This window comes from Sceloporus undulatus, chromosome 3, assembly GCF_019175285.1.
Source record: "Sceloporus undulatus isolate JIND9_A2432 ecotype Alabama chromosome 3, SceUnd_v1.1, whole genome shotgun sequence".
Lineage (NCBI taxonomy): Eukaryota > Metazoa > Chordata > Lepidosauria > Squamata > Phrynosomatidae > Sceloporus > Sceloporus undulatus.
This window is the reverse complement of record NC_056524.1, coordinates 180,909,357-180,981,445: the sequence shown is the minus strand read 5'-3', so window position 1 is coordinate 180,981,445 and position 72,089 is coordinate 180,909,357. Positions and strand designations below refer to the sequence as shown.

Genomic DNA, 72,089 nt, shown 5'->3' with positions numbered 1-72,089 from the left:
AATAAACACCTAAATGTAAAGCTGTGAAATCTGATTTTCACTCTTTTTCTGGCACTTAAATTCATGGTGTTAAAACCTGTTGCCTGGGGAGGGGGATGTACTGCTCATTGCTTACCCACTGTGGTGTCAATCATAGATGGTGTATGTGAAGGGGAAAAATCATGTTAATTATGCTTGGTATATTTCCTCCTACTCAGCGGCTCAAGACACTCAGTGCGTGAGGTAGCAGATACACAAAAGTTGTTTTTGGGGTGTGGACTTTTAAGCACACATCATTAAAAAAAATCCCTTCCATTTACAGAGTGTGTGCATCTCCAAGAACTAACTGCTACTGTAACATAAAAAATTCTGGAGAGATTTGATAACAGGTTAGCTGGTGCTGGTTAATTTATAGTTTGTTTGCTGTACCAGTTTCTTAGGTCCATTAAATATCTGGTTTGTACCAGGGCAACACAACATATTAATTTTTTATTGTAAAAATGGGATCATTAGGCATCTGTCTTAAATTGATTATTCCTAGAATTCCACTGGTGATGGGTGCTGACGTATTGTGAAGAAGTATCCCTTTATCCACTTCCCTGTGGTTCTGCAGTCTTCACAAAGGTGGAGTCGATAAAATCACCAGGAAGGGTATAATGAGGTTATTATGATCCTCATGTAATGGCAGGACAGTCTCTGTTCTTGGTTGCATATTGAGAGCAAAAGGCCTTTGCCGTAGGCACATTTGTGAAAACAGCAGCCCACAACAAATCATTGTTGCTGCTGAGCTTTAATGATCTGGCTCAAAAGAGTTTAAAACCCCTAGTCTGCCAACCTTGGAGATTTTCTTTTTCCTGTAAAAATTCAAATACTATTCCATTGGTCTCTGTGGGCTCCAGGGTGATTTTCCCTATGACCACTGGAAGGTGGGTGCTCCCAGATGTGCCCACAGACTGATTTCTTGAGCCTAAGAAGTGTGGCTAGGCTGGAAAGAGTTTGGAGCCTACAGGCTGCCAAAACTTTAGGGCTCCTTTTTTCTGGTAAGAACGAAAAAACTTATTTGGATTTCTGGGTGCCTCCTCCACAGAGAAATAATCCCAGAGTTTTCTGCAGGCTATAATGGTCTCTAAGGCAGTGGGGAGTAAGAAAAGGGCCACTTATGGCAGGCTTGTAGCTGCAGCCTTCACAAGCTCCCCCAAAATGAAAAAAAAACTTGTCATTGAAATTTGGCAGTATTCAGCAGCCTAAATAGTTTGCTGCTGAAATCACCCCTTTTTTGGTACTCCTCGTTGTGTGTGTGAGTGTTGTCTGCAGTCAAGTAGTTTCTGACTTATGGAGACCTTAAGGCAAACCTATCATGGAGTTTTCCTGGCAAGATTTGTTCAAAGGGGAGGGGGTGTCCTTGCTTTCCTCTGAAGCTGAGAAAGTGTGACTTACCCAACATCACCCATTTGGTTTCCATATCTGAGCAGGAATTTGAACTGTAGTCTCCAGAGTTTTAGTCCAGTGCTCAAAACATTACACCATACTGGCTCTCATCCTCATTATCCCCTTCCTTTTCTCTGCTTCCCCACAAATTATTGGTGCCTCTGCTGTCCAGAGGCATGTCCAGACTAGAACATGTCCAGAGAGCAGGACCAAAACTTGCTAAATATCATGAGAAATGTCCTAATAATGAGAGTTGTTTGAGGATTCAATAGACTGTCTCTGAAAATGATGGGCTCTCCAGCATTAGAAGTATTTAAACAGAGGCTGAATGGTCATATGTGCTGTAATTTATCTTGCACTGATCACTGGACCAGTTTCTTATCTGTAGGGCTATGGACATATTGAACCAGTCATACAGTTAGAGATCTAATAATCAAATGACACTAAGAAAATTCTGACACAAAGATTTAATACTTAGAACAAGCACTGTGTTTAACTTGCCTTCTAACCTGGGTAAAACAGCAAAAGGGGGAAGTCTATAAAACCATAACAGACACTGGTAGTTATTCTTGATTTGATAAGGAGATATCAGAATGAGAGGCTTTAAACTAGGATACTTCAAGTGCCATAAAAAAGAGCTATGTAATTAGGACGATATGATAAAGATTCTTGGGTCAAAGATACACAGAAACTAAATGGGAAGATCCACATTGTAATGATAGAGAATTGAGCACTCTTTTAGCAGTGAAGTTTGGTGATAGGGCGATTTCACTGTGCAGGATTTCAGTTCAGTATGGAGGTGGCAAAAAATATATTCTGACAGAAACCCTCAACAAAAGGTTAGTTAGGTAAAAAATGTTCTTCTTTCCAACTCTAATATTCTAAGAGCTTCTGGAGGGGCTCTTGCCAGCTCAAAAGTAACACAGCAATACTTCCAACTTTCAAAATGGGATTACCACTTATCTTCAACTCAGGAGTGCATGTTTGATAAGAATGAGAGTTTAGAAACATTACTTTTTTGGGTCACAGCTTTTGGAATCCCACAGCCAGTGTGGCCTATTCTGGGAGTTTGGGTCCAAGCAGTAACTTTTCCAAGAAGCCCTATTTGGTGAGTCAAAGGTGTAAAAGGTCTGGGGGGACTGAAAAATTGCTGGCTTGGCTTGTGTCCTGATAGAAACGTTGACCTCTATCTCCAGCTTATGAATTTGATGCATTTGGTTATGAGTAAGATTGAATATGTACATGTATCTTCTTGATTTATTTTTATTAGCAAACTGTAAGCTGCCTTTTAGGCAACCAATCTCTAAACCAACATTTTCATGAGGCAGTGTAGAAACAAAAAATAAAACAAGGAGATAGTTGTTCTTAGAGTATATTTATAAAATGAACAACTGAAAAAAATGCTCCATAGGTCAGTAATTAATAAAAACTCTAGTAATAATGGAGTTTCATGAGCCATCAGGAGGATGGAACAAATTCCATAAATGAGAGGCTACTGCTATGAATACCCTGGGACTCAGCAACCATGTGTCTCTAAAAAATAACCCCAAAAGCAGACATTCATCTCAGTGCACAGGCAAGCTTGTATTACCTTTGTTGCCATGTTCCTTCACGTAGTTTGTGCCTTATGGTGATCTGAAGATGACCCTATCATGGAGTTTTCTGGGGCTGAGAGTGTGTGACTCACCCAGGGTCACCTAGTAGGTGTCAGAATATTCTTGGAATAAAATGGGTGTTGTAGTGATGCATAAGCAAGTTTAATCGGGTATTGTAATGTTTTAGTTAGGTAGCAGAATGATGGGAGGTGTAATATTAATGGAGATAATTGGTATTTCAAAAGGATTTTTGGTGCCTGGCACAAGAACGCGCAGATGTGTGGGGGAGGAATTGTCTTAGTTAGAGTCAGCTGGTGGGAAACAAAAAGTAGAGTTGAGATCATGTATTGGGGGCTGGGTGAAACATTGGGAAGTGGGTTGTGGTATGTTTTAATTAGTTAATGAATTAATATGAGGCCTGCGAAGTTTCATGGCAAGGTAATGTTAATGTAAGGCCAGTGTTTGGATATGAGGACACCTCTGTCTTCAGATGTCTTCCTTTTAACACCTAAGGTTTTTCAGTAATAAAGTTTTACTATTTGTCATACATAAGACCTGTTCACTGAACTCCAGGCAGGGTGGGGGAGAGCAGTCCTTGACAGTAGGTTTCCATTCCTGAGCAGGGAATCGACCCCTGGCTGCGGAGTCATAATCCAGTGCTCAAACTACTGCACAACACTGGATCCAACACATTAAGATGTCTTAACTTGTATTGTCTTCTCATAGAAACATGCCACATAGAGGGACTATATCACTTTCTTGTCTGTAGCAGTGTATATCTCACCCAGTAATCAATAAAACAAGAACAATTTTTGGTTCTACTGCAGTTCTGCTCCATTAAAGTAAGTAGAGGTCATGTTTCAGAGTTCAGCAGCAGCAGGATTGCTGTCTTGAAGTGTTGTAAAATATGTATTGGTCTTATAAGGAATGTTTTAAGAGTTATTAAAATCAGGATAGGTAGAATTTGTATCGGTGATTTAAATCATGATTAAGAATCAGTCATGCCAGCAGGTAAGAGACTGGAGAATTGGTGGCTGTTCCCATATTTCCAGTTCTGAGGAGCAGCACAAATGTTTGCTTACCATCTTTGTTTCTCTGCTGTTCACTTTCACTTTCTGTCATTTTGTTCTCTGGTGGGTCCCTGCAAGAAGACAAGCAAAGATATTATGAACAGCAGTTAGCAGCTTCCCAAAATGATCTCGAGGCAGAAAGGCAAACTGTAGCCCAGCTGCATGCTGACCTGAATGAATTCCAAAGGAAGTATGATGAAGCCAAGCAGGAAGTGATGAATTTGAAAAGCCTATTAAAGTTGCACCAGCAGGTTGATGTTCAGACTCTTCAAGATGAAAACCACATCAAAGGGCAGATATTACAGAGGCTTACACGTGAAAATGAGGCTATGAGAGGAAAGCTGGATGAAGAAAGGAAGAGAACGCAAGCTCTCTCATCTCAGGTTTGTATATGAGAATGACTGAGATTCTTTATAATATGTATGTACAGTGTCTTCCTGAAAGCACGAGAGGCTATATAAAACATTTTAAAATTGTATAATTATAGCACAACAACATATTACTAGTATGCAGTGAGAAATAATATAATCAAACCAACAACAACAATAATAATAGGATTTATTTATATACCGCCCATTAGTAGCCATCAGGTTAACTTCAGTTTATGACAAGCCTATGAATGAGAGACCTCCAAATCACCTGTTTTATTAAGAGGTCTGCTCAGGTCTAGCAACCTTAGGGCCATGGCTGCCTTGATTGAGTCTACTTTTAATGCAGCGTCCTTTCCTGTCTGCCTTCCACCTTACAAAGCATTATTGTCTTTTCTAATGAGTCATGTCTTCTCATGATATATCCAAAGTACGGTGGTCTCATTAGCCATTTTGGCCGCTAGGGAGAGTTCAAGCTTGATTTACTCTTGAACTCATTTATTGCCTTTTTAGCAGTCCATGATATCTGCAGAACTCTCATCCAGTACTATGTTTCAAATGAGTTGATTCTCTTCTTATCAGTTTATTTGCTGTCAGTAATGGGACTGGATGAAGGCGAACAAATTGAAACTTAATCCAGGCATGATAGAGGTGCTCCTAGTCAGTTGTAAGGCAGATCAGGGAATAAGCATTCAACCTATGCTGGATGGGGTAACACTCCCTATGAAATCTCAGGTTCACAGCTTGGGTGTGCTGGTTTTGGATCTGAGCCACGATGCTCACATTTGGCTGTGGCCAGGAGCTCACTGGTACAGTCAAAATTAGTGCAATAGCTGCGCCCCTTCCTTGAGAAATCAGATTTGGCTGTGGTAACCTTGATGACCTCCTGTTTAGACTACTGTAATGTGCTCTACTTGAAACTGCTTTTGGAAACTGTTCAGAAACTTAAGTGGATCCAAAATGCTGCGGCCAGGCTATTGACCAGGGCTGGGTACAGGGATCATGTGACCCCTACTGAAACAGGTGCAATGGCTACTAGTCCATTTCCGGGAAGAATTCAAAATACCTTAAAGCCTTAACCTGCTTGGGTCCAGACCATCTGAAGGACCATATCCCCCTATACAAGCCAGCCCGAGTGTTAGGAGCAGCAGAGGAGGGCTTTCTCTCAGTCCCATCACTGAGCCTTCTCTGTGGCTGCTCCCAGACTGTGGAACGTTAAAATTTAATGCTTTAGTATTTTTTTAATTGTTCCACCTATGCTGTGTTAACTTATATTTTAATTATTAGTATTTAATTATTTTAACTTTTGTAATCAGTGTTTTAATTTTATTTTTAAAAAATTATTGTAAACCACCTTGAATCCCATTTTGGAAGGCAGAAGGTGGTAGGAATTGTCTACTTTAACTAGGATACAGGGAAGCTAACATCAAATGTAAAAAGGGCCTGGAGAAGGCATATCAGTTCAGCATTGTGCCTGGCACTGAAATACTTTCATACGTTGAAGGGGTGTCACCTTCACAGGTTCAAAGGTCATGGAAGGAAGAGAGCAGTTGGCTTCCAAATACAAGATGATCCCTTATCATTGGATGGTTTTAATGTTAGTTGCCTTCAAGTCAACGCTGACTTGTGTCCACCCTATTCAGAGAGTTTTCTTGGCAAGATTTATTCTGAGGGGGTTTGTCTTGCCTTCCTTTTAGGCTCAGAGAGAGTGATTTGCTTAAGGTTACCCACTGAGTTTCCATGGCTGAGTGGGAATTCATGCCCAATTTTTCCAGAATCCTAGTCTGACACTCAAACCACTACACAACACTGGATCTATGGAACTATGGATTTAATTAGATTTGGATACAAATATTTATTCAAATGCTGATGCAATTAGTCCACACTGGGCTGCTTTCCTATGGAAAATACACTTGGACACACATTAAAATGCATGTTCTATAGCAGGGAATGCAGGGCAGATTGGCAATGCTCTAGGACTCCTGTGTAAGTCTCTTTGGATGGACTGGCCAGGAAACTTGGAATGTATTAAGATGGAGGGAAAAACAAGATTACTGTGATGTCTGTTTCTCTTTAGTGGTGAGATGTTACTGGGGGGCAAAAAGTAACAGACATAGAAAGTTATTATGCATCTACACATATTGGTTATTCAAACATTGTTTTGTTAATATGGTCTTCTCTGTATGTTGAAGGTTGAACTGCTGCAGAAATCTTTGTTAAAACAGCAAGACGAAAATACAAGGCTGGACGCTTTGGAACAACAGGTACCAAATTATGCTTTTCTATTTTAGTGACATGTAACCATTCGTAACGCTTCTCAGTCTGAAGTAAAATTCAGAAGTGTGATGTTTATTTTAATACTTACCTGATCTGATATTTGGATAAAAGTCTGTTGAAACTTGCCTAACTGCTTGTCTTGTTTATGATGCAAGAACCTACCTCTATTCTTTCTATGCTATTCCTACCTCTGTTACCAAATTTTCTGTTAAAGACGTAATGCCCAGGAAAACATCTACTTCCTTAACTGCATCATGTAATTTCAATATGTGGGAGCCCTCTGATTTTTCATTCATTATTTCTCACCAGATCCAGGCATGCACTTCAGACTTTGAGAATGAAAAGCTTGATCGCCAGAACTTGCAGCATCAGTTAAATAAGGTTCTTAAAGAGCTGCGCAAGGCAAGGGAGCAAATCACACGTCTTGAGCCCTCAGTGAGTAGTACAAGGGTCCTGAATACCTACTCATCTTTTACCTATAATGCATCTGTGGATTGCAGATTTGATTATCAGCTCTCATCCTTGAGCTAGTCTTTTCTGTTGCTTGCCTGGGGTTTATTGCCTGCGAGCATTCTGCCAGTCTCCTCACACAAGCACATAGTATTTAGTTTTCCATTGCAGAATGATCTATCCTGAGTATCTTTCCATTCCAATTTAAGGAGCACCTTGTGGAAAAAAATTAAAAATGTGTTGGATATTGTACAATAAACTGTAAGTTACAGGTAACCAGTGGATGGGACTTAATGTTCTTGTATACACTCTGCTTGTTAGTTTTACTGGTAGTGCACAGATATTGTCCCCACCCCAACCCACCCTGATGTTCAAGTCCAGTACCTTGTATTACTCCATTGTTGTTGTTTTTTAAAAAAATCCAAAATTGTTTAAAAATCCAGAAAGTATAAAAATACATCTGTGCAATTATTTCAGATTATATTAACCAAATTTAGCTATTTTGGTGTAATATATACAGCACGCCTGTGCCGTATGTGGGCTTACCATACGTGGACTTGAGGTCATGTGGATGGCAAGTCCTAATAAGATGAATGGGGTGTGCTCCCGCAGCACACACCGTGCTGTGAGGCACGAGGTGTGTCCCATTCAAATGAATGTGGCTTGAGCACACACAGGATTTGCTTTACGCAGGGGGTCCAGAACAGATCCCCTGCATAAGGCAAGGGCACTCTGTGCCTATCTTTCCCCATAGACCTACAAATTAATTCCATTTAACATAAAGAAAATCAAATTTATTTTATGAAATGTATCCTAATTATTTTTAAAACCAATAAAGGACAGGAGAATGGAGCTCATGCCAGTGGAGTTTTGTACTTTACACAGTTTATAGAAGCAGAGTTTGGTTTATAATCGAATAGTAGATTCTATATAGATGTCAGTCATATTTTATATTTCTATACATTCTCTGGTTTTATTAATCTATAAACCTGTTGTGGTGGCTCTTGCCATTGAATTTGAAGCACCAAGAAAGCTTGTACTACAATGTCTTCAATAGTTTGCGTATATGAGTTTCTATTAAGACCTGTTTGGGCATAATATATTCACAAGGAAAGGCTAGCCACATATTCTTGTGTCAGTCTCTGCGTATGAAAGATGCATGGTCCTAAACTTGTTTGGAGTCATGGTTTTAAACTGTACAGGGTTTCTCCACAGATAACTAAGACTCTCCTTTTCTGATAGTCACTCTCAGTGCACAGAGGCCAACTGAACGAGCAACAGAATGGATGCACCTTCTCATGTGTTTTTTAGTCCCCGGTATAGAATACCTGAATATATTCTGTGTATCCTTGGCAAGTCAACCTCTTTTTTGACATTCCAGTCTGCATTCACATTTCATTGTGTCATGAAGATGCTTATCTTCTATAGACATTTGACATACCTTTCTAGAAATTTATACTTCAGGGGTCAGTGATCTTGCATCACTCTCCCTGTCATGATTGTGAGATAGCCAGTCTGTCCCTGCTACTGTCTTCTCCCACTGAGTGACCTCCAGATGTGTGGAACTATATAACCATGTGTCACCTCAGGAACTACATTGGCTAGGAATTCTGAAGCTTGCAATCCAACACAGCTGGAGGACTCCAGGTTTTGGAATGCTGCCTTTTCGGGGAGAAATTGAAACTAATTGTAAAAATTGATTTTAAAAAACAGTTTTAAAGCAAGGAGTTATACTTACTGACTAACTAGTACCCCCTCCTGACCTTCCAAAACCTGACAGAAACATCATTCAACCATGCTCTGATTCCTGGCAGAATAGACTTCCTTCTCCCCACCAAATTAGGTTGGAGAAAGAATTACAGTGATGGCAAGTGTCAAAATCATGACTAAGTAGCACTCGTGAGTTATGGATGAGTAAATCTAGGTAGCTGTTGGCTACTTGGTCATAATTGTTACACTCTTTCCACAATCATAACAATAGTAACTCAGTTTACTTCCAGCTGGTTATTTTCACTCATGCATCTAGCTATTTTGTCCTCTAAAGAACAGTTTTTGCATATAAAATACTTATTGTGCATATTTAATTGCATATTTCAAACCATTTTTTCAGAAGCTTCCAGAGCATGGAGGATGTATAGAAGTCTTGCATAACTTCCAGAGTGAGTTTGAAGACAAGCTGACACTACAAGACAAAAGTTCTTCACCAAGGCGATCCAATCTTCTTGATGAAAGTTTCCTGGCATGCCCCAAATGTAAAGCACAATATCCTACAAGCCAGCATAGGGAATTATTAGCCCATATTGATGTTTGCCCAGATTAAACACAAGGGCAGACCTGCAGTTCTGTCTTATTAGACCCAGGTATTTTAATTAAAAATAATGGCTTTTAAAAAAAAGCAATGCACTTAGATTCTGTAGGACTATAGTTTATATTCCAGCTAAAACATTGTACGTACTCGTACAGTAGTATTAATTTTGACAAAGGCCTCGACTCAACCATGTCCTCTATGGCAGTGAACAATTTTGTTTCAGTACAGTATCTTGAATTCTAAACTACTGATCACATTTGCACTATCAGATCCAATAGAGAGTTTATTAATTTCTCCAGTGTCCCAAAACAACATTCAAATATTCCACAACATTACTGCCAAACATTCCTGTTTTCATTCTGGAGAATACCTCTCCTGTAGATTGTTTGACTGTATTAGTATATACTGCTTTGTGCTATCTGTCTCTAGAAAGCCATTTTGTTATTTCAGCCTCCTTAAAAATTTTTAAAAAGGAAAATGTTTTAAATGTAGGATAATCTGTGACAATATGCCCATTATAAGGGAATAATTGGGGGACAACAGGCTGTAGCTGAAAAGTAGTCCAAACATTTTGTACATATATATATGGGGGGGAAACGAACAACCATACAATTCTGAGCATCTATGCGCCTCTTAGGACTATTTCAGCGCTTTAGTTTGAAGCACACTCCATTTTGCACATTGTTGTCCCACAGCTAAAAGCTAGGGACATAACTTATCAGGGAGTCTGTATAAGAAAATGCTTTTGTAAAATAAAAAAATACAGTTGGCTATGCCAGCAATTTTCAGTGTGTGTTTTCTTTTAACTAGTATCAAAGAACAAAGCAAATTAGATTATCTGTCTTGCAGAAGTGGTTTTCTCTGATCTCCTTCCTAAATATAAATGCTTTTTAAAATATCTTTTTGGTCCCTAATCTACACCGTGACACTACTTTAACTGCCATGGCTCAAGGCTATGGAATGCTGGGAATTGTAGTTTGTTATGACACCAGCGCTCTCTGACAGAGATGGTGAAATGTATCATAAAATTAAAAATCCCAGCATTCCATAGCATTGAGCCATGGTAATAATAATAATGAATTTTATTTGTATACTGCTTTTCCAAAGGTCAAAGCGGTTTACAGTCGATAAAACCAAGTACATAAAACCAAGTATACACACATCTCATAAAAATCCATATTACAAATACAATATATAACAGTTAAAGTTAGATTATTTCTGCACTGCAGATGCAGCCCTAGACAACAAATAGCCATTGCTTGCTTTCATAAATCCTATTTGGTTCACATCTATGCTATGAATTCTGGGATTTGTAGTTTTGTGAGACATCTAGCCTTCCCTGTCAGAGAGCTCTGTTACTACACTAAACTATAAATCCCAGTATTTTATAGCATTGAGCCATGGATGTTTAAGACGTGTCAAACAAACTGCTTTATTTCTGCAGTGTGGCAGCAGCCAGGAAAGAAGATTGCATTACAGGTAGACTGAGTCAATCAAATGAAACCACAGCCCTGAGGTGCAGGATCTGAGCAGGGCAGTTGATAAAAGTCTCTCATTCATAGGGTCACCATAACTTGAAGTCAGCTAGTCAGCAAATTATAAGAAGTCTAAAAAGTAACTTTCCCTGGCTCTGCTTATTTATAGGCCAGATTAGAAGGTGTTTTTGTAAAAATTCTAGCATAATGGGTTGAAAGACTTCTCAGTGGATATTCAATTCATTTTTTTTCCTTTATAAAAACATGCATATTCAGGCCTTAGAAATGAATTGAGAAGAACTTAAGCCCCAACGTATCAGAAAATTGGTCTTGTGTGCTCCTCCACTTTTGCTAAGGAAACAGTAAAGATCTGCAAAGCAGCAAACTATTCCATCCTCTTTTTTTTCAAAATATTACATGTGGGAGCATGGAGGTGCCAGATTTGGACATGGCAGTGTTTTTAAAGGGCAGGCTCACAATTGGCATGGTGTACCAGGATAGCTTTCCAAGGAAGAAGTCTACTATTTTTCCACCTTGAGGAAATAAATGTTCTTTTCTACATAATTAAACTAGCTTAGTCGTAGTTTGACGCATGGGCTTCTGTTATCAGTGCTTTAATTACATAGACTGCAAAGGAATATACTATTAAGTTCTGCTATCAAATTGCAGTCACTGGGCCTAACTATTTATGGTTGCCAAAGGTAAACTATGAGCAATGCTAATAGAACATTATTCTTTTATAATTACTGCACAGCTTGGATTTTGCAATTTACTGTTTCTCAAGAGGCTATGCTGCCATTATGCCACCATTTTAGGCTTTAAAAAAAATTAAAACCTTTTACTGTAGAACTGCAACTATCTCTTCTAGCCATCGAGTATTAAAACTAACATAAAGAGATACAGGCTATCATTTTAGATCCAAATTTGCATTCAGTAGCAGATAACAAAAGAAGTAAAACTGCAGCTTTAATACCAAATACTTTCTCTAGCAAAACAGTATAATGCAGATGGCTCCTTTAACATTTGTGGGCTAACCCTCTGAGCAGATTCATCTATCCTCACCCCAACGTGGAAGCCATCAGCCACTACTTCTTAAGATCCAGTATAATTAATGTAGATTCAATGTTTTGATAAGGTAGACTGCTTTCTCTTAACAAATGTGAACTTCCATACCAGTCATTCAATAAAACACTAATGAAAATGCTGTACTTTCAAAGTATGGAATGAAGAAAAAAATGCTCATCTTCTACCAAGTAATTGTAGTGGGGTGGAGGCAGAATGTACACTTGGTCCTCCACATTAGTGAGTTTGACTTTTGTGGATTTGATTATTTGCTGTTTCTATTAATATGTTCTCTATAGAATCTCTTGGTCCTCCAGAACAACTTTGCCAGAGGCTGACCATAGAGTTTTGCTGGAGAACCTAAAAGTGCCTAGGAGATAACACTTCTCTGGGCATTTGTAGGTCCTCTAGCATGATTCTGTGATGAACTTCTGGCAGGTGTTGACCATAGAGTTGCACTGGAGGACCTGGAGATTCTTAGAAAGGTGTTCTCTTAGGAAAAAAGAATGGTTTTTATTTGCGGGTTTTCCGCATTCATCAGGGTCTGTCAGCCCCAACCCCAGCAAATGTGGAGGGATCACTGTAGTCTCCCTTCCTCCTACATAGGTGAGTTATTTATCCCTGCACAACTGTTTTCAAATGCAGCCAGCCTACCCAGTCATCATGTCAATTACATGCCATTTGCTTCTTCATATTAAGTCTATCTCTGCCATCTGGTTCCCTTAACGCAGTGCAAAGGGCTGAGAGAGTCTGCTCTTATATTTGCCACGTGCAAATAAGGAGAGGAATACCTTCATGCAAGGCATGCAGTAAACAATTCCCTATTCACAAGGGGTCACTCTCAAATATAGCTGAAAAACATGCTGTCTTCTGCATACAGTTTAACAAGTCACACCAAACACCACAAATATTTAAAGATGCTGTGTAGCAACACTTCCCGGTAAAGGATTATGAAAATACAAAAGCACAACACTTTCAAAGCCACAGTAAACCCGTGTCTATGCATTAGGATATGTTTGCAATGTAAAGCCTAATGTTGGAAACTGAACTCACTGTGGCTTACCTATGACTAGGTATGTGCAAGACAATACTGTACAGGTGTACTCATATAATGTTGTTGTTGCTGGGTACATTCAGGTAATTTCCAAATTATGGTGACCTTAAGGTGACACTCTCATGGGGTTTTCTTGGCTAGATTTTTTCAGAGAAGGTTTGCCATTGCCTTCCCCTGAGGCTGAGAGCATGTGACTTGCTCAAGGTCACCCAGTGGCTTTCATGGTTGAGCTAGGAATTGAACTCTGGTATCCAGAATCGCAGTCTAACACTCAAACCACTACACCATGCTGGCTCTCCATATAAAATTTGTCAGACCTTATGAAAAAAATTACTTTTTCATACAACTCCTAGAATCCTTGCACCAGCATCCCTTTCCTGCCCCATTCCACCTTTCACTTACATGTGATGCTTCTTCAATCCATAACTTTATTTATATTCTGACTTTTCAACAAGAGCGGGTCTCAAGGCAGTATCTTGGAAAAGGCACCTGATTGCACTGCAACATCCACTCTTACAATGACAAAAGCTATTTCAACCATTATGGTACACTAGCCATTTCTGGTTGTCCACTGGCCATTTTGGATGCAGGATGCGAGGACTTGTGGACCAAAAAGTAATTTTCTAAGCTCTGCTTCAGTGTGTTGCCTAATGTGGTGAACGTAGCCCCTATAACACTACTACAGAATATTAAGGCTCTAACTCAAGGGAAGATTACAATTTACATTCCCAGGAAGGCTACAATCTCTAACTGTTGACTGAAAGATTTTGTTTGACAAGGTCCCTTGAGCAAGAGGTTTAAAAATTCAATGGGAATTCATGCAAAAAAAAAAAATATGGCAATTGAATCAAACAAAAGAGCTTTGTGTAACTCAAAAGATTTTTCTCAGCATTCCAAATGATTGGATAGCTCACTGCATACTGGCAATGTATATACTTTGTATTGGCCTTCCATTACCTGGTGCACTCTAGATATTTTGGTCTACAATTGCCCATCATCACTAGACAACAGGGCTGACTCTCCATACATAATCAACAATTCCCATTATCCATTCACAATACATGTATTGGCTGATGTTGCTAACTTTGGAGACTGGTTGGAAAAGTCAGCTTTGAACGCATCAAGGCCCATATTCCATCCCCTAGTTAAATGATCTGAGCTAGTAGGATCAGTAGAGACCTCCTTCTGGATGATCTTAGAAAACCACTGTTAGTTGGAGTAGCCTAGATGACCCCAGATTCACACATTCCATAAATTGCAACAATACTTAAACCTTGTTTCACTTCCTCTGTGTTTCTTGAAACTGAACTGTTAATCTAAGGTGCCTTCCCAGTGACCTCTCTGTCCAAGCTTGCTATGACTAAAAATCAACATTGCAAATGCAATGATGAAATAGCACTTTGCAAACATTGAGCAGCACCATACACCTGTTACGATGACAAATGCTATGTCAACCATCACGGTAGAGATACACAGCACGACAGTCTAATCACTTAGGGCTGGGTCCAGAAAAAAGGCACTACCAGACCCAAACAAGACAAGAGAGTGACTCCTTGGAAATATGGGAATTAGCTACTGGTTCTCCAAATTCCTCCTTTTGGTTTTGCTTCTTGATTTAAATGACATTTCTCACAGATAAACAGATAATGTGTAATCTATTATCTCTTTCATTAATATCAAAGTGCACAGTTTCAAAGCCTTGCGTCCCAGGACCAATTCAGCCTTCTTGGTTCCCTGGATTGCACAATCCTCATCTGTATGACACCACTGCCCAGAGTACTCCTTGTCTAAGAAAACCCTGTGAAATCCATGGGGTTGCCATAAGTCACTAGGAGACTTGGAAGTGCATACACATACACATGGGTTAATTTAAAAATACAATAAACATGCATGTTGTCATCACTTAATTTTCTCTCCTGACTTGGTTCACCAGATAGCCCAGTCAATGGGGATAATTGGATTTCATATCCTATTACATTTTTGAAAAACATCTTGCCTAAGGCTTATTTTTGTAAACTCCACTTTGATTATATCAGTCATCAACAATAGCCTTAATCACAGTCAATAGTCAATTAGGCAACTTATTAAATATACAGGCATATTAAAATATTAATTAAATATTAAACATATGATTTAAAGCATATACTGTATATACTCATGTACTTTACTCAAAAAGCCCAAGTCCACTTATCCATGTTATGTACGCTTGTAATACCATTTACAAATATATTGTTACAACATGAAAACAATAATAAAACCAAGGATATTTTTATGGGTTCTTTAAAATATCTTATAGTTTTTTGGTTTATTAGTACAATAATTATATTATATTATATTAGCCAAATAACCTTACTGATCACAACCAATGTCATTTCATGCCAATTGCAACCAGCTGAGTTCCTCAAACCATCCACAAATGAAGACTCAGTATTGGGAAAAGCCCTGCCATTACTTTATTGTACATTTGCACCCTTTCTATAAGTAAAAACTAGCGTGTTCAGTGCAGTTGGAGAAGACCTGAAGAGCTGGACACCTTTACCACCCAAGAGCTACCAATGGTACTGAAAAGCTTGGCTTTCAGTCAGAAGGTTTACCATTAAGCAATCTCAGATCAGCTGAGGGCAAATCACATAACTTGGAGTCTTTTGTGTGTGATCTGACAGCCTGGATTGAAATGTTCTGTAAAGCAATCCCTTATGCACTCTCTTGCAAACATGAACTCTGACTTAGCCCATCTCCACAAGCAACCTAGATCAACAAAGCAGAGGCATTCTGAATTGCAGTTCATAATGATAAAACAAAAAATATAATATTGGTATGCCATGTGTGCACTTGAATATCAGCCGAAGTTGAAAAAGGGGGCACAGGAAAGACCTATATGTTGAGCATTCTTTTTCAAAAATGCTTGGAAACAGAAGTGTTTGGGATTTCAGATATTTATTTATTTATTTATTTATTTATTTATTTATTTTTGGATTTTGGCATATACGATATGGAGAGGGGGCCCAAGTCTAAATGCAAAATTCATTTATGTTTCCTATACACTTTATACACATAGCCTGAAGGTAATTTTACACACACTATTTCAAATAATTTTGTTCAGGAAGCAAAAGTTGTGTACACTGAATCAGAGGAAAACAAGGGTGTCACTGTCTTGGCAACCCATGAAAAACATTTTGATTTTTGGAATATTTTGGATGTTGGAATTCCAGATAAGAGAGACTCAACCTATATATGCTAAATGACTTTTTAAAACAGTCCTTTGCCAATAACCCTCATCTCCAGCTACAATGTGGGATCAGTTTGGATTTATTTATTTATTTGCAAAGGGATGAGTGGTTTCAACATCTTACAGACTCAAATCTCACTTTTTTTAACTGCTGAAGGGCTACCAATTGATGAAGACATGTACCATATTTATTTCCTCTCACGAGTTCATCAGACGTCAGTGGTGGGCACACAATAGACCTCTTAAGAAAACCTCATCCTAATTGCAGTGTGGTTGAGAATGGCATGTGGGTGGCTTGTGCGACAGCATTTTCAATACTATGTCAGCTGTACAGTACTTCTCCAGAGAAGTGGAAAATAGGAGCAAATGAATGGTCACTGACACCAGACAGGGTGAGTGCAAATGCTAACAAGCAGGATCAGGAAGATATGAGCAGTATGATGAGAAGGCTTCAAACAGAAATCAGGTGATGGGAAATGGAACTAAACAGTTCTAAAGAAAACAATGTTGCAACTAATACAACAAGGGAAATCCTGAGGTTGCCTGAGGACACACCACCCCACCTTCATTCTGCTTTCAGCTGATTGGCATCTTGGCGGTCCTTTCACACTACCCAGTTATGACACTGTTATGGCTGCCTCCTATGATAGGAATCCTGGCCTTTGTAATTTTGGTGAGGCACTAGAGCTCTCTGATTTAGGATTTTATCCTTCCTAAACTGCAGATCCCAGGATTCCATGGGATGCTGCCATGACAGTTAAAGTGGAATATTAGCACTATAACTGTTTAGTGTGAAAGGGACCTTGGTCTGTTGGTTCATAAAAAGCCCAGTGCTATATAGAGGCTGGAATCCTGTATACACTTTCCAACACTGGGGTGCATCTGGAGAGCCAGTGTGGCACAATGGTTTGAATGTTGGACTATGACTCTGGAGAAAAGAGTTTAAATCTCTGCTCAGCCATGAAAACCCACTGGGTGACCTTGAGCAAGTCACACTCTCTCAGCCTCAGAGGTAAGCCAAAGAGAAACCTTCTCTGAACAAACCTTGCCAACAAAACCCTATGATAGATTTGCCTTAGGTTCACCATGTCAGAAATGACTTGAAGACAACAAAGGGGTGCATCTAGAGAGCCCATGTGGAGTAGTGGTTTGAGCACTGGGCTATATCTCTAGAGAACATGTCTGTAGAAAGATCTTGTAGCACCTTTGAGACTAACTGAAAGAAAGAAGTTGGCAGCATGAGCTTTCATAGACTTAAGTCTACTTCCTCAGATGCATCTGGAGAAAGTGTTTTGAATCCCTGCTCAGCCATGAAAATCTGCTGGGTGACTTTGGGCACGTCACGCTCTCTCAGCCTCAGAGTTGCAAAGGCAACCCTCCTCTGAACAAATCCTGCCAAGAAAACCCCAAGGTTGCCCTAGAGATGACTTGAAGGCACACAACAACAACAGGGGTGCATCTACACTGGATAAATAATGCAGTTTGGCATCACTTTAAGTACTGTAGCTCCATCCCATGGAATCCTGGGTTTGAAGTTTCAGAAGGTCTTTAGCCTTCTCAGCCAAAAAGTCCTAGTGCCTCACAAAACTGCCAGCATTCAGTAGGATAAAGCCATGGCAGTGAAAGTGGTGCCAAACTAGATTATTTCTACATTGTAGATGCACCTAAATCCTGCTGGACTAAATAGGACTCCTTCCTAACTATGTAAGAAAATTGTGCTCTAAATTATCCGCATCAGTGTTTTCTCTCGAGGGGGTTCTCATTTTTGTTGATTTTCACACTGATCTTTTACTCAAGACCAGTCACTTCACTTTCCTATCTTCCCACTTGGGATCCCTAAAAGGATCTCATGGAGAGCCCCATCACGACCGCCTTATCATTTCCTTCAAACCCCTTCACAGTCCCACTTTGTCCCCCAATCTGGACAGTTGCTCTTTCCCACCCACCTCCCATTCTTGCAGAGCAGCATCCCCTCTTAACTCTTTGGTTTCTCTCCACCATGATCCTTACCTTTGGCTTCTGGTCAAGATTTCCCAACAGGTGAGATGGCAGAGTTAGGACCCCTGGGGCCTAAGTATCCTAAAAGCACCAGATCCTGTCTGATCTTGGAAGCTAAGCGGAGTCAGCCCTGGTTAGTACTTGGAGGGGAGAATGTAAATAAATACCAGGTGCTGTAAGCTATGGCCTGTTACAGACTGCCAAAATAAAGCTGCTTCGAGTCTCTTTGGAGGTATGCTATTTAAACGATGCATGGGTCCTAAGAGTCCGGAGGTCACACCAAAGCCACACTCCATTCCTAAGCACTGGAGTGCAGCTTTGGTGCAGCTTCCGGATTCTTCGGATGCATGCATCATTTCAACAGCATACCTCCAAAGAGACCCGAAGCAGCTTTATTTTGGCAGTCTGTAACAGGCCTATGTTTCAGAGAAAGGAACTGACAAAACCACCTCTGAGGCTTCCTTGCTAAGAAACCCTCTGAGCTCCATGGGGTCACCATAAGTCAACAAGTGACTTGAAGGCAAATACACACAAGCCCAGTTGCTGTGTGTTGTAGTGGTTTGAGCCTTGGACTAGGTAGGACTCTGGAGACCAGATTTCGAATCCCAACTGGGTCATGAAAACCCTACAGGGGAAATTTCAGAAGTACAGTAAATAAATAAAGCAGCTCTCTTAGCTTGGTACTAAGAGCCACCATGGTGTAGTAAGTGACTTGAGTATTGGACTTATTATTATTATTAAGCTTTATTTATAAAGCCCTGTAAATTTACACAGTGCTGTACAGGCAATCAGTTAAAATAGATAAAATAATATAATGCCTATGGCATCCATTCTACGCAAATAAATAAACATAATACATCTTAACAGTCAAACAATAAAACATAGAGGACAACAAATGAAAATAACATTGGAAAACAATGACTCCGGAGACCAGGGTTTGAATCTCGGCTGGGCTGTGGCAATTCCCTGGGTGGCCTTAGACGAGTCACAGTCTCTCAGCCTCAGAGGAGAGCCATGGCAAGCCCCCTCTGGACCAATCTTGCCAAGAAAACCCTATGATAGGGTCGCCATAAGTTGGAAAAGACTTGAAGGCACACAGCAACAAATACACAAGCTCTTGTAAAGCTGGTCCAGGGTAAACACAGAGACCCTCCTTTTCCCAGACATGTCCTACATTTCGGCTAGGAGGGATCCCCAAAGCCCCTCCATCATTGCATTCATTCCAAATTACTGATTGTTAATCTGCTGCTTACTTTGTCTTACTAGTTACTATCACTAATTAGTATCATTGTATAATAGCAATAATATGATTTATTTATAGCCCGCCTCTCCCCAGAGGATCAAGGTGGGTAACAATTAAAGGTAAAACATAATACACTAAACGACACAAATCCCTAACCCACGCTTTAAAATTATGACAGCAATTATTAAAATCACAGTCAAATTTGTCCCTATTAAAATGAGGCAACTGAAGGGAGAGTCAAGGAGGCGCAGTTATGGGACATGATACTAGTTAGTATCATTTTAGAGATTATTTTACTCATGCAATGTTGCTCTTTCAGATTGTATGCAGCTTGGCAAGTTTTTGTTCTTTCTTTCTTTCTTTCTTTCTTTCTTCCTTTCTTTCTTTTTCTTTCTTATTTTATTTGACCCTTACTATATGAAAAGTGCTGTGTGCAAACTTTATAAAGCTCTATAGATAAATGTTAATCAAGAGGATGATGATGAGGAGGAGGAGTGTCCTTAGCTTTTCTTTTGGGACGTGCCCCTCTCTTTTCCTGGAAGGGGCCTTCCCACCTTTGCAGAGAGAGAGGGCACCTGTTGGCAACACTGCTGGCCTCTTCTGTTGACGCTGGGCGGCTCCTGGCCTTGCCTCCTTCCCTCCTGGTCCCTTGGAGGAGGAGGAGGAGGAGGAGGAGAAGGAGAAGTCTTGCACTCCGACGGCCAGCAAGCAGCAACAAGAGGAGGACGCCTGGGACCACAGCCAGCAGCAGCCAGCAGCAGCCAGGCAGGGATACCTTCCTCTCCCCTAGAACCCCTTCCCTCTAAACCCTCCTTTCTTTAGCTTGTTATATAGAGCTTTTACATTTAGCCGTCGAGGGGGAACACTCTTTCCTCTCCTTGCTGCAGAATCCCCAGCCAACCCACCAGCAAGGATGCCTTCCTCTCTCCTAGCCCCTTTCCATCAGGGATGCCTTCCTTTATCCTTTTCATCTAAAGCCCCTATTTATTTACTTTATTCTTATTATTTTTGCATTTAGCCGTCGAGGGGCAACCTCATTTCTCCTCTTCCTCCTCCACTTCCTTGCTGCAGAAGATCTATCAGGCCAACCAACAGGGATGCCTTCCTCTCACCCAGCCCCTTCCCCCTAAAACCCATATATATATAGCCCTCGAGGGACGACCCTGTTTCCCTCCTTGCCTTCTCCTCAGTGCAAAATCTCCAAGCAACCAGCAGGGCTGCCTTCCTTTCCCCCTAGGCCCCTTGTCTCCAAAACCCCTATTTATTGAGTTTCTTCTTCTTCTTTTTAAAGTTAGCTGTCGAGGGACGACCACTGTTTCCCTTCCTTGCTGCAGAGGCTCCACCCGACCCCAAAGCCCTAGTCATTCAGTCTTAAAAACCAAGCCATGGAGGCTATTTTTACTTATATTATTCTTTTTTCAATTTAGCCGTCGAGGGGCAACACTCTTTTCCTTCCTTGCTGCTCCATCCATCCATCCATCCATCCATCCATCCATCCAATCAACTAACTATGCAACAGGGATGCCTTCCTCTCACCCAAACCCTTTACCCTTAGAACCCCTATTCATTTAAGTTTTATAAACTGAGCCGTCAAGGATACTTTTATTTAGTTTATTTATTTTTTAAAGTCCATCTGTTGAGGGAGAACGTTTCCTCGTGGTGCCTGGAAGGGGTCCTGGCTGGGTCTGCCCCGTCGGGGCCCCCTTTCTGGCCAGTCCTGATGCCCCCAGGGCCCCCCAATGGGAGCCACCTTTTCCCCTTCTTCTCGGACTTCAGGGGCCCCAGGCGTGTGCTGCTGAGCAGCCTGGAGACGGTGGTGCTGGCCTCGATCTTCCTGCTGGCACTAGCGGCCAACCTGGACGGGATCCACCGTCTGCTGGCCCCAAAGGGGCGGCACAAGGTGGTCCGTCTGAAGGGGGCCTCGGGCTGCCTGGTCCTCAACCTCTTCTGCGCCGACATCGTCTTCATCATGGCCATCCCCCTCATCCTGGTGGTGCGCTGGACAGAGAGTTGGCAACTCGGGGAGCCTGCCTGCCACCTTCTCTTCTACCTGATCAGCCTCGGGGGCAGCGTCACCATCCTCTCCCTGGCTGCCGTCAGCCTCGAACGCCTCCTCAGCATTATTCACCTCCGGCCGTCCAGGCCCTATAAGTGCCGTGTCCTCGCCGCCCTCCTCTTCCTCATCTGGGCCTTTGCCGCCCTCGCCACCCTCCCGCTCAGCCTCTTCTTCACCGTCCAGCCCTTGCAACACAAAGGACGGGTAAGGGACAATTGAGGGGGGGCTTATACAAACAAAACAGCTTCATTTATATACCGCTTCATACCGAACTAGTAGTGTCTAAGCAGTTGACAACTGTCAGCTAATTGCCACTAACATCCTATAGAGCAGTGGTGGTGAACCTCTGGCACACGTGCCAGAGGTGGCACTCAGAGCTCTATCTGTTGGCATGTGTGCCGTAACCCCAGCACAGAATTTGCCAGAGTGTATTACTGGAAAGTCAGAGGGACTTGGCACTTCACGATAAATAAGTAGGTTTTGGGTTGCAGTTTGAGCACTCGGTCTCTAAAAGGTTCACCATCACTGTTATAGAGAGATGTACAGTCATCCCTCCATATTTGCGGGAGTTAAGGGCAATGGACCCCCCTGAATATGGAAAAATCGTGAATAACCCCTCGCCCCATGAAACAGCCCACGCAAGCCCCCTCCGGACGCCTGCCATGCCTGGATCACTCAATCAAGGCATGGAATGGAGGAGAAAGACCTCTGTGGGTCTCCTCTGGACCCCAGCCATGCTTAGATCGGGTGATCCAGGCATAGCAGTGGGGACAGGGACCCCCGCAGGTCCCCTCCAGACACCTGCCATGCTTGGATCATGCCTGGTCTTTTTCCACCCCTGCCATGCCTAGATCGGGTAATCCAAGCATTGTAGGGGTCTGAGTGGGACCCACAGGGGTCTTTCTTCCTCCTGCCACGCTTGGATCAAGTGATCTTTCTCCTCCTTGCCATGCCTGGCAAGGGAGGTAGAAGGAGCCACTGGAGTTTCTCCTGACCCCTCTGATGCCTGGATCAAGTGTTCCAGGCATTGGAGGGGTCAGGAGAGACCTCACGAATAATCAAATTCGCAAATTCAAAGTTCACGAATTATGATGGAGGACTGTATATCAGTTTGTAGGGCACCTTGCTCCATGAAAAGGACCCAAGGCTGCTCACAAGATCTATCCTTCCTTCCTTCCTTCCTTCCTTCCTTGTTTCTTTTCCTTTTACATCTATCTATCTATCTATCCTTCTTTCTTTCTTTCCTTCCTTCCTTCCTTCCTTCCTTCCTTCCTTTCATCCTTATCCATCATCTATCTCTGTATCTGTTTCTAAATAGCTAACTTCCTTCCTTCCTTTCTTGTTCCTTCCTTTCTTCCTTTTTTCTTTAACTTCCTTCCTTCCTCTTGCTCTTGCTCTTTCTTTATTCCTTCCGTTCCCTCCGTTCTTCCCTTCCCTTCCTTCCTTCTTTCTTTTTTCCCTCCCCTTCCTTCCTTCCTTCCTTCCTTCCTTCCTTCCTTCCTTCCTTCCATCCTCTTGCTCTTCCTTCCCTTCCCTTCCTCTTTCTGTCTGTCTGTCTGTCTTTCTTTCTTTCTTTCTTGCCACCTTGGGTTCCTTTGGGAGAGAAAGGCGGCATACAAAAATAAAATAAATGAATGAATTGGACCCACCTTAGACAAGGAGGGAAAGGGATGGGGTCATGCAGCTGCGAAAATCTTGTTCACCTTGGGCAAGGCATGCTCTCTCAGCCTCAGAGGTTGGCCATGGCACCCTCAAACAAATCTTGCCAAGAAAACCCTGTGATAGGTTTGCCTTAGGGTCACCATAAGCTGGAAATGACTTGAAGGCACACTTTGGTGGTGGTGGGTGTTGAAAAATGAGCCAGTGTGGGGTAGTGGTTTGAGTGTTGGACCAGGACTCTGGTGAGTTTATCAGACAAGGGAAATTGGAAGTATAATCCAAAGGCAATCTGAACACAATCATGGGGTTTAACGTTAGTGTGTGATAGACCGCCACACACAAGTTCGGGCAATGGGAAGTCAGTCCAAGAGCAATCGGGTTTCACGTTATTGCGTGATAGACTGCCACACACAAATTCGGGCAATGGGAAGTCAGTCCAAGCGCAATCGGGTTTCACGTTATTGCGTGATAGACTGCCACACACAAATTTGGGCAATGGCATGCTATTTTGGGGCAATGGAGAGCCAGTTCGAATGCAATGAGCATTCATGTAATTTTGCTAAACTAGCAACTTTAAATGAATGCATTCTGGCCCCACTTTCTTTTCATTTGAAATTAAGAGAAATTCCTCCTGTGTGATAAACTCCCGGGTTTGAATCCCAGCTCAGCTATGAAAACCCACTGGGTGAGTACCTTAGGGAAGGTACACTCTCTAAACCTCAGAGGATAGTAATAGTACCCCCCCCCCCCCCCATACACATATGAAGAAACTTGCCAAGTAAATCCTGTGATAGGTTTGCCTTAGGGTTTCTATAAGAACTTGAAAACAACTTGAAGATACACAATGCATACTTTGGTGGTTGTGGGTGTTGGAAAATGAGCCAGTGTAGGGTAGTGGTTTCAGTAGAGGACCATGACTCTGGAGATCAGGGTTTGAATCCCAGCCCAGCTATGAAAACTTACTGGATGACCTTGGGAAGTCACACTCTCTCAACCTCAGAGAGGCTGGCACCATCCCAACAACCCTTACCCCCCCGCCAAAAAAAAAACCCTGTGATAGGTTCACCTTAGGGGCACTGTTGAGTCCAAAATGACTTGAGTGCACAGAACAACAACAAGTTATTAAAAAGCCTAAAACATGTCTACCCAAATTATAAATGTGTTTATTGTGAAACAAGGGGTGCATCTACAGTGTAGAAATTTACTGCCATGGCTCAATGCTATGGAATTCTGGAATTTGTAGATTTGTGAGACATTTAGCCTTCTCTATCAGAGAGTTCTGGTGCCACAGCAAACTACAGTTCACAGAATTCCATGGGATGGAGCCATGGCAATTAACAGGATGTTACTGAATTATTTCTGTGATGCAGATGCAGCCCTAGTGAGCTTTATGGTCAAGTGGGTACTTATTTCCACATTTGGATTAGTGATTACTTTTCTTTTCTTTTCTTTTCTTATGTCTTTTCTTATTACTTTGGCTGTGGTTCTGTATAAACTGATTTTTGCTGAGTGCCCCCAAGTTATCTCTTGCCGAAGTCCTGAGATTTGGAGAAATTAACATACTGAGCAGGAAGGTAAATCTGCATTTTTTTGCAGTTCACAATTTCATTGCACATAGCAACCCTGTTCTAGGTTCTTCTTGGCGAGCTTTCTTCAGAGTAAGTTTCCCAATGACTTTCCTCTGAGGTTGAGGGAGTGTGACTTGCCCAGTGGATTTCCACGGTAGAGTTGGGATCCGGACCCAGGTCTCCTGAGTGTCCCTAGTTCAATCTGAAAGCCACTACACCACACTGGCTTAATGGGAGTAAATCCCATTGAATTTGTTGGCTCTCACCCCACCACAGAGTGTATAAACAAAGGCTGTACACTCATCTGCCATGGATGCTGCAGTCGTATTTTCTGTATTGAGAAAAAGTTGGACTAGATAAACCTGGAGACCTTTTCCAGTTCTTATGATCATAGTTATAGAGCCAAGTTGCTGTATTTCTTTCTTATGGCACATACAGTCAGCTCTCTGTATCCATGGATTCTGCATCCACCAATTCATCCACGGCTTGAAAATATTCTGGCACACACACACAAAAATACAACAAGCAAACCTTGATTTTGCCCTTTTATATAAGCGATACCATTTTACCGCACTATTTGGTATCCATGGGCATTCTTAGAACCAAATTCCAGTGGATACGAAGAGCACACTGTATATACAATCTAAAGATGATTAAAAATACATAACACTCCCAGATATCCTCCCAACTAACAAGCATGCACATTTCACTCTCTAAGCCTTCACAGGAAACATTGTGTATAAATAGTTGTTCAGAGAGGATGGCTGGAATCCTTTTGGGGAGTTACAAATGCATAACCTGGAGTTACATGTTAATACCTGTGGTATTCACAGTCCCTGTCTAGCGGGGCTGTGACAATCTTCCAGTTGCCATTTATCAGGAAGCAACCACTGTGATCAACAAGATCTATTTCCCTGTCACTCAGGAAACACTGGACAAGCTTCACCCCTGTTCCTTCAGAGGGAGTGCATCCCTATCCAGGATAGGTTGCCTTCCCAATTCCCAGATTTGAGAGTCACATCCAGTAGAGCCAGCCCAGTCAATTGCCATGATCAGTAGTGTCAAAAACTGCTGAGAGATCCAGGAAGATCAACAGGCTAGCACTCCCTCTGTCTTTCATCTAGAGCAGTGGTACTCAGCCTTCCTAATGCTGCGACCCTTTAATACAGTTCCTCATGTTGTGGTGACCCCCAGCCATAAAATTATTTTCATTGCTACTTCATAACTGTAATTTTGCTACTGTTATGAATCGTAATGTAAATATCTGATCATTGTTACAAACTGAACATAATTAAAGCATGGTGATTAATCACAAAAATAATTTATATATTGTGAAATATTTATTTCTAATTACAAATAAGTGAAGTTTTGTTTTGAAGCATATTGTAGCATGGATAACACTAACAGTCTTAATAAAACAACAGTAAACTACTTTGCTACATTATGTGACAGTACAGTATGCGTAAAAAGCCGATGTTAATTTCTACCTAAATTTCTAGACTTATACATGAGTATACACGATAGCCTCTGTAACTTTTGCCTTAATTCTGTCAAAAATATTGTTGTTCTTCTTTAACTGACTTGACCGTTATTTGCAAATTGAATTGGCTTTACATCGCAAAAAGGAGAGTGAGAACTTCTTTTTTAAATTTCCCAGTAAGGTTTTCCTCCCAGCTTTTAGTGGCCATGAGAAAAGTCTGTGGGTTGGACTGGGAGTTAATCATACTTAGACTGGTTCCATTAAAATAAATGGGTTTTAAGTTAGCACAACTAATCTAACTTCCAGTGTTTGCAGTGGATATAAATATTAACCCAAGCTAGTGAAACAAAATGTTTGTTGATGAATTGATGACCAGATTTTTAAAAAGTAATTGTTTGATTTTATCATTCACATTGAAGAATGAACAAATTCTAAATATTTATGAGAAATAAATCAAATATAACTCAAACATAAATATGCAACATTCTGTGCAAACTGCAGGAGGAGAGGCTAATCAGTGGGAAATAATATTGTTGTTGTTGTTGGTGGTGGTGGTGGTGAATTTATCACAGGATTTTCTTGGCAAGTTTCTTCAGAGGGGGTTTGCCATTGCCATCCTCTGAAGCTGAGAGAGTGTGACTTCCCAAGGTCACCCAGTGAGTTTATATGGATTTGCACCCTGGTCTCCAGAGTCATAGTCCAACGCTCAAACCATTATGCCGTATTTTCCCTGTATGTTCTACTTGTTGTTCTAAGGAAATCACATTTAATAATGTAAAATGAGAGTAGAGATTACAATAGCTTCTTGTATTTGTTAAGTGATTTTATTATGTTGCCATAATCATTATGTCGTAATCATTTTTTGCTTTCCAAATCCTGTCAGTTTACACACCTTTATCTGACCCTATTGGCATAATAAATATACTTTGGATATTAATTATTTCCATGCATCCTGTTTGGTTAGTGAAGATCTGTGTTCAGAGCAAGCATTGAGCGACAACAAATTGCTTACAAACTTTGCTGCGAAGGCAAATATCCAAATGTATTGCTTATAGAGCTTTTGTTGTTTGTTTACAGGAGGTGTACATTTGCACCTTGATTTGGCCCAGCACTGCAGGAGAAATCGCTTGGGATATATGTTTTGTCATCGTGGTCTTCCTCATACCTGGGCTTATCATTGTAATAAGTTATTCAAAGATCTTACAGGTATTATTCCATCTCTTCTCTCCTTTTAAAAAACAATGCACTAACAAAATCACATTTAAAAGAGAAACAGAGGTATAGGAAATGTATGTTTAATTTTAGAGAAAGCAAAATTAATAAGTAGATGCTGGAGACCAGGGTTCAATTCCTGGCTTGGCCATAAAACCCACTGGGTGACTTTGGACAAGTAACATGCTCTCAGCCTCAAGGGAAGGCAATGGCAAACCTCTTCTTGCAAAGAAAACCCCATGATATGCCATAGGGTTGCCTTAAGTCAGAAGTGACCTGAAGCCACACAACAACATAAGTAAGTACAAGCAGCCACTACATGCTGAAGTAACTTTGAGGATTCTGTGGTTATCCCTTTTTAGTGTACAGGTATTTGGATGAGAGAACTATTGAAATATCAGTATATATAACTGCAACTTTAAGAAAATGGGGAGTTGGAGGTTCTCTTGCAGAAATCAAGATATAAATCTTATGCCCACTGAGCTGGAAGTGATCACACAAAACTCAGTGAACACTTCTATGTAGAGATGTACAGGATTGCACTACGAATTGCTCTGTATGATTAGTCAAAAATGGTCAGATCATCATCTTTGTCCCAGTGAATACTGGAAGATAGTCGGAAGTGTTGTTGTGTGCCTTCAAATAATTTCTGACCCTAATGCGAATCTGTCACAGAATTGGCAAGAATTGTTTAGAGGGGGTTCCTCTGAGGCTGAGAGAGTGTGACTTGTTGAAGTTCACCCAGTGGGTATCAGGGCTGAGCAGGGATTCAAACCCTGGACCCTAGTGCCATAGTCCAGTGCTCAAACCTCTTACACCACACTGGCTGACTATTACATGAGTTTTATGTTTGTTTTTTAAAAAAGGAATAAATTGCTTCCCAGTAAGAATGTACCCTGTTGTTATTATACAGCAGCACCACAACATTCTTTCTCTCTAGAGGAGAGAAAAATCAATATCATGACACTGATAATCAGGCCCTGTTGGGCATAGCTGATATCCTAGAGTAGCTATAGCATTGTCTTGGGGTGGAAAGCAGATCCAAGTATACTCTCTTCTGTGCAAAGAAAAGCTTTATTCTGCAATAATGTGATACTGTGCAAAATACACACATTGGTTGGTATTCCGTTAGCAGCATAACCTGTATATGTCTTTTTTGAGTTGTTGTAGAGGTTGGCATTCTCTTCCTCCCTCCACACCAACCAACAGCCTCCCTTGTCTGTTCCTGGTGGAGAGTAAGGAGATAAGTGTCTGGCTATGTCCCCATAGACAAATGTGAAATATTACATCATTTGCTCAGACATATAGAATCATAGAGTTGGAAGAGACCGCAAGGGCCATCTAGTCCAACCCTCTGACATGCAGGAAATCACAATCAAAGCATCCCCGAGAGATGGCCATCCAGCCTCTATTTAAAGACCTCCAAAGAAGAAGACTCCACCACACTTGGAGGGAGTGCATTCCACTGTTGAACAGCTCTGACTGTCAAGAAGTTCCTCCTAATGTTGAGGTGGAATCTCTCTTCCTGTAGCTTGCATCCATTGTTCTGTGTTGTAGTCTCTGGAGCAGCAGAAAACAAACTTGTTTCATCCTCAATGTGACACACCTTCAAATACTTAAACAGGGCTATCATATCACCTCTTAACTTTCTCTTGTCTAGGCTAAATCCAGCTCCCTAAGTCTTTCCTCATAAGGTTTGGTTTCCAGCCCCCTTACCATTTTGCTCACCCTCCTCTGGACACACTCCAACTTGTCAACATCCTTTTTGAATTGTGGTGCCCAGAACTTGATACAGTATTCCAGGTGAGGCATGACCTGGATATGGAGGATTCCAGTGGATATTAGTGGATGATGTAAACACTTACTATCTGGCAATGGGGACATAGCTAGATTCTTCTCTTGCTGCTCTCTACTAGACACATAATGGTGACAAGGGGACAATGGTTTCACAGTAAGTTGATGAATAGCTAGTTGTAGCATAGTTTTGCTTCTGGAACTGCTACATGAAACTGAGCCATGCAGGATGTAGGCCGTAGCCAGCCATCTTGTTGGATGGAATAACTATGACAGAAGGGGCAAAATTATTGTGAGTAATGGCACAGGAAATCATCTCTGTCAAGAGAGAAAGGTGCTCAGGAGCAGCAGGTTAGCATCTTCTGATAGTGGAAATAGTTTTTCTTCGATTCCTGTCTCCAGCACTCAAAATTGCAACCTTAAGTGCCGTAAACTGGATCAATGGCAACCTTAAGTGCCGTAAACTGGATCAATCACAATGAAGATTGCAGCTATATTTGTTTGTATTTCACAAGTTATTTCTGGAAGGTACAAGAAATGCCATAGCACACAGAATCCTCAGAATCCTACCTTCTGGTTACCAGAGAATGTATGCAGGTGCATGAACACACCTATGTGCATACGGATACACATACACTGACACCTTTTTGAAATTTCACTAGCCATAGTCCTCTATAAGAGCTAAGATTTTCCGGCCGAAGTTTCTATGCTTGGAGAATAACTTTACACATATATTAAATGCATATTGACAAAAGAAAAAGCCCTGTTCCAAGTTTATGTGCACTGCAGTAACCCACCAGGGGTGTTGAAAAGTGGTGTATAGAAGGGGTGTGTGTGTTTGTTGTTATTGTGTTTGCCTTCAAGTCACCTGTCTACCTATGGTGACCTCATGAATTTCATAGGGTTTTCTTAGACAAGGAATACACAATTTCTTCCCCTGAAATATAGACCATATCACTTAGCATTCATTGATGTTCTCCTATTCAATTACTAACCACAGCTGACCCTGCTTAGCTTCCAAGATCAGACTGCCTTTAGGATATTTAGACCACTATACTATATTTTATAGAACAGGCAAAACTATGTCTGAGTATCCCTTGCCTAAGAAATTAATGGATCTCCATAAGTAGACAGGCAACATGCACATAGAAGATATACTACCAGTATTCTATCTTTCCTTGGTAGATGGTGCTAGAGAGCTAGCTATGAATAGCCTAAACTCTAGATTAGTCAGGTAGTTCTTGCTTCAATAACTTCTGTTTGGTCTCAAGGAAACCTTTTTGAAGATCTGTATTTAAAATAACATTATCAATTGTGATTTGTACCATGACCACTTGCAATTCAGTAATTTTCTGTAAATCTGTGAGTGTACTATGGTAAAGAACATAGGAAGCCACCTTATATTGAATTAGGCTTTATCTCAGATTGGACCATTTCCCCTACTCCACTGTGGAGAAACTATGCACTGGACTATGGGATCTTTTTCAAAGAGCTATAGAAACATATTTCCTTTCTCATAGCCAGCAAGTAGAAAGTACTTTATAGAGTACTGATTCTTTCCTTACAACGGGATTAATCAGAACTGTATTCCCATTGTGGAAAGCAGAAGATAGACCTACAATCTCCCAACAAGATTAGAAGATAATTAGTATTAATGACAAGTGGCAGCAAAGTTCTTTTACTATAGTTTGATTAGTTTATTTATTCATTTATTTCTCCATTTATACAGGGGTGTCACTAGGGTGTGCAGGCTGCACCAGGTGACACCCTAATGTGGGGTGACACCACTGCTCCCCAAACATCTGCCTGTTGGCAGAAATGGCCTGTTGCATTCACCTGTGTCCCTTTAAAATGATGAAGTGGGGTGAAGCTCAGTGGAGTGAGGAAGCAGAGGCCTCAATTTGAATTCAAAATGTAAAAATTTAATTTTAGAAAATTTAAAAGTTAAAAAATATTTTTATTCTTTTAAAATTTTCTTTAAAAACATAACATCTTACAAAATTTTCACTGTAACCACATGAAACTATGTATGTGTAAATACATCCAGGCTGTGTGCATGATATTATAATTTAAAGGTATAATTTAAATTTTTCTAGTTGTTTATGTCACAGCTATTATCATTACATTCAGTGATATATGGGAATTACGATTTATCGGTAACATTGGCATGGTACAGATCATGCAAATGTGCGCAGCAACTGCCAAGTCCATAACCCTAGCATGGCGTGGCACCATAACAATGGTGGCATCCCGTGTACACAGGCGCTGCCATTGTTACGTAAGTGCCACACATCATCCGCACAATGCTGTGCGTCACTTACATAATGAGTGCGCCAGTGGTGCACTCATTATGCTGTCCCTCCAGCGCAAAAAAACCCCGTTTTTTCTGGGTTCTTTTTCCTGCAGAGGGAAGCCACGTGGTTTGGCAGCTGTGGCTTCCCTCAGGAGGAAATTAGGCTACCATCAGGTTGCCCTTTTCGGGCGGTCTGTCCTGCGCCATTGGTACAAAACGTATTACTAAGGATTCTGTATGGTGTGGTCTCAGAGGAGATCTGGGGGGGTGACACCATGAATTACCACACCAGGTCACACCAAACCTAGTGATGCCACTCCATTTATATCCTGCGTTGCCACTTGACCATCAGTTGCTTAGCTATAAAACAGATCCAAAAGAGTAAGACACAATGAAAGTTGGTACTAAAAAGTCCAGTTGATTTCAGTTTCATACAGTCAGTAATAAATTGTTGCCTAAAGCAGGAGAGGAACACTACTTTAATGTTCAGCTTATGCAACCATACTTTAAACAAATACAATTTTCATTTCTAAGAAAAAGGAGGTTGAAGAACAATGGGATACAGGTGTATGCAAAACAACTGTCTGAGTGGGCAAAAACAAAGTAAAAGGATTAGACGAAAACAAATGATAAACATTGAGGAAGGACCTTTTCATAATATTCAAAAGTATACAAATCATCTTTCAATGGTATTAAATGCTTTCTTTCCTCTATCCTAAGCAGAAACAAAACTACTAATTTCATTATGATGGAACCAGAGATCTTTCCCTGTTCGTTATTTTCTTCTATTCACTACCAATGGATATTTGAAATCAAGACAAATCTTGATTGAAACTTTATTTAAATCTTATTTGTCTATAGCCCTGTCTGTAAAGAGCAAAAGAAAGTGAAAAGAAGTATGGATCCATTGGACTCGAGTCAAACTAGAGCCTCATCTGCATTGCAAAATTTTTGCAGTTTGACACCACTTTAATTGCCATGGCTTGATACTATAGAATCCTGGGATTTGTAGTTTTGTGAGATATTTGGCCTTTTCTGTCAGTGCATTCTATTGTCACAACAAACTATAAATCCCAGGATTCCACAGGATGGAGCTATGGTGATTAAAGCAGTGTCAAACTGCATTATTTCTGCTGTGCAGATAGGGCAAGGATGCAGTTTTGTCTTGTGCTATAACTTTTATTAAGAGTTTGTAGTTGAACTTCTGTTTAAAAAGGCAAACATGTGCTGTTAATGTATATTCAATATATGCCCCATACTTGAAGAATCCTGAAATATTCTCTGAACTGATCTGGGGGAGGGGGGGGGGGAGATATTCTTAAAGCTACCTCTCAGAGAAAAGGATGTGCCCAAATTTACCAGTTGTCAAGCCTTCCCAATCAAGGCTTATTGGTAGGGATGGGCTGGTCAATTTGTTACTGGTTCACTTCAGTTTCACTTGTATTAATTAATAAGTCTGTTTCATCACATTCATCTTTTTAAAAAATGTCTACATTTAAAAAAAGGATTTGAAATGCCTACATCTGAATTCATTTTCTGATAGAAACTTTTTCTAGAAATATTTTGAGAGAAGCATGCATTTCTGGAAGTATTTTCCCCTAGAACATGCATTAATGCATTTCAGTCCCCATGCAGCTGATAACTCTATTACACAATTTTGATAATTGCATTCTGATTGGGATATTGGAATGGGAAATATTGATCAGGTTGGTTTGCCTCAAAATCTAGACTGAACAATATTTTTGAACATATCAGCCATTGCTCCTTAGCAAACCACTCTGCCTTTATTCTGCTGAGTAGTAGTCCCAGTGCTTCCATGAATACAGTTAGGTCCTATATAACATACATATGGCTGCCACTTGGTACCCATGTACACCTTGACCAACCTCTCCTTTACGATATCTTCTCTTTGAGGAAGCAACATTTGGCAGGATGTGCGATGCTCACACTGTGGCAAGCTGTTGGATCTATTTTTCACCCTAGCACTGGCACTCCTTTTTTAATCCTCCAATTGAGGATCTTCTCATGCAGGTAAACTTTCACTTACATGTAAATCCCCATTCTCTGAGCTGGCAATAAGAGTCATTTCCCTTTACACTACTTTCATGCAACTTTGTTCTCACAGATCTGGGAAATCACAACATTTCAGCTCCAGAGAATGGCTTTCTATCCTGTTTTCTTAATACCTGTAGTTCCCCCTGGTCTTCTCACACTGAAGAGCCTTAACAAAAACTAGATGGTCTGTCCCCTCTGGGTCTGTCCCCAGAGAAGATACTATACTGTACATTCCCTAGGGTTGAGGCGGAGTTTCCTGTGACAGTGGGGAAAATGGAAACAATAAAACATTTTTTAAAAACCTGTGAGAATACTTGTCTAGGAATCACTAGGCTTTCTAGCACAACTCTGTGGTCAACATGTACTGGAAGCTCACCATGTAATTGTGCTGGAGCACCTACAGATGCCTAGAGAAGTGTTCTTTCTAGGAATCTCTAGGTCCTCCAGTGTGATTTCGGATGGACGTTAACAGTAGTCATGCTGGAGGGCCTAGGGATTCCTAGTGAGAACATATTAATCAAACCTGCAAAAGTCAAAGCTGCAAGTGTGAAGGGATGATTGTACAGATAATTTGTTTTCCAATGCGTTGTAAACTTCTTAACTGAAACACTATGGCATGTTTTAATTCAGATTGCAAAAGCATCGAGGAGACGTCTGGATGCTGGCATGGCCTACTCCGAGAGAAATCACATAAGAATCTCCCAACAAGACTTCAAACTACTACGGACCCTATTTGTGTTGATGATTTCATTCTTTGTCATGTGGAGCCCAATAATCATCACCATTCTCCTCATTTTAGCACAGGAACTCAAACCAGATATGAACATTGAGCCTTCTTTCTTCTTCTGGATAATGGCTTTCACTTTTTCCAATTCAGTTGTGAATCCGGTTTTATATAATGTAGCCCATTTCAAACGTGAGTGGAGGAAAATATTTTTCTGTTGCCCAGGATCTCCTGGGAAGAAAGAGGCTGTGACAGACACAACTCCAGGGAATCATATCAATGGACATTGCACCGTGTCTGTTATTTACAGATAACTTTGTGTGGTGGTTCTGACAAAGATAATCTGACCAGCTTGTTAAAGGCATGCTAATGTGTCCAGTTGGGAAGGCAAGAAAACATTTGGAAAATATCGGATTTTGCAGCCCTTGTATTTAACATCATATCAAATATTGTAGTATTGAGCAAGTCACTACTACAGCAAAAACGACCGTGCTATTCTTGTTGGAGTAGATGAAGATAAACATAAGTGGAGACAGTTTAATTCAGAGCATAATTGAGTTCCACATTGTTTTGTTGTTGTGTACCTTCAACTCATTTCAACTCATGCCCCTAAGGCTCAGCAGTTAAGACGCTGATTCTGATGATTGCAAGATTGGCAGGTCGGCAGTTTGAGGCCCAAGTGCCATCTGACAGAGTGACCATCACTAGTCCCAGCTTCTGCCAATCTAGCAGTTCAAAAGCATGTAAAAGTGCAAGCAGATAAATAGGTACCACTTTGGTGGGAAGGTAAAAGTATTCTGTGCAGTCATACTGACCATATGATCACGGAGTCGTCTTTGACAACACTGGCTCTTCAGCTTAGTAACGGAGATGAGCACCACCCTCTACAGTTGGACACGAATTGACAATCGTGTCAAAGGGGAAACATTTACCTTTACTTTTAAAGCTAACCTATCACAGGGTTTTCTAGGGCTAAGAGTTTGTGACTCATCCAGGGCCACCCAGTGGGTTTCCATGGCCAAACAGGGAACTGAATCCTGGATTCCAGAGCCATAGTCCAATGCACAAACCACTATGCCACACTGGCTTTCTTTTACATTTTAGCATCTATTAATGAAAATTATTTCATACAGAGGTTCCCTTGAAAACAAGCTATGGCGCACCTTCTATAAATGTGTGGAGATGGAGAGAGAAGGCAAGAACATAGCCAAATGTTCAGGTTTACAATATAAAAGGCCCGCTACTGGGATACATGTACAGTATATAGAAAAAATACATACGTATGTGTAGCAAGAGGTTTCCTATGTCAGATCTTTCCTCTTGCCAGTGCAAAAAAATGTCAGATCATGGAATATGTACTAGTGTGGTGCATACCAATCCCTAAAAAGGTATTCATTCTGGCAGAATGCCACTCACTCATTAGTCAAGAGTGTAAGGAGGGAATAAACTTAGGCATAGGTATCTGAGCCTGATAGCACACAACACAAAAACCTTGCTGAAGCTAAGCAGTCTTGGATCAGATCAGTGTCTGGATGAAAGAGTTCCCTCAGAACAGAATGTCCCCATGGAAGAGAAACCCAGTGGAATAAATATTGGTTAGACAAGAATGCTGTCTCCTGCTGTGTTCTTGATTTGTCAAGTCATGGTCTAAGGGTATGCTTATTTGGAGAACAACATTAACTAAACTCTATGACTTTAGGAAGAATTCAGAGGATCAGGTTGCAAGTTCAGATACGGCTTTGTGCACTGCAAGATGCTATTTATCCCCTAAATAGAGCTTTAGTCATATATTTTAGTCTAAGGGTGTGTGTGGTTTTTTTAAAAAAAATACTGTGGTTTATAATTTTTAATCTCCTTTCCTAAGTAAGGGAGGGTCCATGGATGACCCCAAAATAATTTTGGTCAAGGTCCTGCATTGGGAGATGTAGCTATAGCAGTATAATAGCATCTCATAGCTATGTCTGCAAATGCACCCTTCCAAGAGCTACCTTTTAAGCCACTCACCCCCCAACTAGGGTTACTGGTGAGCCATAGTGTGTCCAGCCTCCTTTCTGTAGCATCACATCCAGCTACAGGGAGAGGGCTGGATGCATTATGGTTCATCCCCCTGCTCTCTGGCAACTTCAAAATGGCCATGTGGACTGCAAGCTGAGTGGCTTTAGAGGTAGGTTTTGGAGTGGGACATTTAGTCATTGAGTATACAATAACCTGTATAAGGAAATTGTGGTGCCATAAAGCAGACTTACAACATCATAATTACTGAACATGGTGCCAGCCTTTAATTGTTCTCTTTCAAACCAGCAACAGTTTAATCAAGCTGTGACATTAAAAATTTGGCTGCCATTTCGTTGGACTTCATCACACAGGGAAAATCGGGGCTTTAAACAGTGGTTATTCCATGAAAATCATGCAATCATGATTAAAATGTTCACATGATATTGCAATTAAAGAGCCATTATCCCGGGAATAAACAGGCAATAAGGAGCTACAAATCACGGGATTTCCCTGTGATTGATTTGTTGCTGTTTATTGCATGTTTATTCCCAGGATAATGGCTCTTTAATCATAATGTTATGTGAAAATCTTAATCGCAATCACATAATTTTCACAGTATAACTACTGTTTAAAGCCCCGATTTTCCCTGTGTGATAAAGTCCATAGAATGAAAGACAAATTTGTTCAAATCTGGGGAACAGAGATAATCTAGTATTAATGTTACTTTTTTTCTATGGATATTGTTATGTCTTAAGCACTTTTTGTACATCTATGCTCCATGATGACTGGTGGTGCTGTGTAATGGTTAGAATGTAAGACCAGTATCACGGGGAGCTAGATTTAAAACCTGCTTAGTAGCCATGAAGCTGTTTGGCTGAACTTAAGCCAGCCACTCTTTCTCAGGCTAACCTCCCTTTCTGAGATGAAATGGGAAGAGGAACATTTTGTAGGTAGCCTTGAGCTCAATGGAAGAAAAACAAGGATACAAAGGTAATTAATAAACTGAGACATAAAATGTTTCATGTTACCTGAAAACCTCATGAGACTTCTTGTAAAGATGTCAACCTACAAGTTGAACAGACACTCGGTTTGGCACTGGCAGAGCTCCTGTCCAACTTGGAGGAGTTGTAGGAAGAATATTGAAGTCAATGGGGTGAGTTCATTTCCTTGCAGCATTCTTTCTGCCAGTCACTCTGGGTCATAATAAATTTCATAGCTGAATGGGAGTTTTGACCCAGGTCTCCCCAGCCCTATACCAACACTTTACTAATTATAGACTTTAAGAAAATCTACTCTTAATGTGGGTTATAGGTATAAAATTGCCAGAGCAGAGGTACACGGAGAAGGCCAGTAATGAAATCAGTTGGGGCAATAGCTGATAGCAGCATGAAATTTCAAAGTCTTAAAGGTTTGTAGACTTTTAATAAGATGCACACTTTCATATTCAAAAACGTATAGTGTGTCAGATAACAGACTATGAATTGAAATTCAACACCGGCAATGTGTTTGCAAAGCAAGCAGTATGCCATTCCATTAATCTCCATTTATTAACATCCACTTACTTGCTGGCAGGATAAATGGCACAGTTCAGATAAATATATTCAAAATCTAAATGAATCCACTTGAAGGACTTCCTACCATACAGTTTATACATTTTACAGCTATATGATGGCTCCCATAGAGTTCTTCTTAAGAGCAATATCCTAAAAAGAAAAGGAATCACAAAGAAAGAACAAACCATCAGCAATCCTGATCAAAGTGCTTAACCAAAAATACAAAAGAACTGGGGTGCTGTCTGGTTCAGTCAGGATCTAAATTGTAGTTCTGACTCTAGATTCTAAGAAAAGGAGGCAATGCTGGACTTCTAGCAGAAACCAGTGGAAGGAGAAAGATGGCTGTAACCCTGCCCCCCCCCCCAAAAAAATAAGATGCAGGGGAGAGATGAGGGATAGTTTTGATGCTACAACACCAGTGCAACATGCGATTGAGGGTGTCATGTGATAACATATATTTTGCGTTAGCATGTAATCCCTATGTGGATTAGGGATATAATACTTCATTAATTTTCTTCTTAAATGAAACAATTTTTCTTCCTCCGGTGAAAAAGTCTTAGAAAACCATGCAGTTTTCGAAGCTTAGTTGTAATTTAGTATTTAATTTTCCATTAATGGGCAATACTTTCTATGATAAAAAGAATATTTCTATGCAGAAATACAATTTTCTGTACAGAATTTTTTTTCCTGTAGAAAAAAATGGTATTTTATGTGTAAATCAACCAAATGCAAATTTTGTGCAGAATAAGACACCAATTACAGCACTGGATGTGTAGGAAATGACTTTTTATTCTGTGCAGAAAATAATATTTATATAAAAATAGTTTCTGTACAGTAAATTCTGTTTCCTGCACAGAAAATCCTATTTTATGCACAAAACATGAATTTTGTGCACCATATGTCTTCAACTGACATTTTTCATCACTTGAGGCTTCTTCTCACCAGTGTTTCTGAACATTTGGGGGGGGGATGCTTTTTGACCATTTTTCAAATATTTTCAAATAGTCTTTCCATCCCTAATATGGATGTATATTTTAACTGAACAGACAATCCAATCTGTTGAGTTTAAGAAAAAGAAGATCAGGAACTATTGAACTACATATTTTATAATACATGGTTTATCACACTTTCAATCTTGTAAATATTTAAATGCACTAAAACTTTTCATGATATGCATACATTTACAGTCTTTCAGAGTTCAATAGGAATTGTTTTTAAAACCACAACCAAAGAAAGACTGAACCACTTCCTGTGTCCAAATGAGATGAATAAAAAATGATGCAGCAATTGGAACATATGTCCCTTACCCAGGTTGCATTTGCACTACACATTTATATTAATTTGATACCACTTTTCATAGCCAGACTTCATACTATGGGATTAATAGTTTGGTTAAGTACTTTGAATCCTCTGCTGGTGAACTCTAGTGCTGTAGTTCAGGAGTCCTCTAGACTTCTCATAGGGCCAAAACAGACCGGCCCAAAGGGGCGGTGTGATGCTGGCTTTGGGGTGGCAATGGAGCGTGTGGCATCTGTATGTCATGCTCTCACGCCACCGGGAAGTCAGTGTATTGTGCCAGTCTGTACCGACCCTAAGTGGGAAATTTTTCTTGCCCAAACTTCAGATTTGTATCAAAGCACAAGCCACAAAATTCTGAAGGATGGAGGCATGGCAGTTAAAGGGGTGTCAAACTGCCATATCTATGTGTAAGGATACATACCTGATCTAGTTTGTGTGCTTATTGCATTGTGGCACCAAAGTCCCTCTATGCTTATTGGTCTTAAATGTGGGTGTGGGCTACATACACAGTATGCAGCAACCTCGCTGAAGCCGTGCAGGCCTAGAACTAACCAATATCTGAATGAGAGATTGCCTGAGAATCACACTGTAGGAGAAAAGTGGAGTATAAAAATTCATAGGACTAGAGAGTGGGTGCCATAAACATAAATGCCCTCCCAAACCTACTTTACCAGGCGGCAACCACAGCAAGAGATGGAGATCTGTTCAGCTGGTGATCAGGGTGCGAGAGGATGAGTGAGGATGCAACAATAAGAAGCACCCTGTTGTACTTCCTTGCTGCAGTCTCACTTGCTGTCAGCAAGAAAGTGGAAATGTCATCCTCCTGCACCCCAATCACTAAATAGGTCTGCCTCACTCATTGTGGCTGCTGCCTGCCAAAGTAGGTTGGCAGGGATTGGGCCAGGAGATGTTCCTTAATTAGGTGATAAAGAATTCATAACTGATAAAGAGAATGTAGAGCATGGGCACATTCAGGGAGAAAGTGATGTGTGAGCTTAACAGAAATTCCCTAAATTGCCAGAAAGTGCCAGAATTTATTTGAAGGTGGAAGATTGTGTGTTTTGGCTAGGTTAAAGCCCTGTCATCAGTCCATCATGGGCTGGAACAAATACTCAACATTTTTAAACAATATGATACTAATTGATTTCTGTTTAAATCAAGTAAAAAGAGTTCTTACCATCATGAACAATAACCCTGTACTGTCTTTCTAAGCAAAGCTCTGTTTGCTTTTGTCGGACAATTCTTTGTGCATCTGGATACAGCCCATTCGGGTTCCGGGAGAACACAAAAGAGTAGCTGTCAGCACATGTGCCATCTTCGTTGAGCAAACGGCATGAGTAATGTAGAGCGTAGTTGTCATAATCTGTGGCTATTACCCAGTGATCATCATCTAGGAGAAATGGTGAAAGTATTAATAAATCTCAGCATCACTATGCCATTGATGTGGACTCCCAAGTACTCTTCAGACCTAATCCTTTGAAATGTAGTTGAATCGATGTGCAATTCTGTGGTTGAGAAGATGTCTCACTGCCATTCAAACATTTAAAAACCAAAATATGTCCAAAAAAGAAAAAGATTGGCAAAAAGTACAGGAGTTCTGGAGTAAACATTTGGGAGGTAAATGTAAGATTTCTTAAGGACCAAAACAAATCCTATTAATTAACCATATGGTTAATAATTTATCTCTTTTTCTTCATTAGCCTCTTTTATTTCACCAGAGGAAACTACCTTCATGGCACCCCCGCCCACTTATATTGTGTTAACTAAGAGTCGAGGATTGTAAAGTTACACTTGTATTATTTTTAAGAAGCAATTAATAGATTAAGATGTAGAATGTATGATAAGAGACTATAAAAATTGTGTGTGGAAATTGTAAAGCAATAATCTTAATAATGACCAGGAGACAAATGTGTTTTCTTTAGTTAGTACTCTTCAAAGCCTGCAAGAACTTAAGGAAGATATCAGCACACGAAGACAACAGTTCAAGTGATTATCTGTATTTTGTATTAATGTATGAACTTTCTTTTTCTAATAAAGACTATATTAAAAACATTTAAAAGGACATAGTTTTTATCAAACAGAAATTAATCTTCCTGTTGAGAAGTTCTGAGTTGTTACACTTGCTTTGCTCAGGGATTTGTAATGTAAGTGTATGTGAATGTACTTATATCAGGGGTATAAATACAAATATATCATACCAGCTCTCCACATATTAGGCTACATGTCCCAGCAGTCCTAGCTAGCATAACCAATAATAAGGAATGTTGAGTTGCAGTCCAAGACATCAGATAGTCATATTCCCATCCCTGGTATACAATTAAAATATAAATTTAAAAGGGGATATTTGTTAAAACCCAGTTTGGAAGCAGATTCTCTCTCTCTCAGTCTCTGTGTGAAAGTGTGTGTCTTATCAGTCTTCATGGTGACCAGCCCTTGCACTACAACTCCCATCCCTCAGTGTGGATGATAGGAACTGTATTCCAACATATTCATAGGACTGCACTTTATGAAAGGTTGACATACATGATTGCACTCAGTGTTTAGTAGACTATCACTAGCAAATGTTAAGCCAACACACAAGGGATGAAAAATTCTTCTTCTTGCTGTATACCTTCAAATCATTTCAGATTTAGGTGATCTAAGGTGAAATGATCATAAAAAGAAGCTGAGGGGTGCCCTATCGTCACAAATGTATAAAGGATGGAAGAGGAAGCTGTTTTTAAGCAGGCTTGTTCCCTCACAAAGGTATTCTTCAGAGTCCACATTTGGAAATGCATAATAAAAAGGATAAGCTGAATTTGGATATTTTAACATGATAACAGAGATAAGCCAGTGGTCCTTTGGACTCTGTGACCAAGTCCTTAGGAAACTGCATGTTTTAGTTTCGTGGCAGGGCAAAGGTTGAGTGCTTGTTGAAAGCTGAGGAGAAAGGGGGGGGGGGTTCGCCCACAAAGATATCTATGCCAAATTCCAGTTACATTTTTGGGGTTGGCATCATGTTCTAACATGAGTCTTGCAGCACTAATTTATTGTTTTATTTGGTTGCAGGGGTCACAGCCCAATCTGACATGAGATCTGGCCTGCGGAAGCTGATCTGCAATAAATATGGCAGACTTCAATTTGTCAGGATACTTGTAAAACTGCTCCACAAGCAAACATCTCTGCCACACCTCTGTCATAATGGATCACTAAATCCAGAAGTACACTGTGCTTTTCATTTTTGTTTAATCAAGAAAAATTAAAGGTAGGAACTAAAAATTAACTAAGAAATAAGAATAATCTCCAAACAAACCCTATCCAATAAATAATACTTTTAAAATGTATTGGTTACATTTATATCCCTTTAATGAATTTAGATAGTGCTTCTCCCCACTTTATTCTCACAACAACACTATGGAGTATATTAGACACTGAAACAGATGGGGTGGGGGAGAGAAAGAGATAGGAGTTTCATGTCTCAGTGCAGTTGTAAACCTGCATCTCCCAACTCCCAGTCCAGCTCCCTAACCATTAGACTACACTAGCTTCTTAACATATTCCTTCTGACATAGCTGCATCTTCCAGTCAGATGCTAACTTGGACCTGGGCTTTGTTGTCTTCATTTGTTGCTTTTCTAGCACCAGTAGGGAAGCTCAGCTCTATTCTGCACAATGGTCATTGTGCTGGTAGCCATTTGAGTGTTATTTCATTACTTAAATGTAGTGTGAAAAGGTTTCACACCAGCTCACATTTCCTCACCTCCACTAGTTCCCTGTCTTATAAATCAATGCTGATTTTGTATTGATTTCCTGTTATAGTTAAAGAGCAAAACCATGTAAAAAGCATTCTAAGTCTTGATGATGTGGTGATGAAATAAAACATGCCTCTCCATAAAGAAAATCTGGGCTCCATTGAGAACCACTTGTGCCTTGTCAAAAAAGGGGAATGCATCTCCAGAAAAAGGACAAAATGCACCACAGATCTGAAAAAAACCCAAAACTAACAATACACAAAAACACATGCACACACACATGCACACACAGAGATGCTAATTTGCAAATTAGTGTATGCATGTGCATGCACACGCATGTATGTGTGCACCTTCAAGTCACCTGTTGACTTATGATAATCCAATGAATTTCATAGGGTTTTCTTAGGCAAGGAATATTCAGAGATGGTTTTGCCAGTTCCTTCCTCTGAAATATAGCCTATATATGATGATAAATACAAATACATCACATCTCCACATAGTGAGAAAGATTGTGACCAAGTGTGACTAGATGACTTGTGTGTTAATTGAGTCTGCTGAAAAAGACAAAAAATTAAAAGTAGATGTTGCAGTCACCAGAAATGTGTTTGCAGGGCATTATGGATAGTGAAACATTAGATAATGTAGTGCACCAGGGAATTCCAGAAGAAAATCTGGATGTGCTTTATTGCCTATAATAAAGCTTTTGACTGCATAGATCAGTGATGGCGAACCTATGGCACACGTGCCAGTGGTGGCACTTAGAGCCCTCTCTGTGGGCACATGTGCCATCGTCCCAGCACAGAGTTTGCCAGAGTTTGTTATTAGAAAGCCTGAGGGACATGGCACTTTGCAATAAATAAGTGGGTTTTGGGTTGCAGTTTGGGCACTCAGCCTTGAAAAGGTTCAACATCACTGGCATAGATCATGAAAAACTATGGCTTGCTCTTAAGAGGAATGGGAGTGCTACAACATCTCATCATCTTGATGTGTAACCAGTACTCAGGACAGCAGGCTGCTATTAGAACACAATATGGAGAAATGGAATGGTTCCCAATCGGGAAAGGAGTCAGACAAGGCTGCATATTATCATCCTGCTTATTCAACCTGTATGCTGAAAGTATCATACACAGAGCAGGCCTAGACTCAAAGGAAGAAGGAGTGAAGATTGGAAGAAGGAACATTAACAACCTAAGATACTCAGATGACACAATGCTACCAGCAGAAACTAACAAACAAAAAAAGACCTGGAGTAATTTCTGAAAAAGTCAAGGAGGAAAATTCCAAGGTTGTATTATTAATGCTGAACATCAAGAAAACAAAAATCATGACCACAGAGATTCTACAAGAATTCATAATAGATAATGAGGAAATTGAAATAAACAAAGCGTTCCTATAGCTTGGATCAAATATTGATCAAAACAGAGGCTGCAGTCAAGAAATCAGAAGAAGACTAGGATTGGGAAGAGCAGCTATGAAGGAACTGGACAAGATCATAAAGGGTAAAGACATATCTCTGAACATTAAAGTGAGGATTGCCCAGGCTATTGTATTGCCCATTACCATGTATGGATGTGACAACTGGACAGTAAAGAAAGCTGATAGGAAGAAAATCAGCTCATTTGAGATATGGTGCTGGAGAAGAGTCGTAAAAGTATCATGGACAGGCAAGAAGACAAACAGATTTGGATTCTAGACAGCTCAAGCCCAAACTCTCCCTGGAAACCAAGATGACTAAATTGAGGCTGTCATATTTTGGCCAAATCATGAGAAAGCATGAATCATTAGAAAAGATAATGATGCTAGAAAAGGTAAGAGGGCAGTAGAAAGAGAGGGAAAACACATGCCAGATGGTTAGACTCGATTACAGAGGTCATTGGCATGACCCTGCAGGACCTGAGCAGAACAGCTGAGGACAGGGGTCCTGGAAATGTCTTACCCACAGGGCTGCCATGAGTTAAAGTTAATAAAAACAACATTAGTTTTAGTCATATATGTACATGTATTTTTCTTCATTTGTTTCTTTTTTGTCACACACACATATGCCACATGCACACACACACACACTCTCTTTCTGAATGTTTATGGTTTTGGTTGTGAAGTAGATCATTTGTGTTAAAATTACTGAACATATAATTCAAAAATCTCCTTATCCTTTGTATGGTTGCCTATCTGTACATTAGACCTGGATGAGACAGTTTCTCAAATTTTCCATCAACATTTGTCACTAAACAGGACAGAGGATTCTCAGAAGATGCCAGCCACCGCTGCTGGTGAAACATTATGAATAAACTCTTCTAGAACATGGCCTCATAGCCTGAAAAACCGACAAAAAACTAAGGACAGAGGATAATTTCCAAATGCTGAAGTATGTGGTCCAACATTAACATGCCTGTAGTACTGGTCCTCATTTACTTGAGCTGAGCCTATATACATATCAGAATGATACATACTTTTCAACGGAGACAGAACATTTGAATAACACAAATAACAAATTTCCCGCATATAGAAAATAATAGGTCAGAGATAAAGTTTTGAGCCCAGCACTTCTCTATGCATGGTGTACTGGTTCAAGTGTTAGGGTAGGCCTGTGGGAGACCAAGATTCAAATCCTCACTCAGCTATGGATACCCACTGAGTGACATTGGGCTATGTACACTCTCTTAGCCTCAGAGGAAGGCAACCCCCCTTTGAACAAATCTTGCCAAGAAAGCTGTATGGTAAGTTTATCTTATGGTCACCATAATATAAGTTGCTGTAGGCTATATTTTAGAGGAAGGAACAGGCAAAACCACCCCTGAGTATTCCTTGTCTATAAAACCCTATGTTATTCATGGGGTTGCCATAAGTTGACAGGCAACTTGAAGGTACATACACAAAAGTAAGAAAGCACACAATAAGAATAACTCTCCTACTATGCTAGCTTTGTAAGTGCATGGAGTTCTTAAACACAGAAGAGTATTAGAGCATCCTGCACTGAGAGCCTTATCACATGAGAAATGAAAGCCAAAATGGAACAGGAGAATCCATTCAACAAAAGGCATACTTTTACGTCCATCTCTCTTGGGAAGAAAACAAAAGTACTACAATGGCATGCAAAGGAACAAGAAGAAAGCTGCTACTCTCTTGCTCCGTCTTGGCTTTCTTTTCTCATGCACTCTGCACTCTGCTTTTTATGATCCATATGTAGGGCAGATCAAAATGAAGCAGAGGGAAACTTTCCCATTGTGATGAGAAAAAGAACATTTAGGTAGCCAAGACCCAATGTCCAAAAAGCCAAGCAGAATTTGGATCTCAGGCACAGATGAGCAATGGTGAAAGAAAAATAAAAGGTGGCCTTTAACCCCAAAGACATAATTTTTAGGTACTTCAAGACCGAGAGGCTTTGGAAACTCAACTGGTCACATTCCAAAGTCATTATGTAGCTATTTTGTCCTTCTATCTTACTAGAGTTTTTCTGAGAACTAAAAAAGAAGACACAACATGGAAACATGACAGACCTACAAACTGAAGATGGCATCATCTAGCTCTCTAGTAAACTTCAACAGATGAAACAGTGGAATTAATGAGTAAAAGCTTCATCTGCTGATAGCATCTTAACTCACATGTCTGAGGCTACAATCCACTGAGTTCACTTAGACTTTCTTTTAAGTGGACATTTACAGGATTGTACAGTTAGTTACACACTGAACCTGTATAGAAAAGTTGATAAAATGGTACTCACTTCCCTTCTGGAGATAGGACGATAAGCCCCAATATTTCATTTTAAACTTGGCAGGATCCGCTGTATCTGTGAAGGTGCCAACCATGTCAGCACATAGCTCCCAGTTACTAAAAAGAGAAAGAAATGGTTACAAAAGTATCCATGGACATTTGAGTGTGTTGGTTGTTACAAATGGATGTAAAATTGAATAGGTGATTGAGAGGTAGGCGTCCAGGATCCTCTGTAGCAGAGTTGAGAACATTAAATGGCACCCTCCCCTGGTAAAGATACATAGAACCCAGGACAGGACAAAGACATCAAATGGATGGAGGTGTATAATCTACAAAAATGGCCCCAATTACATAAGAAATTAGACTGGCAGTTGACTCTCACTTCAGTAGTAGTAGGACTGGTGGGTTCAATGTCAGTGGGACAGTGCATCCATTCCACATTTTAGTGGGAACTGTAAAGGAGCTTTCCAAGGTGCTGAACCAATGGGGGGGGGAATAGAACATAGGACCTTGGTAGCTCCTTTGAAGTTCAGACTATAATCCAAAGCAGTGTTGGTTTGGGGACCACATTCTCCCTTGCACATGAAAACAATAGAACAGCTCAGTGGTCACTGGCTAGGCCCTTTGGAGTACAGTACATACTTCTCTGTCTTCCCACAGGGGGAAACAGCCATGGGTGGCTGCACATCCTCCACCTACCATGTGAGGTGATTGCCCTAATGGGTGAGCAGAAGGGCAATTAAGATTAAGATTAACAACAGGTAAAGAGACACATCCTTTCCTGCTTTCTTTCTTGCATAGCCATAAATGGGCACCCAGCGAAAGCATGCCAGGGCATGTATGGCACATGAAGCAGAAAATCCTATAGGCAACTATCCCCCTCTCAAAACATAGGAATGCATTAGTAATAAAAATATAAAATTGACAAATCAGAACATTTTGCATGAAAGCCTAAATCAGCTAGCTGGGTGAATCATGTCACTTTGCCTAATGGTAGGGCTCCTCCTACACTGATACAAACAGTAATAAAAAGAGACTGAGTGACTTACTCGAAAAGCACTACTCGTCCCCTGGCAGTAGCAGTCATCTTCCCATTTTTATCCACAAAAAACTCGGCTATCACATTGTCCTGAAGAAACAGTCCTTCAGGGTCCTTCTTGGCCACAGCATACCAAACGCCAGCATACTGCAGAAAAACAACAACATTTACCAAGCTTACACTTAGAAGGAAGATACAGGACATAATATAAGGGAATATAAGTGGAACCTGCTTGGTTTGTGGGTGTAGAATTGTGGCTGTAGCAATAAAGTTGCCACAGTTCCTGAAAAAAACTAACACAAATAGGAGTAGGGTGAAAATCTCAGGTGAAGCATTGGAGGAATTTAAACTAGGAAACTCCAAAATATCCACCTTTTTGGGGGATTCTTTTTTTAATTATTTTTAATTAAAAATGTATTGACTTTATCAGACACAAACGAACATAAACAAACATACCAACATACACATCTTTGTCAATATATCAACCTAATATGTTGAACATCCCATTTCTTTCATTACCTTAAGTATATAACTCTTATCTATTATCTTCCTAACTTCATTTCCTTCTCTTCCTTCTGTTCTGTTCTCTCCCTTCTCTACTTTCTTTCTTTTCTTCTCTATCCATCTAGTACCTACCCTAATCTTCCACCAATTCTATTATCTCTTCCCAATTCCTTCCTTTGTCATCTACTACCATTCACTCCACAAACTTCCTTCACATACTCGAACCTTCTTCAACATACTAAAACTTTCTTTCTTCTATCCATTCAAACAAACTTCCTTCTCCCCTAAATACTGGATTCCTTTGGGATTCTGAGCTAAAACTTGCCTAAAACAAAATTCAGGATGCTCTTCACGGCTCCTGCTTGAAAGTAACATTCCAGAATTGTGAAGAAAGCTAGAACAGTTTATATAAAAGTAGTGAAAATTTAACGTTTGGATTCATACACTTTAAAAAGAGAGACTATGGCCTGTTACAGACTGCCAAAATAAAGCTGCTTTGGGTCTCTTTGGAGGTATGCTGTTTAAATGATGCATGCATCCTAAGAATCCGGAAGCTGCACCAAAGCTGCACTCCAGTGCTCAGGAATGGAGAGTGGCTTTGGCACGACCTCCAGACTCTTAGGACCCATGCATCATTTAAATAGCATGCCTCCAAAGAGACCCGAAGCAGCTTTATTTGGGCAGTCTGTAACAGGCCTCAGTCATACACAACAGATTTCCAAAATTAATTTTTGTAACAATACAGTTCTTATGTAGGTGCCCATAGTAAGTTTAAATAACATCATCCTGATATTTAAAGCTGTATAGGATTTGAGCCCTATCTTTCTTTGAGAGACCCTTCTTCTTGGAAATCATTTATAGAGGTCTTCCTTTGCATTAGGGGTAAGCATACCCTCCAACATTTCACAGATGAAAGCCAGGACATGTGTGGCCAAGCAACATCGGAGTGTGTTCAAGATGGCAAAAGTTATTAATGAGGAAGACCACACAAGCTGCGATAGGTTGCAACAGTGTGCCTTTGCCCAAGTCTACTGGGAAGAGCAAGATTTTGCCCTCCTGTCTCTCCCCCTGTTGAGTTAATTGAGTGAAAATGATTTTTGCAATCTGAACTCAGTTTGCAGTGAAGTAAGCTAAAATACTATTTTTTTTAATGTTGTAAGCTGCCCTGCGTCCCAATCCTGGGAGAAGGGCAGGATATAAATAAATATAATAAACAAACAAATAAATAATAAGCTGAGAGTAAGGGAGGAAAGTGGCAGGAGGAGACAGAAACTGATATTGTAAAAACAGTTGTAAAAGTGGGATGAGACAGGATTAATTGGGACTGTCCTTGTCAAATCAGGACAAGTGAAGGATATGGATACAGCTGGTGACAGTATGCATAGTATACAACTCTTGCGCCTCAGCTTTCATGGGGAGTAAGAGCAAAGACATCACAAAACAATTATGGGTCCCCCCACCCCAGAAGGGAATTGGAAGTTGATAAAGGCCATGGCATCATGCAAGTATTCTAGGACAAGGGGAAACAACAGTCATTTGAGGGAGTAGGAGACCTTTGGACATAGGATGATGAAGAAATAAGGGGAGGGGAGAGGGCAAGGACACAGAGAACTTTCATGTTGAGGACAAGAACCTGGTGTTTGTGTTGGATCCAGGAGCAGACAGGTAGCCAGAGATTTAAGGACAGGCATCCTGTGATAAATGCAATGGGAGAGAATAATTTTGGCAGGAACAGACCAAGGTTAGCTAACAAAAGACCAGAGAGGAGAGGATTGCAGTGGCCTAAATAACCTGGGCATGTCAACAGAGTATTGCCAAGAGCGAGTGAGAGAGAAATATTTAAAGAAAGAGGATCATGATGGGTGATAGATTCAATATGGAGAAAGAAAACCTCCAAGATAATAAAGCCAGTCCTAATTAATTGTTAATTATTATTATTATTAGTAGTAGTAGTATCCTGCTTTTCTACCAAAACTGGGACCCAAAGCGGCTCAGAGTCTAAAAGCACAGTACAATTAGAAACTTACAAAAGTGACACTTAAAATTAAATTATTACAATATTAAAACAGACCAATTGCTGTGATAAAATTGCCATTTCATAAAGAGATGGGGGGTGGGGGGGGGAGAAAGCATGAGAAGTTCAGCCTTTGAGTTTGAGAAGAGATGAGTTATTCAAGCATAAATACTAGATGCAAATTGGAGACTGGGGGACAAAGACAGGGAACTGGAACTGGATCTCATTTGTTTATAGGTGGTACTGAAGTCAATTCTGTTTTTTAAACAGAGATATTAATAAAGTTGAACACAGGACCTAATAGTCTCTAAGAGATATTTCACACTGATTCTCTCACCTCCATTTTAAACCAACAGTATCAGGTTTCATAGTACAACTGCTTTAAGAGTAAACACCAGTTTATACATGCCAATGGTGCAGCTCATCAGGAAAGTATAGTCAGTCCTAATTTTGATTCTGAGCATTCTGCAGTTATGTAATAAATGTAATCATATATGTTAGCTGCCTGGTTTTATAGAGTAAACACCAATGTTCTGACAATTAACTGATTTGTAAGGATGTATGTAGAGGGACAACACTAGTAAAGAATCTTATACACGAACTCCATGCTGATGGATCTACTCCTTTACTCTGCTTTAGCCCAGAAAGACACTTAATTTGACTTCTTATCTCTAAACAAGGGGTTGGATATGATGACACATAGGGCCACTTCCAATTCTATGATTTTATGACACTATTATAGAAACTCTTGTTTTAGATTAAATGTTGATGTTGGTGATGGTCTGCAAGTGACAACTGGGTTTTAGCTGCAAAGGAAGCAGCAATAGGAATACCTTCTGGTCTAATTACACTATTTAGGTATCTAGAATTCCTAAATTCCATATGCTGTGGTGGTTTGAGCACTGACTGGACTAGGACTCTGGAGACCAGGGTTCAAACCCAGGCTCAGCCATAGAAACCCACTGGGTGACCTTGGGTAAGTCACACTCTCTAAGCCTCAAACGATAGCAATGGCAAACCCCCTTGAAGAAAATTGCCAAGAAAACTCTATGATATGTACTCCTTAATATCGCCATAAGTTGGAAACAGGTTGAAAGCACATAACAACAACAATACAAGGGAAGAAAAGCTGACAGGCTTTGAAATATTGAAATTCAAAGGTTAGAAGAGAAGAAAAGGAGGCCGGAATACCTACTCGGTGTTTGTCGAAGTTTTCCTGGACTCTGAAATTGCTCACTTGACAGTCACGTTGTGCTTGGCATCTGCTGTTCAACAATGCCAAGGCCACCAACACCAGCCAAGCAAGGAGTTTCCTTGCACTTCCCATTGTGCTCTTCTGCACCTGGAACAAATATAAAATGTCACTTATCACAGAAAAGAAAAAGAAATGTCTCCTAGCAAAATCTAGAGGGAACAATGTACTGGATACTTTTTAAAGTATGTGGGAGATGAAACTGAAAAGTCATCATAAACTCTTTAGTTCTAAAACCCATGCAAACAACAACAACAATAAAAGTCCCCTCTCCATTCATAGGGGCAGGATCAGGCCTTCCAAACTGTTATCTTCTTTCAGCAATAAGTTTCATAATCACCAAAGAGTGGAGATTCAAAAAACAGCAGCAGATACTTATCAGTCGAGGAACACTGGAATCCCCAACAGCCAAGCTCAGCTACACATGGGAGGGGAGGCTGAGTATGGGTTTTATAGCACTGGGTGGGTGGAAGGTGGGAAAGCGGTTCTTATGAAACCCAGCAGGCAAAAGATCAATATTGTTAGGGGGAGGGGATGGGGGAGACAGGAGCTTGATCAATTCCAGCTGCTAGTTAAGCTCTTCTCACAACAAGTATTGCATAACTCTGCAGCAGGAGGCAGAGGGAGCTGTCATGATCTTTGATCCCAACTGCTGGCTTGTTAGATGATGTTGCAAGCACATGATCCTCCCTGGGATTTACACCAATGGATGCCTGCATACGTATTTGTATAATACAAGCTGAAAGTAACACAAAACTGAGGAGGCAAGAGACACAGCAAGAACAGCTTAGGTTTGGGAGACTGAGAGATGTCAACAAACTGTGTGAGAGACAAAATGAAATCTTGTGGTACCACAAAGACTAACATGTTTTATTTGGCCTACATTTTCATGTACGTCAGCTCCCTTCATCATGGAGTGCATGGAACATTATCTCAGTTGACAGATTATCATGCACATGCTTGGGTGAGGGACATAACCATTGGTGTGAGAGGGAACTGAAATGCAAAAAGTACAAACAATGAACAAACATTACCTGGATGGTTCCAGACATTCTTGCACTGATGAGCTAATTGACCCAAGTCCTGTTGTTAGTCCTGACTAGGGCAGATCCCTTTGTATTAATAGGACTTACTATATGTTGACTCACCAGTTGATTGAATGGATCTGCTCTAGCTGGGAGTAATCAACAGGATGTCAGCCAGTGTAATAAAAAGCCTTGGCTCTATTGAAGCCAGAAAAGATGGAATTGAACCCCTTGCAGTGCCATCTCTAGCTAGGGTAGCACCCAGTGTGGAGGGTGTCACCCGGGAAGGGTGTGCATTTGCCCCTCCTGCTGCTCTGTTGTCGGGCTTTCTTTCAATAGGAAATGTATATGTTTGTCCCTCCGGTACCAAAGGGCGAGGAGAGCCCAACCAAATGTCCCCTCTCCTCTGGGGTGTCACCCAACATGATCCACATCCCCTGCACCCTCCCAATGATGCCACGGAGCCCTTGATGAATTACTGTGGAAGGACTGTAATCAACAGGGACAGAGGGAGCAGCCTTTTCTTCCAACAGACTAATGCAACTACACTGCCATGCACATACCACAGAGAAACTGAGTGAAGCTCTCTTTCCTGAGTAGGAAGCATTTTGTTTGCTTATTTTTCTTGCCAGATCACTAAGGCAGGAAACCTATTTGTTCCTTTCATGTAATCCATACTATTAATCATTGATGCCTTTAACTTACTTAAGGCATGGCAAATCTATCCTGTTCTAAGGAAGACTGATTTTTCCCCCCAACAATGGCGACAATAAGAGCAACAAAGATTGGTGACTCTGTGTCATAGGGACAGCAAATCCAGGTTTTAATCTAAATTTTAAATGAACTACGGTATAGAAGACATGTATTTTAGGGACAAGGTCCAGCACTTTGGCTAGCTCTTTTAAATTTTGGACTAAAATCCAGACTAATCACCACTCCACCAGTTCCAAAGCCCCAAGTTATGATAACTTTCCAGTGAAAGGGCCAGATGTTATGTATAGTGGGCCCTTCATATTCACTGGTCTTTGGTTTGAAGACACATCTCCTCCCCGTGGATACCAAAATCTGTGGATGCTCAAATCCCATTAAATACAATGGCATAGTAAAACGGCATCCCTTATATAAAATAGTGAACAACTCAAAGGTTTGTGAAGTTGAAGGTTTTCATGGTCAGCATCCAGGTTTTTTTTGTTTTGTTTTGTTTTGTGTGGGTTTTTTGGGCTGTGTGGCGATGTTCTAGAAGAGTTTCTTCCTGATGTTTTGCCAGCATCTTTCTCTGAAAATGTCAGCCACAGATGCTCACAAAATGTCAGGAAGAAACTCTTCTAGAACATCGCCACACAGCCCAAAAAACACACACAAAACAACTCAAAGATTTGCTTTTTGGATTTTTTTAAAATCATTTTCAAGCCATGGTTGGTTGAATCCACTGAAGGCTGACTTTAATCCAAGCATGTAAACACTTAAAAGAAATTATTTAAGAATTCAAAGTTATAGCTGTGTTAGTCTGTAAAATAAGTACTGAAGTCTAGGAATGCTCATGCTGCCAAAACTATTTAAAATAGTGTACAAAATTACCTTAAGGCTATATAATAGCAGTAGCAGCTACATTTCTATACAGCTTCATACTGAAATAAACAGTCTTTAAGCAGTTTACAATGTGTAAGCCAGTTTTCCCCAACAAGCTGGCTACTCACTTTAATGACCACAGGAGGATGCCAGGCTGAGTCGACCGTGGAGTCCCTGGCTGGAATCAAACTCACAACCTTGTGTCTGTGAGTAAGTGGCTGCAGTACAGACATTTAACCATTGTGCCACCAGGCCTCATATAAGGTGCATATGAAACATGAAATGAATTTTGTGTTTAGACTTGGACTTCATCTCCAAGATATCTCATTACATAAAAAATAAATAAAAATATGCAAATATAGGTATTCCAAAATAATAATAACACCCCCCCCCCCCCCAAATCCCAAACACCTCTTGTCCCAAGCATTTCAGATAAAGAAGACTTAACCTGTACCAGAATCTTCCAGCCACCATGGCCAATAATATGTGCATGAGCGGAAGTGCTGAAGTTTCTTTCCTTGTGGAAGAGCTGTTCTATAGGTGCTTCTGTATGCACTAGGACTTCCCACTGACCCAGAATGCACAGTGGTTGATGGCATGACAAGGCATGTGCCATCCTGATGGTATAGTCCTACTCCCCAGTAATATATATGAAGACACGAGACTGCTTTTTTGAACAGATTTTTGCATCTGACATTGTATATGCTTTTTTCCACACAAGGGAGTCTCCCTTCAGTCAGCAACAAAATCAAGCCTGAGAAAATGTTTGAACTCAATCTTTTATATATATAGCCTAGCTTATCTATGTAGCAAGATGAAGTGCAGTTTATCCATGAAGTCATAACCTACATGAAGTGTAGTCTATCTGAAAGACTGTATCTCTCCATACGAACCTGCAAGAACTTTAAGATCTTCAGGGGAAGGCTTTCTCTCAGTCCCGCCACCATTACAGACTCGCTTGGTAAGAATATGAGAGAGCGCCTTCTCAGTGCTTGCTCCCACCCTCTGGAACACCCTTCCAAAGAAGGCTTGACTGGCTCCCTCCCTGATCTCTTTTTGCTGGCAGGCAAATATCTTTTTGTTTAAGTGGACTTTTAATGTATACACAGAAAAGCTTTTTTTATTGGGATATTTTATTTTTCCTTTCCAACTTTTTATATCTCTTAGACAATTTTATATTGTTTTATGTGATGATTTTAATTGTTTGTTTGGTTTAAAGTTTATACAGTGCACCCTTTTTTATGGGGGGATCTGTTCTGGACTCCCCCCCTCCCGAGTAAAAAAAAATGTGTATGCTTGAGCCCCATTGAAAGTAATTACTTTCAATGGGATGTGCCACCCCTTGCACCCCGCACGCTCCCGTATGCTCCCACACGGCTTTCAGCATATACTGAAAGCTGCATATAGTGCACCCGCGTATGACACGGTGCACTGTAGTTCTGTTTTTTTTAGTGACTCCTTCTGGCAGCCACCTTGAGTCCCTCTTTGGGAGAAAGGCAGCATACAAATGAAATAAATAAAATAAAATAAAAAAATATGAGGTGATAATGCAACGAGATAATGCATCTAGGTGGTAGAATGGACTGTAAAAACGATGTTTTCAGTTTTAATATGATACCTTGGGCTTTGTCCATACTTCAGAAATAATCCAGGTTGACACCACTTTAACTGCCATGGGTCAATGCTGTGGAATTCTGGGAACTGTAGTTTGTTGTGGGACCAGAGCTCTCTAACAGAGAGGGCTAAATATCTCACAAAACTGCAGTTTTCAGAAATCCATAGCATTGAGCCATGGAAGTTAAAGTGGCGTCAATCTGAATTATTTCTGCAGTGCAGATGCAACCTTATTTAACTTTTGAATTATCAGGTTTTTAGCACTGGCCTGATAGAAACCAGTGTTTTGCACCGGCCTGGGGCCAAAACTAGGGCTCAGACGTGTGCACCAACCTCATGCTGCCGAGCCCTAGTACATGTGGGGGCTGCCATGATTGCACGGCCCCGCCCACATGTTGCATGCGTCAGTGACACCACAGCTGCGCAGCGTCCAAATGGTGCTGCACAGCTGCATTGTCACCATGCCATCCTATGGCGCTTTGTTGTGTTGCAGCTGCGCAGCAAACAGGAGCAGCTTCTAAGTGCTCCTGTTTTGCTATACAGCGGTACTGCACCATTTGGTTGCTGCAGTAATGCTGCGTAGCAAATAGAGGTGGCTCCAGCCCACCTTTTGAAGGCGCTGTGTACCGGGCCTTTATCTTGTTTTAGACTTCTTTGTAATCCACTTGGGTCCCATGCAGGGAGAAAGGCAGCATATTAAATAAAGAATTAAAGAAATAAAGAAATTAAGATAGTGGAAGACATGGATTCAGTTTTGAATTGTTTTGTTTAATAGCTGAGGAATTACTGGCCTTTGGTTTGTTCTGAATGTAAACTATTTACACTAACAGCTTGACAGAAAACCATTGCTACAGAGATTAACAAGTGTCAGATATTACTGAAAACATACTCAACATTTTTTTATACAAAACTAAAGCATGTTGCTGCTCCTTTTGCACTTACCTTCCAGAAACCAAAAGAATATAGTAAAGCATGCTATAAATATATCCATGTTTAGAGTGTGTCTCTCTCTTTGTGTCTATAGATATGTATATGCATGCAGAGTCCATGCAAATGGGTTACAACACTGTGGGGCCTTTCTCTGTAAACCACAACTCAGTCTGCATTCCCCATCTTCTGCTTTGTTGTCAAACCTCTTTTCTTGTTACATAAAAAAATACCTCCCATGTTGCCTACCCAGGCAATTTGTGTTGCCTCACAGTCAATATTTGTTCTGAAGTTTCAACATCTCTAGAAGCATTACAGAAACCCAGTTAAATATTCTCCAGATATGTAATCTAGAATGGGTTGGGATGAAAGCAGCTCCAGTCAAGATTATATATAAAAATTATATATAATTGTGTGTGTGTGTATGCACCACTGATATATGTGTGCATCAATGATACACACCCCAATCCTCTCTCCAAAAAATGCAACTGGAAAGGTAGTGACTTTTCTGGTGGAAATAGATAAGGAAAAGAGTTTAAACATTTCCTCTTCTTTTCTATACTCAAACTCATAGCTTTTGGTGAAAAGAGGGGAAGGCTGCCTATGTGTGTTTTCTATCCAATTGATAATTCATGTCAAGTTCCAATAGAGTCAACTGATGTCTTTAGTACCTCAAACTGTGTAAAGATTGCTATGGATGAAAATGCTTTAGCATCAGATCTGTAATCTCTCACCAGGAACAAGAAACAGACTTCCCGATGTGACTATTAATGATTCCAGTGAAGGAACTAAACCAGAAGCATAATGGTTACTGGATTTAGTGTGCTTTCTACAAGTCTTGAAACATTTCTTATGGAAGGACACAGAAGAAATGCTTCTGTGATTATTTCTCTCTAACAAAATCAAATATTTAATAATTTTTTATGGAAATATATCTCATTCAAAATTTTAAATTTTGAAAGGTAATGTTCAGTACAGAGCAGGGGAAATGTAGCACCAAGGACAAAAGGATTTCACAAAATCATTGTGTTCATGCCTTGAGCAATTCTGTTCTCTTCACATCTCCTCAACAAATTTAACCCAATTCAAATATGCCCCCAAAAGGTCTAAGAACACTTGAGTTTTTGCATTGTCAAACCAAACAAGTATCAGAATCGGAAAAGATCTGGGAATGTCATAGAAACTTCTTGGAGGCTGCGAGCAATGTACAATATTAGCATTATCCAAAAGAAGTGAAAATACATGTGTTCATAAGTTTTTGTGATGGCAAATACTGAAGCAGCAATCTTAAATTTTGAAAGCCTTGCAAAATATGAAAACATCTAAGATAGATTTTATTATATGAGGTTTTCCTCAGGAGAATAAGGATGGTAAAAAGGATAAGAATGGTCAGAACTAAAACAGATTCTAGTAGAAACACACAGTGTAAGATTAGTAAGAGTTTTATATGACTGGTCTATGAAGGAAATTAAAATTTGCAAAGCAGAGAGAAAAAGTCAGAATGAAGAGAACTCTGGAAAGTAAGTTTGGATAACAGACTAGTTTGGTGTATGCACAACCTGTTTCAGTGTTCATAGACAGAATCAAAATCTTCAAAAGTAACATGGATGGAAATAGTAACATGAGTCAGAATCCTCTATTCACTACATTGCCATGTAAACATGGTAGTTACCTAGCTATGTAGTGAATCCCAGTCCAAGCCTGCCAAATCCCCACTTACTAACCAGCAGCTGCTGAGATTGATGACTCCCTTATCATGAATTCTGAAATTCAAAATATTCCAAAATCCAAAATTGTTCACATGGATGGTTAAGACACTGACACCCTTACTTTCCGGTGATTCATTGAACACAAACCTAGTTTCATACTCAAAATTATTAAAAAATATTGCGTATAAAAGTAGCTTCAAGCTATGTGTATAAAGTGGATACAAGACAGAAATGAATTTCATGTTTAGACTTGGGTCACTTCTCCAAGATATCTCATTATGTCTACGCAAATATTCTAAAATCCAAAAAACTCACCTGGTTGCAAGCACAGACTCAGTGTATCTCTATTGTGAGAGGCAGAAAGAGGGTCCATGTTGCAATTCCTCCCTCACAGTGGAGACTGTGGGGGCTGTGGTGCAAACATCAGATAGCTGCTTCCCAAGCAAAAGAAGAAAAAATCCCTCTTGATCACAGAAGCTGCTGACCAATAAGTGGCGATGGAAGACCTTCATGGTCCATATACATCTCTTAAACAAGGGCATATGTAGGGGATGTGAAAGTCACCAATGCATAACTTTCAGTGAATACCAGTGTTCCAGACAAATATACGGGAGAATTGCAAAATTAGGAGCAGCTTGAAGGAAGAGGACTAATCAGGATACGTTGAACAGTTTTATATTATAGTAAGAGGTCTGGACAAGAATTAATTTTACACCATTCTTTATTTTCACTTTCTTGGTTCGAAATGAGGAGGGATAATAAGGGATTATTGTTATTTCTGTTTGATGTTAACATTTTAAAATTTAATAAAACACTCTCAAAATAAATTACAAACAGTTACAACTGTATATTATGTAATAAATCTCACAAGCAGAAAGATGAGCTGATCATGCTATGTGACCGGTGTATTGAATGTCAGTGCTGTGCAACCCAATGTGCCTCTGTATGCACACCTGAATGCTCAACCAAAGGCACAACTGGAGGAGTGCTGCCATGAGTTTCATCAGGGGCAGATGGATATGTGTCAGCCAAGAAGGCACATCAATGCTCAGTGGCACCACATGTGCAACATTGCATCCATATCTTTCAATTGAATGTGAATGTTGCATATCTCTTTAGGAGAACTTTGTATGAGTAATACAACAGATTTCCAGAAAATTATTCCCTCCAGTGCTTTATTTTTTAAAGATACACAGTTAATTTTTCTGAAGCTTTTTTAAAAAAATTGAAGGACCATATCTCTTTTATGAACCCACCAGAACACTGTGATCATCCAGAGAGGTCCTCCTCTCTGCCCCACCACTCTCTCAGGTGTGTTTGATGGGAACAAGAGAGAGGGCTTTCTCAGTGGCTGCTCCCAGGCTATGGAACTTCTTCCCTAGAGAGGCCAGGATGGCTCCATCCCTCTTGGCAGCAGATAAAAATATTTTTATGCTGCCAGGCCTTCTCACACTGACATGGGTGCTGTAATAGTTTTATAAAGAGTTTTTAAATTTTAAACTTGATTATGTAATGTTTTTAACTTTTTGAAATTGTTTAATTATTTTTAAACTTTTGTGTTTTTACTGCTTTGTATTAACTTGGACAAAAACAACAGGGAAAGGTATCAAATAACCAAAAGAAAAACCCTATTATGTAAACTATGTAGCACACATATAGAAGATGCAAAAGAAAATCCATGAGGTAAAGGCAGTTTAGGAAATAGAGGGTCAATATTCATGTGAATTGCTCATTTGTTCTGGCTTAATTATATTAACTTTATATATTTTAGACAAATGTCATTCCAATATAGAGAGCAATAGCTACTGACCACAAATTGACCACCAATTTTTGAACATTATAAAGACATTCTTTATTGATGAGCCACATCTTAGAGCTTGAACTGCTCTCTCCATGGTTACATCGAGATGTAAACACTAGGCTGAACAAGTAGAACCTTATAAATACCCTTAGCGTTCACATGCTACTTGAATCTGTTTAAATAGCCACATGTCTGTCAGTTATCCTTCTTAGGAGTTTCCATCCATTGTGGAAGCTCAACGATGGCGTATTACTGATTCCATAAATAGTTGTGTTTGCTGTAGTAACTGAAAGCGTCAAAAGAAAACAATGTCATATATATTAAAAATAACTCATTGCAACTATGTCAAAACCACTATGAAACATCAACAGTGTGGGGAAAAAATGTACCTAGTCCATAAATATTTATGCAATCCGAGAGTATTTGATCGTCTATACTATATATCTATACCTGAGAATATTCTGATTAATGGACTAGCTTTTCCTTTTGTGCTGACATGTAAACAGTTTAATGTCTATTGTGCATTTATAATAACATATTCATAAAATATTTCTTCACTCCTGATACTTATTTTAATCTATGTATCTATCAGTCAGTCATTGATGTCTATTCTTCAGCCCTGTTTTTAATACTTGGTTATTATTGTACTTTTAAAATATTGTAATTATTTAATTGGTCTCTTTTATTAGTGTAAACTGTCCTATGAACTATTTATGGTACTAGAGCAGTAGTGAAATATTGTAAATATATTAATGACTGGGAACAATCTGTAGATGCTCAAGTCCCATTATATACAATGGAATAGTAAAATGGTGTTTCTTATAAAAAGGCAAAATCAAGATTTGCTTTTTGGATTTCTTTAAAATTTCAAGCCATGGATGCAAAATCTGTGGATATGGAAGGCTGACCTTATTGGGATAGATATTCCCATGTAACTGGCACTACACACATGATATGAGAATTGTAAAAAGGACATTTACTGTGGTATGATTAAAGTAATGCTTCTTTAAATTCCCCTGGACACTGAGGGCGTATTAAATATTTTACAGTAAAAATGTAAAATGCCTCCTAACACAAATTGATGGACTCTGTCTTGGCTATAAGTAAGAAGGCTTATTCATTCTTCTTATACAATCATTTTTCACAATGGCAAACAATACTTGAAATGAAACTATAATAAAAATAATACATTTTTCATTTGATATTATGTTAAGGAAAATTTGGGTGTGTACAACATACCGGATAGTTCAAAAAGAGGATTAGCATTTCTGTCTATTGATCAGGTCAATACTATACCTTAGAATCACAGAGTTGGAAGAGACCACAAGGGCCATCCAGTCCAACCCCTTGCCGTGCAGGAACTCTTAATCACAAGATAGCATTTCAGGTATGGTTAGAGTGGACCCATCGAATCAATAGGATTTGCATGATTTTTTTCCACACCACTCAGCAGTTAATTTAATGGGTGTACTCAGGCCACCTAAGTAATCTAAAGGCATCAAATTTCCTCTGATCTTGGAAGCTAAGTAGGGTCAGCTCTGGTAGGTACTTGGATGGGAGATCACCAACAAATACCAGATGCTGTAGGCTATATTTCAGATGAAGGAGCTTCTAAATATTTCTTGCCTAAGATACCCTATGAAATTCATGGAGTTACCATAAGTTGACATGTGACCAAGACACATATAAATACAGACATGTTGAAATCTATAGGATTAAAATTAATCAAGAACATCATTTCTCAGCAAATCGGTTCTAAGTAGGTCCAGTAGGACACCCCCCCCCCCCACACACACACACTGGTTGAGAGCTACAGTGAGGCCAGCAGGCAAATTGGCTGACTGATTTGGAGTGTTTTAGTTTCTGCAAGTAACTTTTTCCAAGCTCTGCAATATAATAATTGAATGTAAAGGTAAGGAAATATTCAGAAATTCATTTTAATAAAGGGGAGGTCATGCTTAATGTGCCATTTTCAGGTCTTCCTGACCCTCAGCAGGGCACACTGCCATTGTCAGTTACCTGCAAGTGATGTTCTGTGACACATCTCAGTGGTTTTGGCAGCAATTTAATGCTGTTGAGTGGAAGATTATTTGAAATAAAAAACACATAACACAGAGTAATTTTTCAGCTGAAAAAACAATTGCCTCCCCTCTAAAAAATCTAGAGGGACCAGGGTTGATTGGGGATCAACAAGGATCTAAAAAGGCCAACATATATGCCATGGGCTTCAACACTCTCACCTATGCCTGAAGTCCCCAATTAAATTGAAATTAAATTGAAATTAAAACTATTGCACACCTTAGCCATGAATGACAGACCTCCAAGACATCCTGTTATTAATATTGCTCTATTAATAGCTCTATTACGATCTTGCAGACTCAGCCTTCCTTGACTGCACCCATCCACCTGTAGTACCATCTCCCTCTTTTCCTATTGCCACCTAAGTACTATCATCTTTTCCAATGAGACATGTCCTCTTATGATACATCCCAATTACAATAGTCTCAGTTTAGTCATTTTGCCTTCTAGGGAGAGTTCAGGGTTTATTTGCTCTAAAATCCATTTATTTGTCTTTTTTGGAAGTCTACGGTATCTGTAGAACTCCTTCAGCATCATATTTCAAATGAGTTGATTCTTTTCCCCTGTCAACTTTCTTCACTTCCAGCTTTCACAACCAGAAACAGAAACTGGACATTCGTACCTTTACTTGAAACAAATCATATAAGACACAGAAACTGGACATTCTACCTTTACTTGAAACAAATCTATAAATCCGTTCACCCAAGCTGGAATTATGTGGCCCTCCAGCTACTGTTAGACTGCAACTCCCAGCACTCCTACCATTGGTTATGTTGGCTTGGCCTTTGGTGCTTGCAGTCGAGCAAAGTTGGAGAGATCACACATTCCTATCTTTGGTTCATGCAAAGTAAAACCTAAGTTTTACTAAGGTTAATGGGATGAATGGAGAAATTTCATGCTTCAAGTTCACACACTGAAACCATTGGGACAGTTAAGCATGACTGCCATCCTTCCCATTGATTTCAGTGGCTCTATGTTAAGCATGACTAAGGCCATTATCAGATGAGGCTTGAACTGGGGACTTCAGCAACTGGGCGGTTCGAATTAACTTATTTCGCTCAATACTATCCATACCTGGGACCCTCTACGAATTGGCAGGATTTTAAATTGGCCAACACGCTTCGCGCGAAGTGATTACAGTGCAGAATGCATAGTCAACCGGCGCTCAACATGAGGATTGGGCGATTCGTGTCGGCCCCCTCGCACATGCGCTAGTGGTGCCCTGCTGGGTTGCGACCTAAACGCTTCCGGGGTGAAAGGGGAGGTCCCTCATGAAGCCCGGTAAACAGCTGGAGAGCCAGCTCATGACACATGAACAATCGCGATACAACTGGACCTCTGTACATTCCTCTCTGTTTTCTCTCTACATTCCTGCTTGGTTTAACGTTACCATGACCTTCCCTGCAACAAATTAGCAATGCCCGGTTGTACGTGTGTGTGTTGTGGGAGTGATGAATATGTATTCTGGGGGGGGGGGAGCACAGTTCCAGCGCTGTTCAAAGAGCTGGATGGCCATCTAATGGGATGCATTTTTCCTCCCTGCCTCGCAGCTTGGGAGCCGCCCATAAGCTGCATCCAGGGAAGCGGGGGTGCGGTTCCAGCGGCCCCTCTTCCGACTCGCGGCTTGGGAGCCGGCATAAGCTGCATCCCAAGAAGGCAAGAGGCGCGGGGCCACTAGAATCGCGGCGATCGCACGCCGTTCCAGCGGCCCCCGGCCTCTTGCCTTCTTGGATGCACCCTAGATATGGCTCCCAAGCGGGAGGAGGAGGAGGAGGCTGTCGGAACCACGATTCCAGCGGGCCCCCCCGCCGCTCTTGCCTTCTTGGGATGCAGCTTATGCTGGCTCCCAAGCCGAGAGGCTGAAGAGGGAGCCGCTGGAACGCCACCCCCGCTTCCTGGATGCAGCTTATGCTGGCTCCCAAGCCGAGAGCTGAAGAGGGAGCGCTGGACACCGCCCACCCGCTTCCCTGGATGCAGCTTATGCTGGCTCCCAAGCCGAGAGGCTGAAGAGGGAGCGCAGCCTGCTGGAACCGCCACCCCCGCTTCCCTGGAACCGGCAAGAGGAAAGACCACCGGAAGTTATTAAATAGGAATCTGGGGGTCTTGCGATGGAATTCAGGACAGGGTGGTCACACCAGAGCCATTCGCACTGAGATCGAAACGAGCCCAACCAGGATATTGCCAATCCACTTTTCAGTGCACTGGCAACACGCTCACAAAAAAGAGGATCCAGTACGCATTCAGTTTGGCATCTCGCGCATTCACGTGCGTTCGATTGGGCCATTCGAATGATGGTATGAGCGTATTGAGCGAATAACGTTAATTCGACCGCCCAGTGCTGAAGTCCCCCAGTTCAAGCCTCAGCTGATAATGGCCTAAATCTTAATCTGAATGAATGGGTGTCTAGTAATACTATCTCAGGCATTTTATTAACTGTTCAGAGATGCTAAGGCTCCCTGTGGCTGGTGTCCCACTGCAAAATTAATGTAGTTCGCCCTGCTTTACAGTCCTATGGAATTCTGGGATTTGTAAATTGTTGTGGTATTAGCTCTCTGACAGTGAAGCTAAATAGTTAACAGAACTACAAATCTCAGAATTCCATAGCATTGAGCCATGGCAGTTAAAGCAGTACCAAAATTGCATTATTCTGCAGTGTAGATGCAGACTGTGTGTAACAGATTCATCCCTACATAGATGTTTCAGTTCATGGTCTTTTCATATGTTTATACTAATACACACACACACACACACACACACACAATTAGCTATGGTTTTTTTTGATTTACTTCCCACCTCTTCCCCAAAGCAGACTCAGTATGGCTTATTAGATTATCTAGAAACCTCTCCACCACAAACCATTACTGTATATTATTAAGACATAATCAAACTAAATATAATATTAATGATTGGATTAAAAGAAATTAAAAGCTTCAATAACCATGGGATGACACAATCAGAGATCATTTCCAAACATTGTGATGGTTTCCCAGATCGTTTTGCGCCTCCGTGATATACATATCAATTTTATACGGAAGGTAGTCTGAGCATGTGCATGGGAAGCACGTGCTGCATATGAAGGACTTATCTACACACCTATGGGGAAAGAAGAGCTTAAGAATTGCCCACATTGCATCGTCAACAGAGCTTCTGCATGTTAATAAATGATAAGAAAAAGAACATATCAAAAAGGGAGACTATATGTAGTACACTCTGGTTTGCATTTTTTAAAAATGTTGCACAATGGAGGTATCGTTAGGTTAATTTATCACGCTAGAAATACCTCCCTTTGGATTTATGAGCTAAGAGTGCTCAAGGGTTTAGTGTCCTGACATATCTTTAATTAGCAGTCTGCTGGATCTTTCGCTAAGAAGACGCTAAGCCAGTGGACTGCTGTCATACTTCAAGGTGTTTTAGAAGGCTGGAAAGCCACAGAGCAACTCTACCGATCTTGCCTATGGGAGATACAGGATTGTACAACTTACCATTTCCCCATTAGAAGTAAATCAACTTGCCTTTTTTCTCAAAAAAGCAAAGGAAGACTTTTTGGCTGCACAGTTGCTGCTACTTTACAGTGATGCAGCATAAAGAAAAAGCGGGAGAAAGCTGCCAAGGAGGAGCCAAGAAAAATGGGCGAACTAAATAAAGACGATGTTGAGAAATACCTGGAGAAACAACCCACAATTTGCCAAGGAGTATTATAAAACAAAAATTACGACTGGAAGCAGTGGGAAGTGTCTTTACAGTCAACCCTGGTGATGTGAAAGATGGTCTCGTTCAAGGAGATGACTAGGCTAGAGGAATGTCAATGCTTTTTGAGTTGTTTTTACAGCTCCAAGAAGAAGTAAGCGCTATGGAACAGATAGTGCTAAAGTCTTGCAAAGTTGGCCCCAGTTGCTGGCAGCTGACCGTGTAGCATGTTTATTGTCGTTCCCGCAATGGTATCCCAGAGCTGGCTAGCAGGCTCTTAATGTCACCTCTACATCTAAATATGAAGACAACCTGGTGCCTCCTCAGAAAGAGGTTGTTTTTCCTCTGGACATAGGTAGTTGGCTGGGTTGCTCATACAAAGAAAACTATTTAATATACCAGATGTAAAAAAGGTTAAGTAATCTTTCCTGGGTTTGAGGGATAAGTAAAGGCATTCTGTATCTGGAGTATGGATGTACATTGACTTTAAACCAAAGGAGCACTGTCCATGAACATCACTGGGCTATTCCTTCTAGAGCAAATTGAGGGTGAGGGAATGGAGGAGGGCAATGAATCAAGCTACCTTAACTATTACAGATATTAGCAAATTTCAATGCTTTATGTAAGAAAATTGATGTAAATGTTAACAGCAAAACATCCATAGTTTGTTCTAACTATGGGTAAATCTTGAACTCACCTTCTCATAGCCCTAGAGGTTGTAGGCAGAGAAGATGCAACACACTCCCAAAGATTATTACTTGTTATGAATGTGAACTCTTTATTTCAATGGATTAAGGGACTACCTTGGTCCTGGTCGATGATTCTGTCTGGGCATGGACAGGGATAGCTGTGTCCCGTTAGTGTCTTGGACATCTCAGCGGCTTTCTGATACCATAGAACCATGGTATCCTTCTGGAGCGCCTGGCAGGGGTGGGAATCGGGGGCACTGCGCTCCATGGTTCCGATCCTACCTTTCTGGGAGGTTCCAGATGGTGCAGCTGGGGGACGTTGCGCTCCGATAAGAGGGCCCTTACATCTGGGTCCCTCAAGGAGCCATTCTGTCTCCCATGCTTTTCAACATTTACATGAAACCGCTGGGAGAGATCATCCGGATCATGGGGCGCAGGGTTATCAGTACGCTGATGACACCCAAATAATTTTCTCTATGTCTCCGACTAATGCAGTGACCAGGGATGGCATCTCTCCTCGTGGCCTGTCTAGAATCGTAATGGGCTGGATGAGGAAACAGACTCAGCCTGAATCCAGAGAAAACGGAAGTACTCGTATAGGTTCCCGGCCGGGATGGCGGTGGTTCCACCTGTCCTGAACGGGATCAGCTCCTGTGAAGGACTCAGTACGCAGTCTGGGGGTGCTTATTGACTCGTCGCTCCATCTTACTTCTCAGGTGGATGCGACGGTCAAGAGCACCTCTATCAGCTTCGGGTGATACGCCACTGCGTCCCTACCTGGACCGGAGGGACCTTGAAACTGTAGTAACACACTCTGGTAACCTCTCGATTGGATTTCTGTAAGCCTCAACATGGGGGCAACCCTTGTACCATACCCGGAAGCTGCAACTAGTGCCAATATGGCAGCACGACTGGTCACTGGTACTTCCAGGGCCAGTCATATACACACTGTGCTTAAAGACCTTCATTGGCTGCCTATTCGCTTCTGGGCGCAATACAAGGTTGTTATTCCTATAACCCTAATGGCTTGGGCCCAGGGTACCTGGAGGACAGCCTCTCTCCGTACAATCCGCCCCCGCACACTCAATCAACTGGGCAGCATTATAGAGTTCCAAAGGCTGACTTGTTACTACCACCAGGGGGCCTTTACCACACTGGCCCCCAACCTCTGGAACTCACTGCCCGTTGAGCTCCGCTCGCCACCTCCCTGGCCCAATTTAAGAAGGGTGAAAACCATCTTTTCGAGCGGGCTTACCCCTGACTCTATCCCCCGGTATATTTCTCACCCCTCGTCTCAGCTGGTTGAGCTGGCATGAGTTTGCTTGTTTTATTGCAATGTTTAATGTATTTTAATATGTTTAATTGTATGGATTTTTGTTGTACACCCCTGATTTTTAAGGGCGGTATAGAAATAAATTATTATTATTATTTATGTTATTATTATTATTATAGCACAACTAATGTGGTTCAGTCTTCTTTGGTGTCATATTACCAATACCGTCTCTGTCTTGATAGTATCATACCTCTTTGTGATTATAAAGAGGAAAAATGAGAAGCAATGGGTTTATATCATAATAATTGATCCAGTTTTGGATTTAAATGCTCCTTTAGTGTCAGCTTATTGGGTTCAGGTTTGAGTTCTTTTAACTTGTCTCCAGCATGGTGTCCATACAAGTTTTCCAATCACAAAGTCACACACAAATTTCAAGTCACTAAAATAATGTACTAATGACAGTGAAATATGATGGTGCAGTGAAATACATAAGCTTATTGCACGGCACTTGGGGGATGGGAATGGAATGGGGGAACGTGTTACTGCATGGGAGAATGCCACCATGCTGCTGGGTCCCTAAGCCATTCCCAGCCATTCCCCGCTGTTCTGGCAGCCAATTTTGAAGAATGGCTCAAAATCGTCCTTCAAAACTGGCTGCCATGGAACGCTGGGAACAGCTTGGGGACTCCCAGTGGCATCGGCAGCGTTCTCTCCCCCCCCCCCCGTTCATTCCGTTCTCCCAAGTGCCGTGAGATAAGCTTAACAGTACAACTGCTGAGGCTGATATGACAGAGTTGAAGCCTTGATCAGGCTGTATACTGATTTTCACATGATTTCAAGGAAATAGGCCAAACATGTCAGTGAAGTTAATCCCATGCAAATCATCCTATTATGTGACTGGATTTAAATTAAAAATGTAAATTTCTATATAGCTTTAGCATTTTTATCTTTCATGCTGTGCACCACTAGTTTACACTACTTAAATACAAAGGGATAAAGACAGTTCACACCTTTTTCATTTAAAATAACATTGCTTGAACTATTTGTAATGTGAATTGTCATATGAACACTACATTGACCTAGGGTGCATCTATATTGTAAAAATAATGCAGTGTGACACCAGTTTAATTGCCACGTCTCCATCTACAGAATCCTGGGATTTGTAGTTTTGTGAGGCACCAAGATGTTTTGGCAGAGAAGGATAAAAACCTTGTAAAACTACAATCCCAGGGTTTTATAGAATGGAGCTACAGCACTTAAGTGATGTTAATATTACTTCTTCAGTGTAGATGCACCCCAACAACCAAATTTGAATAACAAATGTCTCACCTGACTTGTATCGGCTTTGACAATAACCATGCAGTCAGATACATAGGAAGTGGAAGGATAAACTGATTGAATCCTCAGTGTGTGAAAGCCAGCCAGGATGTACACTAGGCCTACACTACTTGTAACCTGCAAACCAAATGCAGCCATTTGTCATGTAAATGCCTCTTTTGCCCTGGTTCATCTTCTTTCTTGAACTGTTAAAACCAAGAGAAAACCCATATATGTTTTATATGGATGAGAATATATGGTGAGAGACTAGAAAGCGAAGAGAAAATATTCTTGACTCAAGTGTTGAGTTTTCCTAATACAATCTCAAGCAACAAGAAGAAAGCAAAACATTTGTTAACATTAAGATTTAGCAAGGGACATGCCATGAATAACCAAATTTATGCACAACTGCATCTGGAAAACCGTTCCTATAAACCAAATTGTAATAGTATGTATAATAATATTATAGTATGTATAACAATACTGTATAAAGTTATATCATTTGTATACATCTACACACACACACACACCTCCTCACCAAAAACCTAAATCATGGTTTCCTCATTTTGCAGGTTAATGCTAACACATTTTGTATCCTATGCCACAATTAGCCTTTTATTGTTTTATAAGTTTTATGTCATTTCTAAGGAAACTACTTAACTGTATTGCAACATAAACTACAGATTGCAGCCTGGTGATTCCTGTCAATCCAGAGTTAGGCTTAGTTATGATGTCCTAAATATTTCTGCATTAGTAGGTCACTAGTTTTGTGGGATTGCTACAGCCACAGCCACATTAATCTGGAAAGGTATATTTTATTTGTTTTATAACAATAATATAAACAAACAATGGATGATTCTGAAATCAATGCCTGTACACCTGTTACAGGTGGATTTAGCACAAGGCAAAGTATCTATTCATAATCAGCTGATGTGTCAATTGGAACACGCCAGCTATAGATTAATGCCCAAAACTTTCTGGTGAATTATGTACTGATATGGGGCTGCCATGATTCTGTGTCCTTGGGCTTTCACACCATACAGTTTAGCACTATTATTCCACTTAACTGCATAGGCTACACCTTCTGGAATCTGGGGTTTGTAGTTTGGAAATGTACGGAGTTCTCTGTCTGAGAATTCTAAATGTTTTCTACCTATTTCAAACACCAAGATTCCATAGGATTTTACCAAGGCAGCTGAAGTGGAATCTAATTGCTATAAATGTGTAATGTGAAAAGCCTGTCAAGAATCAAGCTACTTTAGTTACAAGTACATCTGGCTTCTTTTTAATTTAATCCCAGCCCCTTGATGCACAAAAATGATTCAAATGCAGGGAGAAGAAAGAATAGTTACTTAGGGAATTTACAATTTGATCTAGGCTCCATAATTCAGTATGATTATGATTGTGCCATATTTTCAAGCAGCCTGTTGACTAGTCCCTGCGGGTAGACCTATTCAGTGAATTTTGTGAATAGTGAGACACACTATTGATGAATGGGTCTACTCTGTTTAGGACTCAGCAACAGGGCAAGTTACTATCTCTCCAGTATAATTCACTGAGGCTGCTGCCATACTGCAGAAGTAATACATTTGACACTGCTTTAACTGTCATAGTTCCATCTATGGGAATCCTGGGATTGTGTAGTTTGTTTGGCACCAGAGGTCTCTGGACAGACAAGGCTTAGGCCATTCACATAAGATCTCATTTATTGCCAACTAATTCCCATTGTTTTTATTAAACAAATTTCCAATGACTTCAGGTCTGGAATCTGTATTTGGCCCCTTCGATGCTATTACATGTTCCTAGGATCATCATTGTTAATAGAATTTGCTAATTTAAAAGAAATATGGAAAAGTCCCATCTCACGGACCTTGTTCCTTGCTCAAAACTCACATTGCCATCACTGGGAAGTTTACCAAAGGGGGGTCTGCAGATACGACTTTTAATTGGTAACATATTCATTGCTGTAGATTAATTACATTAAGACCTTAATGCTGCTACTAAAATCCTTATAATATTATTCTTAAGAGATAGCATTTGCCACTGCCATTTGTACTGCATATTCTTTGAGGAAGGTAGGCATGGCTTTCATAATCAGAGGATTTTTATACATTTCTTATAACACTGCTAATACATCTGCTAAAATTAAGTTTTCTTGACATAATTTATGCAGTAAGAAACTGTACTAATATATCTTTGGGGAAATCCTGCTAAAAGAGAATTCTCACAGCATTAAATTCTGTTTATCAGGAGGTCCTTGAAGTCCTGTTACTTCATAACCTCCTACTTCGCAGTCCTCTGACAAAGCAACTTCAATCTAAATCACTAAACCTCTGGGGTATAATAGTAAAGTCATTTACGAGGCAATCCTTGCTCTGTGTTTTAAATGTCGGTTACCATAATTGCACACATTTTCCATTACTCCCTCTCTCTCTTTCTCTGGTTGTTGTTGGTATTCTGCCTTTTCCTCGGTTCGGAACTGGTTACAAATGTATGCACGAGGGAGAAATTGTACATTTGCATACCACAATCTTAGTATTTCATTATTTTGTTATTTCTGTAGCATTCCCAGCCCACAAGGGCTCATGAGGTGATGATATTACATTATTTCTAGAATTCTTCTGCTGTGAACAGAACACAGTGATAAAAATTCTGAAAATTGTCTCTTCTTTTAAGGAAGCCATTTTAGAATTTACAGACAATTTTATTCGCTTGAAATTAGGTTGCCTTTTTACAAATCCCTCTTTTATTATAGAATGCTGTGGCACCTTACATACTGACAAATTATTGTGACATAAGCCCCAAAATCCTGTTGTTCGTTCTGACTGAAAACATACATTCACTCCTGCTTCAGCAGGGAATGCAACTATGATTTCCTTGTGATCATGCTATTCTCTGCTTTTACTCCCTCAAGACATTAACATT

General features: G+C 40.5%; 4 protein-coding genes across 5 annotated transcripts in view; 3 read left to right on the top strand and 1 right to left on the bottom strand.

The window, feature by feature from the left end:
* The window catches only part of CEP55 (centrosomal protein 55), a 25,190-nt gene extending 15,569 nt beyond the window's left edge, over nt 1–9,621 (top strand). The window contains exons 5-8 of one of the 2 annotated variants that reach the window (XM_042456120.1): nt 4,154–4,455; nt 6,633–6,704; nt 7,027–7,152; nt 9,278–9,621. In XM_042456120.1, coding sequence (XP_042312054.1) covers nt 4,154–4,455; nt 6,633–6,704; nt 7,027–7,152; nt 9,278–9,487 — 710 coding nt within the window. In that variant the 3' untranslated portion in view covers nt 9,488–9,621. Of the gene's footprint in view, nt 1–4,150; nt 4,456–6,632; nt 6,705–7,026; nt 7,153–9,277 lie in introns of both variants that reach the window. The other variant, XM_042456119.1, reaches the window with a different exon arrangement.
* Nucleotides 9,622–21,256: 11,635 nt separating this feature from the next.
* FFAR4 (free fatty acid receptor 4) lies at nt 21,257–34,731 on the top strand. The gene is made up of 3 exons (XM_042458465.1): nt 21,257–21,796; nt 27,377–27,505; nt 34,284–34,731. Exons 1-3 carry the CDS (start codon nt 21,257–21,259, stop codon nt 34,689–34,691), a joined length of 1,077 nt encoding a protein of 358 aa, XP_042314399.1. The 3' UTR covers nt 34,692–34,731.
* Nucleotides 34,732–37,774: 3,043 nt separating this feature from the next.
* Nucleotides 37,775–51,970, bottom strand: RBP4 (retinol binding protein 4). Its single transcript, XM_042457720.1, has 6 exons — nt 51,815–51,970; nt 51,418–51,564; nt 47,715–47,851; nt 46,676–46,782; nt 40,402–40,614; nt 37,775–38,075 (listed from the first exon to the last, which is right to left on the bottom strand). The coding sequence occupies exons 2-6, from the start codon at nt 51,547–51,549 to the stop codon at nt 38,062–38,064; spliced, it is 603 nt and encodes a 200-aa protein (XP_042313654.1). The 5' UTR covers nt 51,550–51,564; nt 51,815–51,970; the 3' UTR covers nt 37,775–38,061.
* A 13,854-nt stretch (nt 51,971–65,824) lies between these two features.
* The window catches only part of PDE6C (phosphodiesterase 6C), a 108,524-nt gene continuing 102,259 nt past the window's right edge, over nt 65,825–72,089 (top strand). Inside the window, 10 exon segments of the mRNA XM_042458456.1 lie at nt 65,825–65,866; nt 65,868–65,897; nt 65,899–65,966; nt 65,968–66,002; nt 66,005–66,055; nt 66,058–66,118; nt 66,120–66,160; nt 66,163–66,241; nt 66,243–66,273; nt 66,275–66,298. Of these exon segments, the coding sequence (XP_042314390.1) occupies nt 65,825–65,866; nt 65,868–65,897; nt 65,899–65,966; nt 65,968–66,002; nt 66,005–66,055; nt 66,058–66,118; nt 66,120–66,160; nt 66,163–66,241; nt 66,243–66,273; nt 66,275–66,298 (462 nt within the window).

Coding starts and splice junctions, on each gene's coding strand:
- RBP4 (XM_042457720.1), bottom strand. CDS start 51,549: ATGGGAAGTGCAAGGAAACTCCTTGCTTGGCTGGTGTTGGTGGCCTTG. Junction 46,783..47,714: donor GGACGAGTAGTGCTTTTCGA/GTAAGTCACTCA, acceptor TTCTCTTTTTAG/TAACTGGGAGCTATGTGCTG. Junction 40,615..46,675: donor GTCCTATCTCCAGAAGGGAA/GTGAGTACCATT, acceptor CATTTCTCCTAG/ATGATGATCACTGGGTAATA.
- FFAR4 (XM_042458465.1), top strand. CDS start 21,257: ATGCCCCCAGGGCCCCCCAATGGGAGCCACCTTTTCCCCTTCTTCTCG. Junction 21,797..27,376: donor CCTTGCAACACAAAGGACGG/GTAAGGGACAAT, acceptor GTTTGTTTACAG/GAGGTGTACATTTGCACCTT. Junction 27,506..34,283: donor GTTATTCAAAGATCTTACAG/GTATTATTCCAT, acceptor GTTTTAATTCAG/ATTGCAAAAGCATCGAGGAG.